Raw genomic sequence first — 54,777 nt, forward strand, 5'->3', positions numbered from 1 at the left:
CAGCAAGTATTCTGGGGAAGATTTGACATGCTGATCTTCACCAGTCAGGGCAGCGCGATCACTTGGGTCAGTGAGAAGTAGTGCGATCGCTCGGGTCGAGTATGGCGTTCTCCCAGGCGGTTATTCCCTGCGCGTGACTTTGTTTAACGTGGGACGGCTGGTGCACAGGCAGCCATCACACAGCCCTTGACGGAGTGGGGCATGGAATGCAAGACGACTAAGGACCCTTCAATAGAACAGTCTTTGTCCGCCTTCACAGCCGTTGTGACGTGTCGTCGTCTTCCACCAGCTCCACTGCTGTGGTCCTGGTTGGATTGCTCTGTGTCTGGAACCTCCCTCTTGGCCTTACCATCCTGGGTGACCCTACCAGGACCCTAACTCCAGAATTCAGGAACTAACAAGACTCTCCAGCTCAATCCTCAGATAATAAACTTTCTCTCTCCCTTGTCGGATTCCCTAATTTCCTCCTCTTGATGTCTATCATTGTTAACACAGCACCGGCAATTTACAATAGTGGCCACTTTATTAGGTACCCCCTGCTATTCATGGTCTTCTACTGCTGTGGCCCGTCCACTTCGAGGTTTGACATGTTGTATAGTCAGTGATGCTCCTCAGCAGTTACTGTCACCTTCTGTCAGCTTGAACCAGTCTGGCCATTCTCCTCTGACGTCTCTCATTAACAAGGCTTTTTCGCCCACAGAACTGCCACTCACTGGATGTTTTTTTCTGTTTTTTGCACCATTCTCTGTAAACTCTAGAGACTGTTGTGCATGAAAGCCCCAGATGACTGGCAGTTTCTGAGATACTCAAACCACCCCATCTGGCACCAATGGTCAAAGTCACTTGGATCATGTTTCCTTCTCATTCTGATTTTTGGTCTGAACAGCAACAGAACCTCTTGACCGTGTCTGCGTGCTTTTATGCATTGAGTTGCTGCCATGTGATCGGGCTCACCAGTGCTTTATAAAGCCTCAACATTACATCCTTGCTTTCACGCACAGAGCTGCCACTCACTGGATGATTTTTTTTCACACCATTGTCTGACTGCAGGATGAGGGACGTCATGTTGCAGTTGTGCAAGAAGTTGATGAGGCCACACTTGGAATTTTGTGCTCAGTTTTGGAGTTTTGATCTCAGTTTTGGAGTTTTGTGTTCAGTTTTGGGTTTTGATCTCAGTTTTGGAGTTTTGTGTTCAGTTTTGGGTTTTGATCTCAGTTTTGGAGTTTTGTGCTCAGTTTTGGAGTTTTGATCTCAGTTTTGGAGTTTTGTGCTCAGTTTTTGTAGGAACGATGTCATTCAGCTGATAAGAGTGCAGAAGAGATTTATGAGGATGTTTCTGGGACGATAGGGACTGAGTTATGGGGAGAGGTTGAATGGGCTGGGATTTCATTCACAAATACAGGAGACTGAAGGGTGATCTTATAGATGTGTATAAAATGATAAGGTTTACAGACAGGGTGAATGCACAACAGTCTTTCTTCCCATGGTAGAGGACTCAGGAACTAGAGCACACAGTTTTAAGGTGAGAGGGGAGAAATTTAATTGGAACCTGAGGGGAAACTTTTTCAGCCAGAGGGTGGTCCGTATATGGATCGAGCTGCCCGTGGAAGTGGTTAAGGCAGGTACATGAACAACATTTAAAAGACACTTGAACAGGTACATGGATGGGAAAGGTTTAACGGGATAAGGGCCAAACATGGGCAAATGAGACTGGATCTTGGCTGCCATGAAAAACAGCATCCACCAGTCGACCCAGCGTCGGGGCGTGTCCACCTCACGACTGTGGTAAGAGGCTGTGTCCAAGGAAAGCAACGTCCATTATCAGGGACCCCCAGCACCCGGGCCACACTCTCTTCTCGCTGCTGCCATCAGGAAGAAAATACAGGAGCTTCTGGACCCACACCGCCAGGTCCAGGAACAGTTACTGCCCCTGAAGCAGCAGGCTCTTCACCAAAGGAGATAACTTCGCTCACCTTTACTTGCCCTATCATTGAAGTGTCCCCACAGCCTAAAGATCTCACGTTCTCCATATTAATTCCTCATTTATTTGAAAAAAGATCTGGTGCTTTCCCAGCGCATATGATGAATAAACTCCTCTCAGGCTCCCAGACGGGTGCGGGTATCGAGTATAACCGACATTTCCATGGCGGATTCCGCCACCTTCATCGGGGCTGATGCCTGAGAGGGGTTTGTGCTTATTTATTTACCATTTTTTTTCTTTTATATTGGCACAGTTCGATATTTGCACATTGTTGGTTTGTCTGTCCTGTTGGGTGTGGGCTTTCATTGATTCTATTGTGTTTCTTCAAATTAGTGTGGATGCCTGCAAGGGATCATATCTCAGGTTTATATATGGCGATAATTAGATTAGATTAGATTCAAGTTTACTGTCATTGTGCCGAGTACAGATACAAAGCCAATGAAATGCAGTCAGCATCTAACTGGAAATGCAAGGAATAGTGTTATTTACAAAATAACTGTGAATAAAAAGTGCTACAGCACACAAATATAAAAGTACTGAGACAGTACAATATGGGTGCAATACTGCTTAGCACTGTGATGAGAGGTTCAGCAGGGTCACAGCCTCAGGGAAGAAGCTCTTCCTGTGCCTGCTGGTGCGGGAGCAGAGGCTCCTGTAGCGCCTACCGGACGGGAGGAGAATAAAAATTCCATGGTTAGGGTGAGATGCATCCTTGATAATGCTTTTCGCCCTGCCCGGGCAGCGTTCATGGTAGATGTTCTCAATGGTGGGTAATTGGGTGCTGATAATCCGCTGGGCAGTTTTCACCACAGGCTGGAGTGCTTTGTGGTCCGATACGGGACAATTGCCATACCACACTGAGATGCAGTTGGTGAGTATGCTCTCAATGGTACAGGGGTAAAAGTCCGTCAGTATCCTGGGACAGAGGTGAGCTCTCTTGATGCTCCGCAGGAAATAAAGGCGCTGTTGAGCCTTTTTGATCAGGATGGAGGAGTTCAGGGACCAGGTGAGATCCTTGGAAATGTGGACACCAAGGAACTTGAGGCTTGATACACGCTCCACTACAGCTCCGTTGATGTAGATGGGGACGTGAGTGTGACTCCTAGCATGCCTGGAGTCCACAATGATCTCCTTGGTCTTCTGGGTGTTAAGGGCCAGGTTGCTGTCAGCACACCACGCGGCCAGGAGCTGGACCTCGTCCCTGTAGGTCATCTCGTCATCTTCTCTGATCAGGCCAACCACCGTGGTGTCGTCTGCGAACTTGATTATGGAGTTCGAACCATGTACAGGAACGCAGTCGTGGGTGAAAAGGGAGTACAGAAGAGGGCTCAGCACACAGCCTTGAGGCATGCCGGTGTTCAGGGTGACAGTGGAGGGGGAGAGGTTGTCTCACTTAACTGATTGGGGTCTGTTAGTCAGAAATTCCAAGGTCCAATTGCAGAGGGATGAGCTGATGCCAAGCTGGTGAAGTTTGGTGATCAGCTTGGAGGGGATCACAGTATTGAATGCCGAATTAAAGTCAATGAACAGCATTCTGACGTAAGAGCTGGGGCTGTCCAGGTGGGTCAGGGGAGAGTGAAGTGCCGTGGAGATGGCATCCTCTGTTGACCTGTTGTAATACTTTGAAATCCTGTCAATCACATTTTCAGGGCAGCATGGGCGTGGCCACCTGCTGTCAGTCAATCTACTGGAGGCGTGTCCAACTCCTGTCAATCATTCTGTCGGGTTCGGAGGAACGCTGCGTCCACCTACCGTCAAACAACCAGACAGGGGCGTGTCCACCTCATGTCAATCACCCAGTCAGCTGCAGAGGGACGTCAATCAACCTGTTGACAGACTAATGGAAGCGTGTCCTGTCCATCATTCTGTGGTGTTTCCAACTATTGACATTCAACCTCATTGGGGAGTGTCCACTTCATGTTAATCACTCCATTGGATGCAGAGGGAGCTGTCAATCACCCAAATGCAGGGTGTGTCCACCTGCTGTCAATCACCCAAATGCAGGGTGTGTCCACCTGCTGTCAATCACCCAAATGGAGGGTGTGTCGACCTGCTGTCAATCACCCAAATGGAGGGTGTGTCGACCTGCTGTCAATCACCCAAATGGAGGGTGTGTCCACCTGCTGTCAATCACCCAAATAGAGGGTGTGTCCACCTGCTGTCAATCACCCAAATGCAGGGTTCGTCCACCTGCTGTCAATCACCCAAATGCAGGGTGTGTCCACCTGCTGTCAATCACCCAAATGGAGGGTGTGTTGACCTGCTGTCAATCACCCAAATGGAGGGTGTGTCCACCTGCTGTCAATCACCCAAATAGAGGGTGTGTCCACCTACTGTCAATCACCCAAATGCAGGGTGTTCCACCTACTGTCAATCACCCAAATGCAGGGTGGTCCACCTGCTGTCAATCACCCAAATGCAGGGTGTGTCCACCTGCTGTCAATCACCCAAATGGAGGGTGTGTCCACCTGCTGTCAATCACCCAAATGGAGGGTGTGTCCACCTACTGTCAATCACCCAAATGGAGGGTGTGTCCACCTAATGTCAATAAACTTGACACAGGTCTGTCCTCCTCTGACTGACCACTGCTATGATGTCATGACTACCTGCTGTCAATCAACCATAATGGGGCGTGTTCAACCCCTGTCAATCACCCTGCCCGGGCCAGTGTGGTCAGGTCTACTGTCAGTCACCGGGTTCTTCAGCTCGCTGTCAATCAACCGATCCTACTGTCAGTCACCGGGTTCTTCAGCTCGCTGTCAATCAACCGATCAGCCAATGAGGAAGGCAGATTCTTCTCTCCCGCCTCACTTCCCCGCCAGTCATCTGGGGAAAGAATAAAAAAATCCCCGTGACGTCACCGCGCCGGCGGCTGTTCCGCGTCTCTCCCTCCCCCGGCGGCGCGGCCATTCCGCGCAGGCGCCGCCCTCCCTCCCGCTGCCGCAGCGCCGAGCCGGGAGAAGATGGAGATCGTCAACCAGGTAACGGCGGGGCCTCGGGATGGGGACGTCGGGCCAGCTGCAATCCGCTCACTTTAACCCTCTCCTCCCTCCCACAGATCGTCGCCAGCGGCTCCTTCCGAGTCGCCAAAGAACCCCTGGGCTTCATCAAGATCTTGCAGTGGGTGAGTGAGTGCCTTTTGCGAAAGGGAGGGGGGTGTGGTGGAGGGCGTGTTTATTTGCAATAAATCGGAGCTGCCGGCGAAAGATTGCAGGGAATGCAACCTTCCCGGTGCATGTCAGGGGGATTTGCACCTTGCATCGGAGACGGCGCATCGCCCGAGATGAACCCCTCCCCTTCGGATCAATGGCGCCCGGCGCTGCATTGGATAATTGCATCAACCCTGGCAATTGCACCTTGCGGCGTTTTGGAGTGCGGGGGGGGGGGGGAGATGAAGAATTGCATCGCTTGTGCTCCGGAGGGGATTGAAACCGCAACCTGCATCGCGGTGGGAGGCGTCGGGGGAAACTGAACGATGATCGCACCTTGCAGTGTTTTTTTTCTGCGGGAATGCACCGTGCATTGCGATGGGTCTTCATTGCATTGACAGTGCAGTCTATGACGGGGGGGTTGGAGTCGTGCCCTGCATGGCAACAGTCGCGTCTCCCGTTAGACGGGATTTATTGCAGCCTGCGTAGGAATGGGGGAAAGATTGCACCTTGCATCAAATGGACATTTACTTTATCGAATAAATAAGAACCGCGCCTTGCTGGTTGTAGTCAATAAACTGCAAATACTGGTCTACCTGACGTGGGGCAAGGTGCAATGTATTCGCATAAACTGGGCGGTACCTCACTGTCGACACCTATCCGTGCCCCACTGGTGGATTGCATTGCCAACTGCGGGCAAACGTGATGCAAATGCACGGTCACACCGTGTGCAAAGTCACTCAATTTCATCCTGCCGTCAAGTGAGCGCGTCCCTCTCCCGCCCACACTGAATAAATTGCTCTGCACAGCAGCCTGAGCACCGAAGTCGCCTGAGCCCGGCGTCTGGCTGGCTGGCTTGCCGAACTGGCTGAACTGGCCGAACGAGTCTTGAGCCGGAGAGAACTTCAGGCAAGAATCCCTGGGAGGGCGGGAGAAGAGTTACGAAGTTAGTAACGCGCACCAAACCCAGGTCAGGCAAGCATCGCCGGAGACGAATTAACACTTGGTGGCGTTTGGTGCCCAGACCCTTCCTCGGGACTGGAAACGATAGAGCGAAGAGACCGGAACGAAATTCAAAGAGAATTTCTGATCAAAGTCACCACGTTCAAGCCTGAGATTTATTTTCTTGCCGTCATACTCAATAGATCCAATAACCATAATGGAGTCAATAAAAGACTGTACCAACCAGTGGGCAAAAGACAAACTGTACAAATACTAAAAGTAGTAGTAATAAATTTCTCCTCTCCCTTCCTCCCTCCATTCCCAACTCTGGCCTCTTACCTCTTCCCACCTGCCTCTCACCTCCCCTGGGTCTCCTCTGGTCCACTCTCCTCTCCTACCAGATTCCCTCCTCTCCAGCCCTTTCCCGCCCCCCCCCGCTTCACCTATCACCTTCCAGCTATCCTCCTTCCCCCTTCCACCTCCCCCCCGCACCCACCTTTTTATTCTGGCATCTTCCCCTTTCCCAGTCCTGAAGAAGGGTCTCTGCCTGAAATGTCGACTGGTTATCCATTTCCACAGGTTCTGCCTGGCCTGCTCAGTTCCTCCAGCATTTTGTGTGTGTCACTTTGAATTTCCAGCATCTGCAGAATTTATTGTGTTAATAAATAAATAAATAAACAAACAAACAATAAATATTGAGAACGTGAGATGAAGAGTCCTTGAAAATGGGTCCATTGGTTGTGGGAACATTTCAGTGATGGGGCGAGTGAAGTTGCCCCCTTTGGTTCAAGATCCTGATGGTTGAGGGTAATAACTGTTCCTGAACCTGATAGTTGAGGGTAATAACTGTTCCTGAACCTGATGGTTGAGGGTAATAACTGTTTCTGAACCTGGTGGTGTGAGTCCTGAGGCTCCTGTACCACCTTCCTGATGGTTGAGGGTAATAACTGTTCCTGAACCTGGAGGTGTGGGTCCTGAGGCTCCTGTAGCTTCTTCTTGATGGCAGCAGCGAGAAGGGAGCCTGGCTTGGGTGGTGGGAGTCCCTGATGACGGATGCTGCTTTTCTGTGACAGCTCTCCGTGCAGACGTGCTCAGTGGTGGGGAGAGCTTTACCCGTGATGGACTGGGCCCATGTCCGCTACTACTTCTCCCTTCCTGATGAAGGGTCTCGGCCGGAAACGTAGACTGTTTATCCCCCTCCCCCATAGGTGCTGCCTGAACTGCCGAGTTCCTCCAGCATTTTGCATGTGTTACTCCAGACTTCCAGCATCTGCAGAACCTCTTCTGTTTATAAAATTCATCTCTAATTGTCTTAAATTTGCAGCAAATTTCATTATGAACCTTTAAGGACAGGCAGGTTGGCAGAGGGGGTGGGGTGGCTCTGTTGGTGAGGAATGAAATTCAGTCACTGGCGAGGGGGGACATAGAATCAGGAGATGTAGAGTTAGTATGGACAGAACTGAGAAACTGTAAGGGCAAAAAGACCCTAATGGGAGTCATCCACAGGCCCCCAAACAGTAGCCTGCATATAGGGTGCAAGTTAAATTTGGCATGTCGCAAAGGTAACGCTACAGTTGTTATGGGGGATTTCAACATGCAGGTAGACTGGGAAAATCAGGTTGGTACTGGACCCCAAGAAAGGGAGTTTGTGGAGAGCCTCAGAGATGGATTCTTAGAGCAGCTGATATTAGAGCCTACCAGGGAGAAGGCAATTCTGGATTTAGTGTTGTGTAATGAGCCAGATTTGATAAGGGAACTCGAGGTAAAGGAGCCATTAGGAGGTAGTGACCATAATATGATAAGTTTTAATCTACAGTTTGAGAGGGAGAAGGGAAAATCGGAAGTGTCAGTATTACAGTTGAACAAAGGGGACTATGGAGCCATGAGGGAGGAGCTGGCCAAAGTTGACTGGAAAGATACCCTAGCAGGGATGACAGTGGAATAACAATGGCAGGTATTTCTGGGAATAATACAGAAGGTGCAGGATCAGTTCATTCCAAAGAGGAAGAAAGATTCTAAGGGGAGTAAGGGGCGACCGTGGATGACAAGGGAAGTCAAGGACAGTATAAAAATAAACGAGAGGAAGTATAACATAGCAAGGATGAGCGGGAAGCCAGAGGATTGGGAGACTTTTAAGGAGCAACAGAGGATAACTAAAAAGGCAATACAGGGAGAAAAGATGATGTACGAAGGTAAGCTAGTCAAGGATATAAAGGAGGATAGTAAAAGCTTCTTTAGGTATGTGAAGAGGAAAAAATTAGTTAAGACCGAAGTTGGGCCCTTGAAGACAGAAATGGGTGAGATTATTATGGGGAACAAGGAAATGGCAGATGAGCTGAACAGGTACTTTGGATCTGTCTTCACGAGGGAAGACACAAACAATCTCCCAGATATAATAGTGGCCGGAGGACCTGGGGTAACGGATGAACTGAAGGAAATTCGCATTAGGCACAAAATGGTGTTGGATAGACTGATGGGACTGAAGCCTGATAAATCTCCAGGGCCTGATGGTCTGCATCCCAGGGAACTTATGGAGGTGGCTCTAGAAATCGTGGACGCATTGGTAATCATTTTCTAATGTTCTATAGATTCAGGATCAGTTTTGCAGATTGGAGGGTAGCTAATGTTATCCCACTTTTTAAGAAAGGAGGGAGAGAGAAAACAGGGAATTATAGACCAGTTAGCCTGACATCAGTGGTGGGGAAGATGCTGGAGTCAATTATAAAGGATGAAATAGCGGCACATTTGGATAGCAGTAACAGGATTGGTCCGAGTCAGCATGGATTTACGAAGGGGAAATCATGCTTGACTAATCTTCTGGAATTTTTTGAGGATGTAACAATGAAAATGGACATGGGACAGCCAGTGGATGTAGTGTACCTGGACTTTCAGAAAGCCTTTGATAAGGTCCCACTTAAGAGGTTAGTGGGCAAAATTAGAGCACATGGTATTGGGGGTAGGGTACTGACATGGATAGAAAATTGGTTGGCAGACAGGAAACAAAGAGTAGGGATTAATGGGTCCTTTGCAGAGTGGCAGGAGGTGACTAGTGGGGTACCGCAAGGCTCGGTGCTGGGACCGCAGCTATTTACAATATACATTAATGATTTAGATGAAGTGATTAAAAGTAACGTTAGCAAATTTGCAGATGACACAAAGCTGGGTGACAGTGTGAAATGTGAGGAGGATGTTATGAGAATACAGGTTGACTTGGACAGGTTGGGTGAGTGGGCAGATGCAGTTTAATGTGGATAAATGTGAGATTATCCACTTTGGTGGCAAGAATGGGAAGGCAGATTATTATCTAAATAGAGTCAGGTTAGGAAAAGGGGAAGTACAACGAGATCTAGGTGTTCTTGTTCATCAGTCACTGAAAGCAAGCATGCAGATACAGCAGGCAGTGAAGAAAGCTAATGGCATGTTGGCCTTCATAACAAGGGGAGTTGAGTATAAGAGCAAAGAGGTCCTTCTGCAGTTGTACAGGGCCCTGGTGAGACCACACCTGGAGTATTGTGTGCAGTTTTGGTCTCCAAATTTGTGGAAGGACATTCTTGCTATGGAGGGAGTGCAGCGTAGGTTCACAAGGTTAATTCCAGGGATGGCGAGAATGTCATATGTTGAAAAATTGGAGCGACTGGGCTTGTATACACTGGAATTTAGAAGGATGAGAGGGGATCTTATTGAAACATATAAGATTATGAAGGGATTGGACACGCTAGAGGCAGGAAGCATGTTCCCGATGTTGGGGGAGTCCAGAACCAGAGGCCACAGTTTAAGAATAAGGGGTAGACCATTTAGAACGGAGTTGAGGAAAAACTTTTTCACCCAGAGAGTTGTGAATCTGTGGAATGCTCTGCCTCAGAAGGCAGTGGAGGCCAGTTCTCTGGATTCTTCCAAGAAAGAGTTAGATAGAGCTCTTAAAGATAGCGGAGTGAAGGGATATGGGGAGAAGGCAGGGACAGGGTACAGATTGTGGATGATCAGCCATGATCACAGTGAATGGCGGTGCTGGCTCGAAGGGCCGAATGGCCTACTCCTGCACCTATTGACTATTGTCTATTATGCGTATTTGCGTTAATTGGCATACTGAAAAACCAATGCAACTTCGCATTAAAATAAACTCTGCCAGATGCACCACATTGAACAGACTTATGCTCAGTGTCCGCTTTGCTAGATCCCTCCTGTACCTAATAAAGTGGCCACTGAGTGACGTTCATTGTCTTCTGCTGTTGTAGCCCATCCACTTCAAGGTTGGACGTGTTGTGCATTCAGAGATGCTCCTCTGCACACCACTGTTGTAACGTGTGATTATTTGAGTTACTGGCACCTTCCTGTCAGCTTGAACCAGTCTGGCCATTCTCCTCTGACCCCTCTCATTAACAAGGTGTGTTCACCCACAGAACTGCCACTCACTGGATGCTTTTTGTTCGCCGCACTGTTCTCTGTAAACTCTAGAGACTGTTGTGTGTGAAAATCCCAGGAGATCAGCAGTTTCTGAGATACTCAAACCACCCCATCTGGCACCAACCCATCATTCCACAGTCAAAGTCACTTAGATCACATTTCTTCCCCCATTCAGATGTTTGGTCTGAACAACAACCGAACCTCTTGGCCGCGTCTGCGTGCTTTTGTGTATTCAGTTGCTGCTGCAGGAATGGCTAATTTAGATATTTGCATTAGCGAGTGGGTGTACAGACGTACTTGATAAAGTGGCCGCTGAGTGCAATTAAGATCAGAGCAGATTAAATGGCACTGTTAATAAAAATTGAATGTAATCATCTGGATACTTAAAAATGAAAGTCAATTAAATAACTACTTTAAAACGCTAATCTCGTTGTGAGAATGTGCACAAAGTGGCAATACTGTGTGAGATTACAGCGCTGTAGTGGTCAACACGATGGTATTACAGTTACTGGCGTCGGAGATGAGAGTTCAATCCCAGCCTTCTCCAGAAGGAGTCTGTGCATTCTCCCGGTGGAACGTGTGGGTTTCCTCCGGGTGCTACGGTTTCCTCCCACAGTCCAAAGATGTACCGGGTAGGTTATCTGGTCGTTGCAAATTGTCCTGTGATTGGGGTGGTGGGTGGTGTGGCTCGAAGGGTCTATTCCGACCTGTATTCCTAAAGAAAATCCAAGTTGCCGATTGGAACAGACTTCAGGTGAATTTAGAACTGCTTTCAAAGGAATGCTGTGTGGTAAAACTCAGAAACATAGCCCCACACTCCCACACCCCCTGGAGTAAGAACATTCACAGTAACGTTACAGCCTCAGTGCCTCTCCTTCCTCAGGAGCTTAAAGAAATGCAGCATGTTCCCTGTCGATCCTCGCCAATTTTTTATCAGTGCAAAAATAGAAAGCATGCTCTCGGAATGCATCAGGGCATTTTGATAAGAACTGGCCATTCAGCCCAACAAAGCTTGCCAAATTCCTATTCACATAGTGTGCTGAAATAACTACCCGAGTTTAGATTTGGAAGTCTCTAAGGTATTACTCTCAACTACACAACGAGGTACTTTGTTCCACGTGTCCACAACTCGCGGTGTAAAGAAACGCTTCCTGAAGTTAGTCTCCGAACTGCAACTGCCGTGTCTGTGACCGTGAGGAACGGCAGAGAGTCGTGGGCACAGCTCAGCACATCACGGAGACCGGCCTCCCCTCTGTGGACTCTGTCTCCTCTTCCCTCTGCCACCACCGTCACCGTGTGGCTTGTCGGACGACCTGGGCAATTGTCTCCACGGCCATGATTGGTCTTGGCAAATTCTTCCCCAGAAGTGGTTTGCCATTGCCTTCTTCTGGGCAGTGTCTTTACAGGACGGGTGACCCCGGCCATTATCGACACTCTTCAGAGATTGTCTGTCTGGCGTCAGTGGTCACGTAACCAGGACTTGTGATCTGCACCGGCTGCTCATACGACCACCCACCCTGATCTTCACCTGATCCTGATCGGGGGCTAAGCAGGTGCTACACCCTGCCCAAGGGTGACCCGCAGGCCAGCGGAGGGAAGGAGCACCTTACACCTCCTCTGGTAGGAACGTGTCTCCCACAGGTATCTAGTAAATTCACAGGTTCGTTGTTAACTGAGCCAATAAAAGTATCTGTCAGTAAATGTCAATTCTCCCTGTGACTAATCTTACACCTCATTTGGTAGAGACGTATCTCTACCTCACCACCCACCACTGCTACAGCATAATCAGAGAAACTACCCACCCGGAACATTCTCTCTGCTCCCCGCTCCCATCGGGCAGAAGATACAAAAGCCTGAAAGCCTGTCCCACCAGGCTCAGGGACAGCTTCTACCCCTCTGTTGTCAGACTCTTGAACTGATCTCTTGTATGATAAGATGGGCTGTTGGCCTCACCATCTCCCTCGTTATGACCTTGCACCTTGTAATCTACTCTCTCTCTGACTGTGAGACTTTATTCTGCATTCTGTTATTGTCTTACCTTGTTCTCCCTCACCGCACCGTGCAATGATCTGATCGTTATGAGCAGAATCAGGTTTGATATCATCAGCACATGTCATGAAATTTGTTAACTTTGCAGCAACAGGGCAATGCAATACATAATAATAGATTTATAAACAACATCTGTGTGTAAAAGAGTCCAAAAATAGAGGGAAAAAGTCATGAGGTAGTGTTCAGTGTCCATTCAGAAATCAGACAGCAGAGGGGGAGAAACTGTTCCTGAATAGTTGATGTGTGTGTCGTCAGGCTCCTGTACCTGACGAAAGCAATGAGGAGAGGCATGTACTGGGCTCCTCGATGATGTCCTGGTTTGCTATGGAGATGAGCGCCCATGACGGAGGGGACTGAGTTTCCAACTCTGCAGCTTAGCTTGATCCTGTGCAGTAACACCCCCCCCCCCCCCCCCCGCCGGCTCTCCGTACCAGTTAGAATGCTCTCCACGGTACATCTCGGTGACACGCACACACCCACCCACACAAACTCACACACAAACACACAGCAGGTCAGGCAGCGTCTAAGGAGGGGAGGAAACAGTTGACATTTTGAGCTGAGACCCTTCATCTGGACTGGAACTGAAGGGGCGAGTGCAGAAGCCAGCGGGTGAGGAAGCTCCCCCCTTCGCCTGCCCCTTTTTTCCATTTCTCTCTCGCCCATTCCTCTCACCCGCCCATCTCCTCCCTCTGGTGCCCCTCCACCTCCTCCCCTTTTGTGTATGGTCCACTCACCTATCCCTCATTCCCTCTTCCACCTCTGCTTCTCACCTCATCTTCCACCCATCGTTCCGCTAATCTTACCAGGTCTGTGACCCCCTTCCTCCCCGAAACTCCCTGTCTCCACGACCCCCTCCCGGCCTCTGTGACCCTCTCCCTCCCCGACACCCCTCCTGGCCTCTGTGAAACCCTCAGGAGAAGGCCTCTGTGAACCCCTCCCTCCCCCTACACCCCTCCCGGCCTCTGTGAACCCCTCCTTCCCTTACACCCTTCCCCGCTTCTGTGAACCCCTCTTTCCCCTACACCCCTCCCGGCCTCTGTGAACCCCTCCCTCCCCTACATCCCTCCCGGCCTCTGTGAACCCCTCTTTCCCCTACACCCCTCCCAGCCTCTGTGAACCCCTCTCTCCCCTACACCCCTCCCCGCCTCTGTGAACCCCTCCTTCCCCTACACCCCTCCCCGCCTCTGTGAACCCCTCCTTCCCCTACACCCCTCCCCGCCTCTGTGAACCCCTCCTTCCCCTACACCCCTCCCCGCCTCTGTGAACCCCTCCCTCCCCTACATCCCTCCCGGCCTCTGTGAACCCCTCCTTCCCCTACACCCCTCCCCGCCTCTGTGAACCCTTCCTTCCCCTACACCCCTCCCGGCCTCTGTGATAGACCCTCTCCTTCCCCTACACCCCTCACCACCTCTGTGAACCCCTCCCCATCTCTCTGACCCACTCCCTCCCCTACACCTCTCCCGGCCTCTGTGAACCCCTCCTTCCCCTACACCCCTCCCCGCCTCTGTGAACCCTCCCTCCCCTACACCCCTCCCGGCCTCTTGTGAACCCCTCCCTCCCCTACACCCCTCCTGGCCTCTGTGAACCCCTCCCTCCCCTACACCCCTCCCAGCCTCTGTGAACCCCTCCCTCCCGGCCTCTGTGACCCTCTCCTTCCCCTACACCCCTCCCCGCCTCTGTGATAGACCCCCTCCCTCCCCTACACCCCTCCCAGCCTCTGTGATAGACCCTCTCCTTCCCCTACACCCCTCACCACCTCTGTGAACCCCCCCCCCATCTCTCTGACCCACTCCCTCCCCTACACCTCCATCTCAGTGACTCTCTCCCCTACACCTCTCCCTGTCTCTGTGACCCCCCCCCCCCCGGCTCTGTGACCCTCTCCTTCCACTACACCCCTCCCTGTCTCAGTGACCGCCCCCCCACACCCCTCTCTGTACCTGTAACTCCCTTTGGCCTCTGCACTCCTGGATTAGATCCCAGCCTGTAACCCACCCCCAAGGATCTGTTATTCTATATATAAACACCCCCCCCCCCCAACCCCTGGGTTAGATCCCAGCCTGTAACCCACTCCTGGGGATCTGTTGTGCAGAGTGGGAGGGGGCACTGATTTCTCCCCCCTCATCTCCTTCCCAATAAGAGACCCGTGGGACCCCTGCCCTTAGATTCCCCTGAGGGGGAGGAACACCCTCCCCACATCCACACACTGAGTTTCCTCCCCAATTCATTCCAACCGTAAGATGTAGGAGCAGAATTAGGCCATTCGACCCATCTAGTCTGCTTCCTCCTTCCCCATTCAAACATTTTATTCCTGACCCTCCCATTCTCTTTACTTTATTGTCGCCAAACAATTGATACCGGAGCAGCCAATTATCGCAGCAATATTTGATTCTGCGCTTTGCGCTCCTACCTTCTTCCTAAAACTTTCAGCGTCTGTACTCTTCTGACTGAGCTTGGAGTTAGAATGGGTCTATCATTGTCACAGGTACTGAGATACAGTGAAGATCTTGTCTTGCACACTGTCAATACAGATCAGCTCAGGCAGAGCATTGAGGAAGAACAAGGTACAACAATGACAGGATGCAGAATAGAGTGTCACGGTCACAGAGAGAGTGCGGTGCAGCTAGACAATAAGGTGCAAGGTCGTAACGAGGTCAAGAGCCCATCATATCGTACAAGAGGTCCATTACTGCAGGGTCGAAGCTGTCCCTGAGACTGGTGGTGGGTGCGTTCAGGCTGCTGTATCTTCTGCCCGATGGGAAAGAGGAGAAGAGAGAATGTCTGGTGTCGGGGGGGGGGGGGGTCTTTGATTATGCTGAGGCATTTGGAAGGGGAGACAGAGTCCATGGAGGGGAGGCTGGTTTCCGTGATGTGCTGAGCTGTGTCCACAACTCTCTGCGGTCTCTTGTGGCCTTGGGCAGGGCAGCGGCCGTACCGAGCTGTTTTACGTGCAGAGAGAACATTTTCTGTGGTGCATCGGTGCGTTTCGACGGGAACATGCCGAACTTCTTTATCCTCCTGAGGAAGCAGAGGCGTTGGTGAGCCCTGTTGGCCATTGCGTCCATACGATGGGACCGAGGACAGGGCTCGTGGTGATGTTCACTCCTCGGAACCTGAAGCTCTGAACCCTCAGCAGTGTTGATGTATACAGGAGCGTGTGCAACCCCCTCACCCTCCCTGATGTCAAACGTGGGCATTGACCTCTGTCTTCCCCCGTGTAATGTCACCGTTGCAGAATATCCCATGCACACTGATTGGTTTCGGTCGCCTTGACCCATCAATGGAAGTTGAATTGTGAACTTTTGTTTTCAATTTCCTGAAAACTTTTTTTTAACTTTAATTAATATTCATAGAGATGAGAGGTGTTGCATTTTGGAAGGTCAACCTTGGGCAGGATTAACCAGAACATCAGGACCCTGGGGAATGTTGTAGAACAGAGAGACCCGGGGGTACAGGGACATGGTTCCCTGAAAGTGGGGTCACAGGTAGACAGGACGGTGAAGAAGGCATTTGGCACACTGACCTTCATCGAGCGAGGTACTGAGTACAGGAGTTGGGATGTCACGTTGCACTTTTGGGATAGTACAGCAACAGCCCTTTGGCCCATCTCTTCCATGCTGACTTATTCTTCTGTCTAGTCTCATTGACCTGGACCATATCCCTCCATCCCATCCACGTACCTATCCAAATGTCTCTTTTAACTGTAGCAGTTGAACCAGCCTCCACCATTTCTGCTGGCTGCTCGTTCCGTACTCTCACCACCCTCTGAGTGAAGAAGTTTCCTCTAATGTCTCCCTTAAACTTTTCACCTTTCACCCTTAACTCCTGACCTCCAGTCCTAGTCTCACCCAACCTCAGTAGAAAAAGCCTGCTTGCATTTACCCCTCATAATCTTGTATACCTCTATCAAATCTCTCCTCATTCTCCTGCACTCCAGGGAATAAAGTCCGAACTCGAACTTTCCTGATTACGTGGGTCCTCGAATCCCGGCAGCATCCTTTTAAAAATTTCTCTGCGCTCTTTCGATCTTATTTGCATCTTTCCTGTAGGTAGGTGACCGGAATTGCACACAATACTCCAAATTAGGCCTCACCAACATCTTAACATAGAAACATAGAAAATAGGTGCAGGAGTAGGCCATTCGGCCCTTCGAGCCTGCACCGCCATTTATTATGATCATGGCTGATCATCCAACTCAGAACACCGCCCCAGCCTTCCTTCCATACCCCCTGACCCCCGTAGCCACAAGGGCCATATCTAACTCCCTCTTAAATATAGCCAATGAACTGGCCTCAACTGTTTCCTGTGGCAGAGAATTCCACAGATTCACCACTCTCTGTGTGAAGAAGTTTTTCCTAATCTCGGTCCTAAAAGGCTTCCCCTTTATCCTCAAACTGTGACCCCTCGTTCTGGATCTTGTACAACTTTGGTATACCAACTCCTATACTGAGTACTGGGATTTATCAAGTCAAGTCACTTTTTATTCTCATTTCGACCATAACTGCAGGTACAGTACACAGTAAAAACGAGACAATGTTTTTCAGGACCATGGTGCTACATGAACAATACAAAAACTACACTGAACTACGTAAAAAACAACACAAAACTACACTAGACTACAGACCTACCCAGGACTGCATAAAGTGCACAAAACAGTGCAGGCATTACAATAAATAATAAACAAGACAATAGGCACAGCAGACGGCAGTAGGTTGGTGTCAGTCCAGGCTCTGGGTATTGAGGAGTCTGATGGTTTGGGGGAAGAAACTGTTACATAGTCTGGTCGTGAGAGCCCGAATGCTTCGGTGCCTTTTGCCAGACGGCAGGAGGGAGAAGAGTTTGTATGAGGGGTGCGTGGGGTCCTTCATAATGCTGTTTGCTTTACGGATGCAGCGCGTGGTGTGAATGTCTGTAGTGGCGGGAAGAGAGACCCCGGTGATCTTCTCAGCTGACCTCACTATCCGCTGCAGGAAAACCAGTGCTCCAGTAGCTCTCTTTAGGACCCTGCAATGCCTTTAAGGACATTGCACTTTGACTGTTGTGTGCAGTTTTGGCCTAACTTGTAGGAGAGATGTTATTAAAGTTGAAAGGGTGTGGAAATATTTTACCAGTTGCCTGGACTTGGGGGCCCGAGACTAGGACATTGTTCGCTGACAGGTACAGGCCTGACAGAGATATGAGCATGAGGGGGCAGAGACAGGTGACAGCACGTCGACTTTATTCCAGGGAGCGGCTGGTATTAGTTTAAGATCGGAGGCCAGAGATTTAAAATCGGGCAGGTTCTTCGGGTCGAGGGTGCTGCGTATTTGGGACGAGCTGCCGGGTAGTGGCTGGGGAGAGCACATCAGCAGCATTTAGAAGCACGCCGATAGGAGAAAGTTCGAGGGATACAGGCCAGGCGTGAACAGATGGGACGAGCGGACTGGACGACACGGATAGCATCGATGAGTTGGGCCGAATGGCCTGCGATTTGTGACTCTGCCACTGCTCTCCTTGGACTGCCAGCCCCGGAATAATCCCTGGCGCATCCCCATCAGATCGCGAGGAAGGGAACGCGTTGGGAAGGGGCTCGTGTGCGGGTGAGGGCGATTCCAAAACCCCCACTCTCTCTCCTCCCCTCCCTCTCCCCCACTCACCCACCCACCCACCCGTACCCTGTCTCTCCTTGCCCACCCCTATCGACTTGCAGTCTATTGGACAGAATCTGTACTGGCTGGAGTTCAGAAGAATGGGGAGGGATGTCATTGAAATCGATCAAATATTGAAAGGTCTGGATGTGGAGAGGATGTTTCCTATAAAATTCAAAGTAACTTTATTATCATGTTACATATATGTCACCATATACAACCCTGAGATTCATTTTCTTGTCAGAATACTTAATAATATCTAAAATGGAATCAATGAAAGACGGCACCAACTAGGGCGTTCAACCACAAACTGAGCAAATACGCAAAGGAAGAAATAATAATAATGCATAAATAAGCAATAAGTCTCAAGAACATGAAATGAATAGTCCTTGAAAGTGAGTGCATAGGTTGTGGGAACGTTTCAGTGATGGGGCAAGTGAAGTGAAGTGACCGGAAGACGCTGCAGAAGATCGTGAACACGGTGCAGCACATCACACAAACCATTCTTCCATCCGTGGACTCACTTTACACCGCACGCTGTCGGAGCAGCGCTGCCGGGATAATCAAGGACACGACCCACCCAGCTAACACACTTTTCGTCCCTCTTCCCTCCGGGAGAAGGCTCAGGAGCTTGAAGACTCGTACGGCCAGATTTGGGAACAGCTTCTTTCCAGCTGTGATAAGACTGCTGAACGGATCCTGACCCGGATCTGGGCCATACCCTCCAAATGTCCGGATCTGCCGCTCAGTTTTTTTTTGCACTACTTTACTATTTCTATTTATGATTTATAATTAAATTTTTTACTATTTACTATCTATTTGTACTCCAGGGAGCGGGAAGCGCAGAATCAAATATCGCTGCGATGATTGTACGCTCTAGTATCAATTGTTTGGTGACAATAAAGTAAAGTAATCTCCTTTGGTTCAAGAGCCTGATGGTTGAGGGTAATAACTCTTCCTGATCCTGGTGGTGCGAGTCCTGAGGCTCCTGTACCTTCTTCCTGATGGCAGCAGCGAGAAGAGAGCATGGCCTGGGTGGTGGGGGTCTCTGATGGTGGGTGCTGCTTTCCTGCCACAGCGCTCCCTGTAGAGGTGCTCAGTGGTGGGGAAGGCTGGGTCGTATCCTTTACTTTTTGTCGGATTTTCCGTTCAAGGGCAGTGGTGTTTCCATGCCAGGCTGTGATGCAGCCACGCATTTATGGAAGTTTGGCAAAGCTTGAGATAACATGTCGCATCTCCGCAAACACTTGAGGAAGGGGAGGCACTGCCTTGCTTTCTTCGTATAGCGTGGGAGTCCAGGAGCAGAGGGCACAGCCTCACAATACAGGGACGTCCCTTCAGAACAGGGGTGAGGAGAGGAATCCCTTTAGCCAGAGGGCGGTGAATGTGCATTGGGCAGCTGTGGAGGCCAAGTCGTTGAGTATATTTAATGCGGAGGTTGAGTAGGTTCTCGATGAGTCAGGGTGTCAAAGGTTATGGGGAAAAGGCCCCTTCCTCCCCTTCCCCCTTCTCCCCCCCTTCCTCACCCCCGGGTCCCCTCCCCACCTTCCTCCCCTTCCCCCCTTCCCCCTTCTCCCCCCTTCCCCACCCCCAGGTCCTCTCCCCACCTTCCCCCTTCCTTCCCCTTCCCCCTTGCCTCCCCTTCCCCCTTCCCTCCCCTTCCCCCTTCCCTCCCCTTTCCCCTTCTCCACCCCCAGGCCCTATCCCCCCTCCCCCTTCCCCACCCCCAGGCCCCATCCCCCCTTTCCCCTTCCCTCCCCTTTCCCTTCCCCCTTCCCTCCCCTTCCCCCTTCCCTCCCCTTCCCCTTCCCTTCCTCTTCCCCCTTCCCCTTCCCCCTTCCCCCTTCCCTCCCCTCCCCCCTTCCCCACCCCCAGGCCCCATCCCCCCCTCCCCTTCCTCGCCCCAAGGTAGGACTTTCCCCACCCCCCAGCCCTGAGGCTGCCTCTTGTCCCTTTTATATTTTCTCTGCCCTGTTTCACCCTTGAAGGCCGATCTGCCAGAAGCTCTGTTTACCACCCTGTCCACCTGCAGAGCCACTTCCAGTGATTTTGCACCTGTATTCCCAGATCCCTTTGTTCCACCACCACTCCTCGATGCCTGCGTCAGACCTACCCTGGTCGGTCCCCCCAGAGTGCAACACCTCACACTTCTCTGCGTTAAATGCCATCTCCTAGGTTTCCAGCTGGTCCAGATCCCGCTGTAAGATTTGACAGATTAAAAAAAAGGATTTTGGAGATGTGGAAGTTGACGTAGGGCTGCGGTCCCCAACCACCGGGCCGCAAAGCATGTGCTACCAGGCCGCGAGGAAACGATAAGAGTCAGCTGCACCTTTCCTCATTCCCTGTCACGCACTGTTCAACTTGAACATAGGGTTGCCAACTGTCCCGTATTTGCCAGGACATCTCGTATATTGGGCTAAATTGGTTTGTCCCGTACGGGACCGCCCTTCTCCCGTATTTCCCCGCGAAGGTAGAGTGTTCCTATGAAACCTTTCGTGCCAAAATGGCGTAAAGTGAAGAAGCTATTACTATTAATTTATATGGGAAAAATTTTTGCGCATTCCCAGACCCAAAAAATAACCTAACAAATCATACCAAATAACACATAAAACCGAAAATAAATAACACTAACATATAGTAAAAGCAGGAATGATATCATTAGTACACAGCCCATAAAAGTAGAAATAATGTATGTACAGTGTAGTCGGGAAGATGAAGGCAAAACAATCGGGGGGGAAAATCGGCACGTACACGCACGCGCACGTCACACGTGCACACACAGGTGCCCGCGCAAGGCTTCATGGTCATGGTAGTCTTTCCTGGGGTAAAGTGTCCCGGGATTTGACTGCTACTTTTGTCCCTTATTTGGGAGTGAGAAAGTTGGCAACCCAAACCGTAAAAGACATGTTGAGGTGAGTTTAACCCTACTTGAACACCCCCCCCCCCCCCACCACCCTGGTCGGCCGGTCCACAAGAATATTGTCAATGTTAGACCGGTCCGCGGTGCAAAAAGGTTGGGAACCCCTGACGTAGGGTAGTGGGGTGGGGATACGCCTCTCCCAAAGGAGGTGTAATTTAAATTCGTAGTTAATTATCATTCAACTGTACATCATTACAGCCGAACAAAGCAACGTTCCTCCTGGGCCAAGATGCACGGTCAAAATAGCGAGCGAGAAAACATAAAAAAAATAGATACGCGCGTAGCCAGAGTCCGCGAGCGACAGGCGCTATAAATTGATGGTCCAGCTCTTTGCGGTGTGCAGACACGCAATCCGGCCTGTCACTCCCCCGATGGAACACTAGAGGACGACAGCGACGGTGGAGGCAAAGCAATCCCCACCCTCCGCTGGCCTGCAGGCGAGGAGTAGCACCAGCTTCATCCTCTGATCGCAGCCTGGGGGAGAAGCTGTCAGCTTCTGTCTGACAGTAAGACGTCAAAGGATCAGAATCTGGTTTAATATACTGGCAAATGTCGTGAAATTTGTTAACTTTACAGCAGCAGTACAATGAAATACATAATAAATATATATAGGAAAAAATTGAGTTATGTTAAGATAGATATGTTTATTAATTAGTTAAGTTAAAATAAGAGTGCAAAATAACAAATAAAAAAGTCCTCAGGTAGCGTTCATGGGTTCAATGTCCATTCAGAAATCGGATGGCAGAGGGGAAGAAGCTGTTCCTGAATCGCTGAGTGTGTGTCTTCAGGCTCCTGTACCTCCTCCCTGATGGTAGCATTCAGAAAAGGGCCTGTCCTGGGTGATGGGGAGACTGATGGATGCCGTCTTTTTTGAGGGATTGCTCCTTGAAGATGTCCTGGATGCTGGAGAGACTGGTGGCCGTGAAGGACTGGGGAGACTAGTGACTGTGACGGACAGGGAGACTAGTGACCGTGACGGACTGGGGAGACTAGTGGCTGTGACGGACTGGGGACACTAGTGACCGTGAGGAACGGGGGAGACTAGTGACCATGAGGGACTGGGGGAGACTAGTGACCGTGAGGGACTGGGGAGGCTAGTGGCCGTGAAGGACTGGGGACACTAGTGGCCGTGAAGGACGGGGGAGACTAGTGACCGTGAGGGACTGGAGGAGACTAGTGACCGTGAGGGACTGGGGAGACTAGTGGCCGTGAGGGACTGGGGAGACTAGTGACCGTGACGGACGGGGAGACTAGTGACCGTGAGGGACTGGGGAGACTAGTGTCCGCGAGGGACTGGGGAGGCTAGTGGCCGTGAGGGACTGGGGAGACTAGTGGCCGTGGGGGACTGGGGAGACTAGTGACCGTGAGGGACTGGGGAGGCTAGTGGCCATGAGGGACCGGGGAGACTAGTGGCCGTGAGGGACTGGGGAGACTAGTGACCGTGAAGGACGGGGAGGCTAGTGACCATGGGGGACTGGGGTGGGCTAGTGACCATGAAGGACGGGGACACTAGTGACTGTGAGGGACTGGGGAGACTAGTGACCATGAGGGACTGGGGAGACTAGTGGCCATGAGGGACTGGGGAGACTAGTGACCATGAGGGAGGGGGGAGACTGGTGGCTGTGAGGGACTGGGGAGACTAGTGACCGTGGAGGACTGGGGGGGCTAGTGACCATGAGGGACAGGGAGACTAGTGACCGTTGAGACTGGGGAGACTAGTGACCGTGAGGGACTGGGGAGACTAGTGACCGTGACGGACTGGGGAGACTAGTGACCGTGAGGGACTGGAGGAGACTAGTGACCGTGAGGGACTGGGGAGACTAGTGGCCGTGAGGGACTGGGGAGACTAGTGACCGTGACGGACGGGGAGACTAGTGACCGTGACGGACTGGGGAGACTAGTGTCCGCGAGGGACTGGGGAGGCTAGTGGCCATGAGGGACGGGGAGACTAGTGACCGTGAGGGACTGGGGAGACTATTGGCCATGAGGGACGGGGAGACTAGTGACCGTGAGGGACTGGGGAGACTAGTGGCCGTGAGGGACTGGGGGAGACTAGTGACCATGAGGGACTGGGAACACTAGTGACCATGAGGGACTGGGGAGACTAGTGACCATGAGGGACTGGGGAGACTGGTGGCTGTGAGGGACTGGGGAGACTAGTGACCGTGGAGGACTGGGGGAGGCTAGTGACCATGAAGGACGGAGACACTAGTGACCGTGAGGGACTGGGGAGACTAGTGACCATGAGGGACTGGGGAGACTAGTGGCCGTGAGGGACTGGGGAGACTAGTGACCATGAGGGACTGGGAACACTAGTGACCATGAGGGATGGGGAGACTAGTGACCGTTGGGACTGGGGAGACTAGTGACCATGGGGGACTGGGGTGGGCTAGTGACCATGAAGGACGGGGACATTAGTGACCATGAGGGACTGGGGAGACTAGTGGCCATGAGGGACGGGGAGACTAGTGACCATGAGGGACTGGGGAGACTAGTGACCATGAGGGACGGGGAGACTAGTGACCGTGAGGGAGGGGAGAGACTAGTGACCATGAGGGAGGGTGGAGACTAGTGGCCGTGAGGGACTGGGGAGACTAGTGGCCGTGAGGGAGGGGGGAGACTAGTGGCTGTGAGGGACTGGGGAGACTAGTGACTGTGAGGGAGGGGGGAGACTAGTGGCCGTGAGGGACTGGGGAGACTAGTGACTGTGAGAGACTGGGGAGACTAGTGACCGTGAGGGACGGAGAGACTAGTGACCGTGAGGGACTGGGGAGACTAGTGACTGTGAGAGACTGGGGAGACTAGTGACCGTGAGGGACGGAGAGACTAGTGACCGTGAGGGACTGGGGAGACTAGTGACCGTGAGGGAGGGGGGAGACTAGTGGCGTGAGGGACTGGGGAGACTAGTGACCATGATGGACTAGGGAGGCCAGTGGCCGTGAGGGAGCTGACTGAGTTTGCAACTTTCTGCAGCGTATTCTGACCCAGTGCAGTGGCCCCTCCAGACCCGACAGAGATGCAGCCAGTTCGAATGCTCTCCGCGGTACATCTGTACAAGTTGGCGAGTGTCTTCTGGTGACAAAACCCTGAGTGAATGTAGCTGCTGTCATGCCTTCTTTGTAGCTGCATCGGTATGCTGGGGCCAGGACAGACCCTCAGCCATGTTGGCACCCGGGAACTTGGAGACTGTGGGATGGGTGGGTGGGGTCCCTGGTGAAGGTGAGGGCTCTGAGGATGGGTAGAGGAGGAGGAGGGATGCCCCAGGGATCTCTCAGCAGACCTCACAATCCTTGCAGGGACTTGCAGCTCCCATACAAGCGGGCGATGCAGGTGGTCGGGACACCCCGGATGTGCTCCAGAGCATATGATCAGAATAAGGGGGCGAAATGGGAAAAGAAAGAGTGGGGCCGAACGGGGGGAGAGTCACTGGACGTTGGAGAAATGGATATTTGAGCCGTCAGGTTGGAGGCCACCCAGACGGCACTTGGGGAAGTTGCTCCGCGGCCCCAGGGGAAAGTGCGCCCGGAATATCCCAGGCAGCTCTGGACTCCTTATCCGCAGGAGGGTAATCTCCCCACCATGGGAGTTCAGTCTCTGTCCACCGGATCGGTCCTGGGGGGTGGGGTTGTCCCGTGAGGAGACCCTATTCTACTTCGGAGTCTCAGAGAAGGAGAGGAGATCCCGTTGGATCCTGGGCAGGATGGATATCGGGGAGAGTGTTTTCCTAAAATGGACTGGATGGAGCCCCATCTCAGATTAGGGGGTCAGCCGTTCTGCGCGGAGAAGATGGTGGGGGGAGAGAAATCCCTTCTCCATGACGGGCAGGGAATCTCCGGAACTCTCTTCCCCTCCCCACCCAGAGGCTGCTGACGTGGAGGGAGGGGAGAGGGACTGAGGGAGATCGTTGGCCATCCGATGGGGGAGCAGGGGGAAGAGGGGGTGAATGGCCAGACAAGAGGGGCGGGGGAGAGGGACTGAGGGAGATCGTTGGCTATGCAATGGAGGAGCAGGGGGATGAGGGGGTTAATGGCCAGATGAGGGAGAGGGAGGCAGCTGGTGGGAACAATTTTGGGAAAAAGAGGTTAAATCTCTCCCCCCTCCCACCCGCACACCTCCCTCCTTCCCGACCTCCCCTCTGTCCCTCTCCCTCCCCACCCCCTCCTTCTCTCTCAGATCTTCGCCATCTTTGCGTTTGCGACCTGCAGCACGTACTCTGGAGAGTTCCGGATCAGCGTGGAGTGTGCAAATCGTAGCGAGAGCAACCTCAACATCAGGGTGCAGTTTGAGTACCCCTTCAGGTACACAGAGCCCCCTCTCCCCCAAGTACAGAGAGCCGCTTCCCCAGGACCCCTCTCCCACATCGGGCTCCCCACCCCCTTTGGACTCGGAACATTACCTCCCTCGCAACACCCCACCCCTCGGGACACCGTTCCTTCTCGTTAGGACCCTCCTCCCAAATCTCTATCTCTCTTCCCCCTCTTTTATGATTATGAGGACACGCTGTCCCCTTTCATTGTCATTTAGTAATGCATGCATTAAGAAATGATCCAATGTTTTTCCAGAATGATATCACGAAAACACATAACAAACCGACTTAAAAACTGACAAAAACCACATAATTATAACATACAGTTACAACAGTGCAAAGCAATACTGTAATAAGAACAGACCATGGGCACGGTAAAAGTCTCAGAGTCTCTCGAAAGTCCCATCACCTCACGCAGACGGTGAACCTCCAGCGCCGCCAACTTGCCGATGCAGCATCCTGGAAGCATCCAACCACAGTCGGACTCCGAGTCCGTCCGAAAACTCCGAGCCTCCGACCAGCTCTCCGACGCCGAGCACCGAGCACCATCTCTGCCCAGCGTTTCGACCCCGGCCCCGGCAATAGGCAAAGCCGAGGACTCGGGGCCTTCCCCTCCGGAGACTCTCGATCGCACAGTAGCAGCGGCAGCGAAGCGGGCATTTCAGAAGTTACTCCAGATGTTCCTCTGCACTTTCACGGCTGTCCCCATCAAATCCGGATTGTGCACGGCCCCCTAGTTAAACATAATCGATATCATTCGGAACGGCCGCGCCGCCATCTTCTCCTCCCTCGCTCCCCCTCTGTCGCCCCCACCCCTCCTGGGTCTGGAAGCTGCTGATGTCTGTCCTTTCCGCAGGCTGCACCAGGTGTACTTCAGTGCTCCGAGCTGCCAGGGGAACCGGCCCGAGCAGTACTTCCTCACGGGCGACTTCTCGTCCGCCGCCGAGTTCTTCGTCACCGTCGCCGTCTTTGCCTTCCTGTACTCGGCCGGAGCCCTCCTCACCTACATCTTCCTTCAGAACAAATACCGGCAGGGAAACCGCGGGCCCCTCATCGTGAGTGCGGACCGCGGGGGAGGGACAGGGACATCAGCGGGGGGGGGACCGGTCAGAGTCTTGTGAAAGGAGACAAAAGGGGGGATGGGGGAGGGAGGGAGGAGGGGATGGGGAACGTGGGAGGGGTGGAGAGGGCATGTGGAAAAAAGGGAGGAGGGGATGGGGAACGTGGGAGGGGTGGAGAGGGGATGTGGAAAGAAGGGAGGAGGGGATGGGGAGGGTGGAGAGGGGATGGGGAAAGAAGGGAGAAGATGGGCACTGGAAGGGGCAGAGAAGGAAGGAGAGGATTTAGAGTGATGGGAAGGGAGGGAGGAAGGGGATGGGATGTGGAGTTGGCAGAGGGAGGAGGAGAAGAGACAGGCGGAGGGAGTGGGTGATGGAGGGAGGAAGGGGTCAGGAAATGGACGGGGAAAGGGTGGGCACGGCAGGGGAGCAGATAGTGCACTGAATAGGCCAAGGAGGTTGAGGTGGGGGGATAAGGAGGCAGGGGAGGAAATTCCTTCTCCCTCTTCCTCCGTCTCCTGGGCCACCCCCTCTGCTCCCTCACATTGCGACCACCCACACCCCAGTTGCTGAGCTTCTTTACGAGACAGTTCTCTCCCCACCCCAAGTCTTCGGTCAGTGCTCAGGGAATTCATCTTGCTTTCTCCCTTCTCCCCACCGTCCTTCCGTCTCCCATCTGCGCCCCAGGACTTTGCCGCGACCTCGGTGTTCACCTTCATGTGGCTGGTGAGCTCGAGCGCCTGGGCCAAGGCGCTGTCTGACGTGAAGACGGCCACAGACCCTGAGGACGTCCTGGAGCTGGTGCAGGCTTGCGAGAACAAGGAGAACAGCTGCCGGGCTCTCCACGACCCCGTCATGTCCGGCCTCAACACCTCCGTGGTAAGGTCCACCTCCTGCGATGTCACGGGGCGCCCCGCGCCAACCCCACCCACCCAACTCCACACTGACCCAGCCGGATCACCCAGTGCAAGCACAGCCGGTCCACTCCCGACCCGACCTACATCTCAGTCAGATCCAACCAAATCCAGTGGAGACAAGACCCCCTCTAACCTAACCCAACCAGAACACCTCAGCCCAAACAGGAGACCCCCACCCCATCCCAATCCAACCCAACAGGGACAATCCCCCCCCCTCAACTTCACCCAACTGGGACACCTCCACCTCCACTTCTACCCACCTCTACCCCAGCCCAAATGGGGCACCCCACACCAACACAACCCAACTCAACTAGGACATCCCACTCCTGACCCAGCCAGGACTCCTCCCAACCTAACCGAACTGGGACACTTACACCCCCACTCAGCCTAAACAGAATACCCAGCCCAACCACAACACCTCCCAACCTAACCGAACTGGGTCACTTAAACCCCCACTCAGCCTAAACAGAATACCCAGCCCAACCGGGACACCCCACCATAACCCAACCCCAATGGGATGCCACACCCCAACACAAGCAGACGCCCCAATCTGGCTTAACCCTAGTAGAACTACTCAACACCCACTCTGGCCAAAAAGGACAGCCAATCCAATCCAACCAGACTGAGTCAAGCCCCCTCCAACTGACTCAACTGGAAACCTCAACCTCCATTCAGCCCAACCAGGACACCCCGACCCCAACCCAACCCGTCTCAGTCAGGATGTCCCGCCCCTGACTCACCGAGAACACATCGCTCTAGCCTGACCGGGACACCCCATCCCAATCCAACCCAACAGGGACAAGTCCCCCCCCCCAAAATATAACCCAACTGGAACACCTCAAGCTTCACTCATCCCAAACAGGACACCCCAGCCCACCTGGGAAACTCCGCCCCAACCCAACTCAACCAGGACCCAACCCAAATGGAACACCCCACCTTCACCCAACATGACCCAAATAGGACACGGAAAACCCAACCCAGCCGATTCACGGCAGCCAACCTTAACAGGACAACCCACCATCACCCAACCTGACCCAGCTGGGTCACCCGACCCCAACCTAACCAAACCGGAACACCTCAAACCTAATCCAGCCCAACTCAATCCATTCCCACTGAGACACCCCATCCCTGAAACCAGCCCAATGCCACCGCACCTCACCCCAACCCAACCCAACTCAACCTAATCCAACTGGGATATCCCCAACCCAACCCAACCCAACTCAACCTAATCCAACTGGGACATCCCTAACCCAACCCAACTCAACCTAATCCAACTGGGATATCCCCAACCCAACCCAACTCAACCTAATCCAACTGGGATATCCCCAACCCAAACCAACCCAACTCAACCTCATCCAACTGGGACATCCCCAACCCAATCAGAACATCTCGAACCTTATCCAACCCCTGCTAACAGGACATTCCAAACCAATGTATCACACTCCCACTGGGTCACCCCACCCCAACCCAACTCAACTCAATCTAATTCAACTGGGACATCCCCACCCAACCCAACCCAACTCAACCTAATCCAACTGGGACATCCCCACCCAACCCAACTCAACCTAATCCAACTGGGACATCCCCACCCAACCCAACTCAACCTAATCCAACTGGGACATCCCCAACCCAATCAGAACATCTCGAACCTTATCCAACCCCTGCTAACAGGACATTCCAAACCAATGTATCACTCTCCCACTGGGTCACCCCACCCCAACCCAACCCAACCCAATCTAATCCAACTGGGACATCCCCACCCAACCCAACTGAACTCAACCTAATCCAACTGGGACATCCCCACCCCAACCCAACCCAACCTAATCCAACTGGGACATCCCCACCCCAACCCATCCCAACTCAACTCAACCTAATCCAACTGGGACATCCCCACCCCACCCCAACCCAACCCAACCTAATCCAACCGGGACATCCCCACCCCAACCCAACCCAACTCAACTCAACCTAATCCAACTGAGACATCCCCACCCCAACCCAACCCAACCTAATCCAACTGGGACATCCCAACCCAACCCAACTCAACCTAATCCAACTGGGACATCCCTACCCCAACCCAACCCAACTCAACTCAACCTAATCCAACTGGGACATCCCCACCCCAACCCAATCCAACTCAACTCAAACTAATCCAACTGGGACATCCCCACCCCAACCCAATCCAACTCAACTCAAACTAATCCAACTGGGACATCCCCACCCCAACCCAACCCAACTCAACTCAACCTAATCCAACTGGGACATCCCCACCCAACCCAACCAACTCAACCTAATCCAACTGGGACATCCCCACCCCAACCTAACCCAACTCAACTCAACCTAATCCAACTGGGACATCCCCAACCCAACCCAACTCAACCTAATCCAACTGGGATATCCCCAACCCAACCCAACCCAACTCAACCTAATCCAACTGGGACATCCCCAACCCAATCAGAACATCTCGAACCTTATCCAACCCCTGCTAACAGGACATTCCAAACCAATGTATCACACTCCCACTGGGTCACCCCACCCCAACCCAACTCAACTCAATCTAATTCAACTGGGACATCCCCACCCAACCTAACCCAACTCAACCTAATCCAACTGGGACATCCCCACCCCAACCCAACTCAACCTAATCCAACTGGGACATCCCCACCCAACCCAACTCAACCTAATCCAACTGGGACATCCCCACCCAACCCAACTCAACCTAATCCAACTGGGACATCCCCACCCAACCCAACTCAACCTAATCCAACTGGGACATCCCCACCCCAACCCAACCCAACTCAACTCAAACTAATCCAGCTGGGACATCCCCACCCCAACCCAACCCAACCTAATCCAACTGGGACATCCCCACCCCAACCCAACCCAACTCAACTCAACCTAATCCAACTGGGACATCCCAACCCAACCCAACTCAACCTAATCCAACTGGGACATCCCCACCCCAACCCAACCCAACTCAACTCAAACTAATCCAGCTGGGACATCCCCACCCCAACCCAACCCAACCTAATCCAACTGGGACATCCCCACCCCAACCCAACCCAACTCAACTCAACCTAATCCAACTGGGACATCCCAACCCAACCCAACTCAACCTAATCCAACTGGGACATCCCCACCCCAACCCAATCCAACTCAACTCAAACTAATCCAACCTGGGACATCCCCACCCCAACCCAACCCAACTCAACTCAACCTAATCCAACTGGGACATCCCCACCCAACCCAACCCAACTCAACCTAATCCAACTGGGACATCCCCACCCCAACCCAACCCAACTCAACTCAACCTAATCCAACTGGGACATACCCACCCCAACCCAACCCAACTCAACCTAATCCAGCTGGGACATCCCCACCCCAACCCAACCCAACTCAACTCAACCTAATCCAACTGGGACATCCCCACCCCAACCCAACCCAACTCAACCTAATCCAACTGGGACATCCCCACCCCAACCCAACCCAACTCAACCTAATCCAGCTGGGACATCCCCACCCCAACCCAACCCAACTCAACTCAACCTAATCCAACTGGGACATCCCCACCCCAACCCAACCCAACTCAACTCAACCTAATCCAACTGGGACATCCCCACCCCAACCCAACCCAACTCAACCTAATCCAACTGGGACATCCCCACCCCAACCCAACCCAACTCAACCTAATCCAACTGGGACATCCCAACCCAACCCAACTCAACCTAATCCAACTGGGACATCTCCAACCCAATTGGAACACTTCGAACCTTATCCAACCCCTGCTAACAGGACATTCCAAACCAATGTATCACTCTCCCAATGGGTCACCCCACCCCAACCCAATCCAACTCAATCTAATCCAACTGGGACATCCCCAGCCCAACACCTCGAACCTTATCCAACCCCTGCTAACAGAACATCCCAAACCAATGTAACCCGTTCCCACTGGCGCACCCCACCCCAACCTAACCCAACTGGGGCACCCCCACCCCGACCCAACAGGAATACCTCACCCTCCACTCAGCACAAACAGAACACCCCAGCCGAAAAGGGGCATCCACATCCCAACGCTATCGAACACCACCGGGCCAATTTATCCCAGCCCCAGCCAACTCAACTGGGACACCCCACCCCAGTTTAACCCAACTGGTCATTTAAAAAACTCTCAGCTAGGCACATGGAAAAATGGAGGACCTCATGGGAGGGAATGGTTAGATCGATCTTGGGAGTAGGTTAAAAGTTTGGCACAGCATGGTGGGCCAGATGGCCTGTGTTGTACTGTTCTGTGTTGTTCTATAAATAGTATTGTGCAGGAACAGGCCCTCTTGCTCAAGATGTTGTTCCAGTCTATTTAAATTAAATTAATCATTAAACACTGAACTAAACTAAACCCCTTCTGCATACACAATGTCCATATCCCTCCATTCCCTGCTTGTTTACGTGTCTGTCTCTTAAACACCTCTCTCGTTTTTTCCTCCACATTCCAGGCACTCAACACTCTGTGTTTAAAACTTGCCCTGCACATCTCCTTTTAAACGTTTGCACTCTCACTCAAAGCTACGCCCTCTGGTATTTGGCATTTCAACTGTTGGGAAAGACTGTCTGCTCTTTCACTGCTTCTCATGACCTTCTAAACCTCTATCAGGTCTCCCCTCAGCTTCTGCCGATCCAGAGAAAACAGCGCACGTTTGTCCAACCCCCTCCTAATAGCTCCCGCTCTTTAATCCAGGCAGCCTCCTGACGAACCTCTTCTGCACCGTCTCCAAAGCCCCCATATCCTGTAATAGAGAAATCAGAATAGAATGCCAAAGTCCAGATGCAGCCAAACCAGAGACTTGCACACGTCCTGGCCTTGCGCTCTGTACCTTGAGTGAAGAAGGCAAACAGGCCGAGCGCCAGCTTTACGCATTGACCTGTATGGCCGTTTTCAGGGAGGTGTGGACTCGGAACCAAGATCCCTCACTACGTCAACTCTGTTTAGGGTCTGCTGTTAACAGTGAGCTCATAAACACACGAGATTCTGCAGATGAGACACACACACACACACACACACACACACACACATATACAGCCCCCTCCCCAGAGGAACTCAGCTGCTCGTGCAGTGTCTGTGTAAGGGGCTTTGGGCCAGGGTCCTTCAGCAGTATGGTGCCTGTTTACATCTGCTCCCTCAGAGGGCAGATCCTCACACTCGGTTGGATTAGACTCTTGGACTCGAGCTCCCTGGCTAAAGAGAGAAAGCATGCTGTATGCCTTAATTATCATCCAATTAACCCACTCTTTCTGTCTTTCTCCCTCCCCAACCTCTTACCCCTCTTCCTCTCATCATCCTCCCTTCCCCTTGTGCTCTCTCCACTTCTTCCTCACCCCCTTCCAACTCCCACTTGACCCTTCTAACCCTCATTCGACCCCTTCCAACCCCCCACTCGACCCCTCCAACCCCCTCACTTGACCCCTTCCAACCCCCCCACTCGACCCCTTCCAACCCCCCCACTCAACCCCTCCAACCCCCCACTCGAACCCTTCAACCCCCCCACTCAAACCCTCCAACTCCCACTCGCCCCTTCCAACCCATCTCAACCCCTCCAACCCCCTCACTCGACCCCTTCCAAACCCCCCACTCGACCCCTCCAAACCCCCACTCAACCCCGCCAAACCCCCACTTGAACCCTTCAACTCCCCCACTCAAACCCTCCAACTCCCACTCGCCCCTTCCAACCCATCTCGACCCCCTCAACTCCCCCACTCAAACCCTCCAACTCCCACTCGCCCCTTCCAACCCATCTCGACCCCCTCAACCCCCCACTCAAACCCTTCAACCCCCCCACTCGAACCCTTCAAACCCCCCCACTCAAACCCTTCAACCCCCCCACTCAAAACCCTCCAACCCCCACTCGCCCTTCCCAACCCATCTCGACCCCCTCCACCCCGCCTCGCGACACCCTCCACCCCGCCTCGTGACCCCTCCCCACCCCCGCCTCGCGACCCCTCCTCCCTGCCATTTGACCCCCTCCCACCCCCGCCTCTCGACCCCTCGTCCCCGCCTCTTTACCCCTCCTCCAACCACCACTCTCCTGTCTTCCCCCCCACCTCCCTCACTCTTTCTTCTGCTAGATTTTTGGTTTCCTGAACCTGATTCTGTGGGGTGGGAATATCTGGTTCATCTTCAAGGAGACGGGCTGGTCGGCGCCCTTCGTCAAGCAGGCCCCTCCAGCCGACCAGAAGCCCCCCCGCGGACAGCCGCGATGTCTACGGGCAGCCCCAGCCCTACAGCCAGGAGGCGCCCCGCTACGAGCAGGAGGGGTACCAGCCCAACTACGGACAGCAGGGCTACCCGGCGCAGCCGGCAAGCGACTACGGGCAGCCAGCCCCCACCTCCTTCTCCAACCAGATGTGAAGACCCCCCCCCCCCCATTCCAGCCCTGGGTTGTGGCTCCCCCCTAGAAACTTAAAAGCACTCCCTCTGTCCTCGCACTCCCTTCATCCCTACCCGCGCATCCTCTGCTCCCCCCCAGGAGGGATGCAGGCGGGTATGAGGACTATGGGCACCCCCTTCTCCAATCAGATGTGAGGCCCCCGCCCTGGGATGTCGCTCCCCCTAGAGAGTTAAGTGCATTCGCTCTGTCTTCACACACCGTCCGGATCCCTCCTCCCTTCCTGCACTCACTCGGTCCGCCCCTCCAAGCCCCGCTCTTCTTCCACCGCCCACCCCCCGCACCCCAGAGTCACAGAGCCACCCTGAGGTGCAGTGGACTATTCAACTGCCAGAGGCGTCTGCTTTTGCTGATGGACGGAGGGGTGAGGGTGCCACCTCTCCTACACCAACCCACCCAAAGAGCAAGGAGTCACCCGGGAATATCTCCACTCCTTGGCTCCTGACCTCTCTGGTCCCCTTCATCTCTCTCCTACTGCCTTTAATCTCTGCCCCCTCCTAATTTCCCTCTTGTACCCCCCCCACCACCGATTCTCGTTCTAATTTTGACTCGTACTCCCTCCCAGTTATTCCTGTTCTGGATTCGGCTTGCTGATTGGCCCCTCATTTTGACCCTATGTTACACCACCCCCCAACGAAGTTTGTCCCCGATACTTCCCAGACTTGCACAACCCATGAATGTCCACCCCATCTCACCCGTTCTGGAGACCTTCAGTCTTGCTGGAACTCTTCCCAACAAGTTTAAACCCACCACTGTGTGATCCCCGATTTTTACCCCACTAACTTCCTCCACTGTGCTTCCCCACAAGTTCCTCCCGCCAGTCCGGCCCCAGTGCCTCCCCCCACCCCACTTGTCCACTCCAGATTTTACCCTCAGCCTGTCTGCCCCACATATCCGTCCCTCCCTTTCCACCTCCAAATTCCCTCCCTGCCCCAAATCACTCCCACCTCTCCTTCACAATTCAACACCCCCACCTCTTCACCCTGTCTTCCCCTCCCCAATCTCCAACCTTGTCCAAATTAATTTGAGACCCTGCATCTGCCCCCTCGAGTTTTATCCACAAAACTTGATCTGCTTTGTGCCCCCTCCCCCACGAACTTGACCCCAGTTTTGTGACGACACCCCATTTTCTTCCATCCCATCATGCATGTGAACTCTGTCCCACCCTCCCTCTCAGCTCCAGTTGTCCTTCACGTGTCCTGAGGTCAAAATAATTCAAAATAGAAGGGATTAAAAACTTGGCCACTGGGAGTGTGCGATGGGACAGTGAGGATGGAGTTTCACTCTGTGTCTGACCCCAGGAGTGTGTGATGGGACGGTGTGGAGGGAGTTTCACTCTGTGTCTGACCCCGGAAGTATGTGATGGGACGGTGTAGAGCGAGCTTCACTCTGTGTCTGACTCCAGGAGTGTGTGATGGGACGGTGTGGAGGGAGCTTCACTCTGTGTCTGACCTGGGGAGTGTGTGATGGGACGGTGTGGAGGGAGCTGCAGTCTGTGTGTAACCTTGGGAGTGTGTGATGGGACGGTGTAGAGGGAGCTTCACTCTGTGTCTGACCTGGGGAGTGTGTGATGGGACGGTGTGGAGGGAGATTCAGTCTGTGTCTGACCCCAGGACTGTGTGATGGGTAAACACAAAATAATCTGCAGATGCTGGGATCAAAGCAACACTCACAGCACGTTGGAGGAACTTAGGTCAGGCAATATCCCTGGAAACGAGGAGTCAACATTTCCACGGATGCTGCCCGACCTGTGTGATGGGACGGTGTGGAGGGAGCTTCACTCTGTGTCTGACCCCAGGAGTGTGTGATGGGATGGTGTGGAGGGAGTTTCGCTCCGTCTGATCCCGGGAGTGTGTGATGGGATGGTGTGGAGGGAGTTTCACTCTGTGTCTGACCCTGGGAGTGTGTGATGGGATGGTGTGGAGGGAGCTTCACTCTGTGTCTGTCCTCGGGAGTGTGTGATGGGACGGTGTGGAGGGAGCTTCACTCTGTGTCTCACCCTGGGAGTGTGTGATGGGACGGTGTAGAGGGATCTTCACTCTGAGTCTGACCCCAGGACAGTGATGATATCCCTCCTTACCTTCCTGCCTCCGATTGGACACAGTAAAGCACCTATTCTTATCCTGTTTGTGTTAAATGTGTGAGCCTGCCAGTTTGGTGGTTGTGTTTACAAATCATTCCCTGCTATAACAAGGGATGTGGGAAACCCAGCTGAAGTGTACAGTGGGATTTGATTTCATTTGTGTTCATGCCCCTCTCTCCCTCCTTCCAAATTTTGGACTGTCAAGCCTTGACCTTGGGACTTTTGTCTTATTCCGTGCTGCTCACCCAACCTGCTAATCCACCTCATCTATCCTTTCCCTGCGGAACCCTCTCCTCTGTCAGAGCAAGCCCCAGGAATAAGGCCATCGGCACCTTTATCCCAGACCCTCGCTGGCCCTGCCTGCACCCCCACGGGCTCCCTCGCTGGCCCTGTCTCACCCCCTCGTGCTCCCACGCTGGGTCCTCTCCCCCCGGGCTCCCTCGCTGGCCCCGTCTCACCCCCTCGTGCTCCCTCGCTGGGTCCTCTCCCCCCCCCCTGGGCTCCCTCGCTGGCCCCGTCTCACCCCCTCGTGCTCCCTCGCTGGGTCCTCTCCCCCCCCCGGGCTCCCTCGCTGGCCCCGTCTCACCCCCTCGTTCTCCCTCGCTGGGTCCTCTCAGGGGCCCCGTCTGCTTGCCCTTCTCACTAGCACCATCTCCCTGAAGACAGGCAGAGGATACATCCCCCAAACCAGAGTCCCACCCCCACCCACACCCGCACTGCCACTCGACTGCTGCTAGCCCCTCTGCTTTAAAAATAAAACACTTTACCCTGAGCCAGTTCCCTTTAACGAACTCTCAGCATCGGAAGTCGAGCATAAACAATTGGGGAAAAACTTAGTCTCTCTGTGTATACATAGGTATAAATATCTAAAAACAGCAGAGTCCCGGGGGTTATCGTGTGTTTTCTGAAATGTGTTTGTGTATTTAGACAGTTGTATTTGTGTGATTGTCCGAATAGTATTTATTCCATAGTTTAAGATAATATATATTGTAAAATCGACATTGAATTGAAATAAAAATGGGGTTATATTCAGATTGATGCATGAAGTTCCAGTCTTGTGGTTACTATGGCACAGAGGGTAGAGCCCCTGTTGCTCTGCTCTGAAAACCCAGGTTCGATTCCAACCTCTGACGCAGGGGGTGTGTGATGGGACGGTGTGGAGTGAGATTCACTCTGTGATGGGACAGTGTGGAGGGAGCTTCACTCTGTGTCTGACCCCGGGAGTGTGTGATGGGATGGTGCGGAGGGAGTTTCACTCTGTGTCTGACCCCGGGAGTGTGTGATGGGACAGTGTGGAGGGAGCTTCACTCTGTGTCTGACTCCGGGACAGTGTGATGGGACGGTGTGGAGGGAGATTCGCTCTGTGTCTGACCCCGGGAGTGTGTGACAACAATCTGCCGTAGTGACAGATGGAAGGGAAACAGGAAACAGGTGAAGATCCCCCTGAGGTTGCCGGACAGGGCACAGGAAGTTCAAGCGTGGGCTGTAGGCCTGTGCAACGCTGAGGCCACACACCAACACACTTCAGAACCACCTCAGGCTCAGATAACAAATACGAAATGTGGCTGAACACGGGGAGATCTGTACACTGACCGGTGTCTCTCAGTCCCTCTCTCTCAGGGGGAGATCTGTACACTGACCGGTGTCTCTCAGGGGGAGATCTGTATACTGACCCGTGTCTCTCAGTCCCTCTCTCAGGGGGAGATCTGTACACTGACCGGTGTCTCTCAGAGGGAGATCTGTACACTGACCGGTGTCTCTCAGTCCCTCTCTCTCAGAGGGAGATCTGTACACTGACCGGTGTCTCTCAGTCCCTCTCTCTCAGGGGGCGATCAGTACACTGACCGGTGTCTCCCAGTCCCTCTCTCTCAGGGGGAGATCTGTACACTGACCGGTGTCTCTCAGCCCCTCTATCTCAGGGGGAGATCTGTACACTGACCGGTGTCTCCCAGTCCCTCTCTCTCAGGGGGAGATCTGTACACTGACCAGTATCTCTCAGTCCCTCTCTCTCAGAGGGAGATCTGTACACTGACCGGTGTCTCTCAGGGGGAGATCTGTACACTGACCGGTGTCTCTCAATCCCTCTCTCTCGGGGGGAGATCTGTACACTGACCGGTGTCTCTCAGTCCCTCTCTGGGGGAGATCTGTACACAGGTGCTGGGATAAGGAAACAAAGGGGACAAGACCAGTGAACGTTAAGTTAATATCTCGGAGGGTTTCGACCTTATTACTCACAGATTCCAAGAAGCACCAGATTAACTTTACGGAAGATTAGTTGTCAGAAAACAATATGGAGTTAGCAGCCAGTTTGCTTTTGCAGGTAAGGTTTATTACAAAAACAAGTTAAATTGGCTTTTCTCCTGCCCGGGTTCACAGCTGGTGACCTCGGGAGGAGCTAATACTTCCTCCAGATGGTTATTCCCACTTCCGTCGGTTCTCCAACTTGGCAAGGAACAGTCTGCTTGCACTTCACCGGAATTCTGATTGCACCGGGAGTACCGTGCACTGCACTGGTCTCTATATCCCACTGGGAATACTGTGCACAGTGCCAGTCTCTGTATCCTGCTGGGATCAGTGTGTGCACAGTTCCCGTCTCCATGTAATACTCCATTCAAGTCTCCATATCCCACCAGGGATGTCACGTACAGTCCCGGTCCCTGTATCCTACTGGGAATAGCGTCATAGTTCCACTCTCCATATCAATCTCAGTTCCAGTCTCTGTGTCAGCCCGGGATTATCTGCACATTCCCAGTCTCCATATCCCATTGGGAATACCTTGCACAGTTCCAGTCTCCCTATCAAGCCGGGAATGTCAGCACAGTTCCAGTCTGTGTCCCATTGGGAATATTAAACTTTGTTCCCATCTCATCCACCAGCAATATCAGGCTTAGTTCTGCGAATTTCCGGCATGGTTTTGGTCTCCATATCCCGCATGGAATACCGTGCATTGTTTCAGTGTCCATATCCCGCATGGAATACCGTGTATGATTCTGGTCTCCATATCCCGCATGGAATACCATGCATTGTTCCAGTGTCCATATCCCGCATGGAATACCGTGCATGATTCTGGTCTCCATATCCCGCATGGAATACCGTGCATGATTCTGGTCTCCGTATCCTACATGGAATACCATACGTGGTTCCGGTCTCCATGAACCAGTTGAGGAGGGAGGAATAGCCAGCCATGGGTCTCTCAAACACTCCCCTCAGCACCTCATGCGAGCTGGAATCCCAGCAGGCAAATTCCATGGATCCATAAGACAAGGGAGCGGAATTAGGCAGTTTGGCCCATCGAGCACCACAGACCAGGCTGATGCCTCTCGGGGGTGGGGTGGGGAGAAGAGGCTGTCCCTGAGATTCACCACTACCCTCCCCAACTCCACCGTTCACCACCACTTTTGGAGAGGAGTGTAGGATGGGATGTGAGGGGCGGGGGGGGGTGCAGGTGCAGGTGCAGGGGATATCTCATTTGGAGTGGGAGGAAGGGGTGTGCCTGAGGTCAGGTCCAGTAGGATGAGCAGAAGGGCCAGTCTTCTCTCTCTTTCTCTCTCATGGGTCGTAGGCAGGAGGCTTTGCTGGAGTTTGCAGGGACAGGGGAGGTGAATTAGTTCAACTATAGTGCGGAGCTCCCTCCTTGCCGCCCCTCCGGTAGCACAATGCTCCCTCCTCCTCACCCAACCCACAGTGGTGCTCCCTCCTCACTGCCCCTCCCCATAGCACGGAGCTGTCTCCTCATCCGTTGCCCACCATGACGCTCCCTCCTCATCCTCCCCTCCCCCGGCACGGGGCTCCCTCTTCATCCATCCTTGCTGCCCCTCACCGCCCCTCCCCCGGCACTGAGCTCCCCCCTCGCCGCCCCTCCCCCGGCACCGAGCTGCCCCCCCACAACATGGAGCTCCCTCCTCATCCTCCCCTCCCCTGCCGCCGAGCTCCCCCCTCGCCACCCCTCCCCCGGCACTGAGCTCCCTCCTCATCTTCCCCTCCCCTGGCGCCGAGCTCCCCCCCCCTCGCTGCCCCTCCCCTGGTGCTGAGCTTCCCCCTCGCCGCCCCTCCCCCGGCGCGGTGTTTGAGATTAGGGACGATTCTCACCGGGTTCTGGCCTCTGCGGACAAAACACTGGCCTGAGGAGGTAGAGATTGTGGGTGAAGATGAACATCGTAACGAGGCTGAGGATCTGCAAAAGGAGGGAGGGAGACGGATGCAGGAGGTGGGGGGATGCAAGAGACAGAGTGAGAGAGGGAAGGGAAGAGAAGAGGGGTGCAGAGTGTGTGGAAAGAAGGGGATCGGAGGGAGAGAGGAGGTGGAGAGCGTGCAGGCAGGGGGGAAGGAGGAGTGGGAAAGGGGGATAGAGAAAGAGGTGTGAAAATGGGAATGGACAGAAAAAGGAGGGGGAGAAAGAGCGAGAGAGGGAGGGGGAAATCAAGCAATAAGGAAGTGGTGACCAGGGTGGGGAGGAGAGTGGGAAGATTACACCGCAAACAAGAGAAAATCTGTGAGTCTATTGGGGTCATCTACTGCATCCGGTCCCAGTCTGACGTCCTATATATCGGTGTCGTAGACTGGGAAACTGCTTCACCGAGCACCTACACCCTGTCCACCAGAGAAAGCCGGATCTTCCAGTGGCCACCCATGCTAATTCCACTTCCCACTCTGGTATGTCTATCCACGGCCTCCTCTACTTTGGCGATGAGGCCACACTCAGGTTGGAGGAACAACACCTTCTATTCTGTCTGGGTAGCCTCCAACCTGATGGCATGAACATCGATCTCTCAAACTTACGGTAATGCCCCCACCATACCCCATTTCCAGTTCCCTCTCTCACCTTATCTCCTTGCCTGCCCATCGCCTCCCTCTCGTTCTCCTCCCACCTTTTCTTTCTCCCATGGCCTTCTGCTCTCTCCTATCAGACGGCCCCTTCTCCAGCCCTGATTCTCTTTCACCGATCAACCTCCCAGCTCTCTACTTCACCCATCCCCTCCTGGTCTCACCTATCACCTCATGTCTCCCCCTCCATTCCTCCACCTTTTAAATCTGCTCCTCATTTTTGTTTTCTCCCGTCCTGCCGAAGGGTCTCGGCCGGAAACATCGATTGTACTCTTTTCCACAGATGCTGCCTGGCCAGCTGAGTTCTTCCAGCACATTTGGAGGACTGCGTCAGTGTTTTCATTTCCATCATCTCTGGTCATGGGCCGGGAGGTGGACGAACCAGGTGACCTAGCAACTGCCCCATCCCAACACTCCCCCATCTCTCTTTCTCCACCCCCCCCCATCGTCTCCCTCTCCACACCCTCCCCCAATCCAGGACATTCCTCTGCTCACTCACCACCCCCCACCTCCACCTCACCGACAACACGTTCACTTGGGGACGCCCCACCCAGCAACTCCATGGGAACTCACCACTCCGACCGTGTTTCCAGACATTCCGTACGAGATGGAAATGACCAGATAGATGATGGTGGCTGCTGTACACCGGAATACGTCCTGTTGGGACAGGAGGGGGGGTCCCGTTAACAGGGGTGACTGAAACTGTGCACCATCTACGGCGGTCTTGGGTGGTGTGGTGGAACAGGGGGACCTTGAGGTTCACGTCCATAGGTTCCTCAAATATGCTGGGCGGGTTGACGGGGTAGTTGAGAAAGCGTTGGCCTTCGTTAGTCAAGAGATTGAGTTCTGGAGCCACAAGGTTGGCTGGGTGAGTGACAACAACCTTGCACTCACAGTCAGACCAAAGAACCAATTGTGGACTTAAGGAATTGAGGGAACACAAACCAGTCCTCACTGTGGGAATCAGAAGTGAACGGGTGACCAATTTAAAGTTTCTGGGTGTCAACATCTCTGAGGATCTGTCCTGGGCCCAACATTTTGATGCCTTTACAGTGAAGGCAGGACAGCGGCTGTATTTCATCAGAGGAGATCTGGTATGTCAGCAAGGCCACTGGTTCATTTCTACAGATGTACCGTGGAGCGCGTTCTCACTGGTTGTGTCACCGTCTGGTACGGGGGGAGGGCACTGCGCAGGTCCAGGGAAAAGCTGCTGAAAGTTGTGAACTCAAGTCAGCTCCATCATGGGCACGAGCCTCCGAGCATCCAGGACAGCTTAAAGGAGTGATGGCTCAAAATGGCAGCGTCCATCGTTAAGGACTCTCAACACCCAGGACTTGCCCTCTTCTCATTGCTAGCATCAGGAAGGAGATACAGAAGCCTGAAGGCACACACTCAGCGATACAGCTTCTTCCCCTCTGCCATCCGATTCCTGAATGGACATTGAACCCATGAACACTACCTCACTCACAAAATGCTGGAGGAAACATCTATAGAAAAGACAATACATTTGAGGGTTCCTCCATGATCAACACTGCCCTCAACCACACCTCTTCCATTTCACATTCGTCTGCTCTTACCCCATTCTCCCACCACACTACCAGGATAGGGTTCCTCTTGTTTTCACCTACCACCCCACCAGCCTCTGCATCCTGCACATAATTCTCCACATAATTCCACTACCTCCAACTGCATCCCACCACCAAACATCTTTCCATCCACCCCACCACTTTCCGCTTTCCGTAGGGATCGCTCCCTACTTGACTCCCTTCCCATTCATCCGTCCCCACTGATCTCCCTCCTGGCACTTGCAAGTGGAACAAGTGCTTCACTTGCCCCCACACCTTCTCCCTCACTACCATTCAGGGCCTTAAACAGTCCTTCCAGGTGAGGCAAAACTTCACCTGTGAGTCCGTTGGGGTCATTTACTGGGCTCGGTGTTCCTGATGTGACCTCCTGTATATTGGTGAGACCCGACGTAGATTGGGAGGCCGCTTTGCTGTCCACCAGAACAAGCAGGATCTCCCAGTCCCACCCATTTTAATTCCACTTCCCTTTCCCATTTCGATATGTCCATCCATGGTCTCCTCCACTATCGGGATAAGGCCACACTTGGGTTGGAGGAACAACATCTCATATTCAGTTTGGGCAGCCTCCAACCTGATGGCATGAACATGGATTTCTCAAACTTCTGGCAATGCCTCCACCACCCACCCCTTCACCATTTCCCATCCCCTTGTCCCTATCTTGTGTTATCTCCTTGCCCGCCCACCACCTCCCTCTGGTGCACCTCCACCCTCCCCCCTTCTTTCTTCCATGGCCTTCTGTCTCTTTCACCAATCAACTTCCCAGCTCTCTGCTTCATTCCTTCCCCTCCAAGTTTCACCTACCGCCTGGCGTTTCTCTCTCCCCTCCCCCCGCCTTTCAAGTCTACCCCTCAGCTTTTTTCCCTCCAGTCCTGCCGAAGGGTTTCAGCCCAAAACATCAACTGTACTCTTTTCCGTAGATGCTGCCTGGCCTGCCAAGTTCCTCCAGCATTTTGTGTGTGTGTTGCTCGGATTCCCAGCGTCTGCACACTTCCTCTTGTTTGTGATCACTATCTCACTACTTTTTTCACATCAAAGTTGCTGGTGAACGCAGCAGGCCAGGCAGCATCTCTAGGAAGAGGTACAGTCGACGTTTCGGGAAGGGTCTCGGCCCGAAACGTCGACTGTACCTCTTCCTAGAGATGCTGCCTGGCCTGCTGCGTTCACCAGCAACTTTGATGTGTGTTGCTTGAAATTCCAGCATCTGCAAATTTCCTCGTGTTCATTACTTTTTTCTCTCCTTTTGCAGTACTTATTTTAACAAAAAATATGTATATACTTACTATAATTAAGTTTAAATTATCATGTATTGTAATGTACTGCTGCCATAAAACAACAAATTTCGCGACATTTGCTGGTGATACTAAACCTGATTCTGAGTCTGCGTTGCAGCTCTATAAAACTCTGGCCAGACCACACTTCAGAATCAAGGTTATTATCACTGAGATATGTTGTGAAATTTGTTGTCCTGCGGCAGCAGTAGAGTGCGATAGATAAAAACTTTGCTGTAATGTTGCGAAGGGAAAACATCGAGGTAGTATTCGTGGACCATTCAGAAACCTGATGGCGGAAGGGAAGAAGTTGTCCTTAAATCATTGAGTGTGTGCCTTCAGGGTCCTGTACCTCCTCCCTGATGGGAGTGATAGGAAGAGGGTACAGGATGGAGAAGATCTTTCATGATGGACGTCACCAAGGGAGGGAGGAGAAGATGGTGGCGCGACGCAGTGCGTGCTCTCCAGTGAAATGATATCGTATTTGTAAGTAGGATGCTGTGCACAATTCTAATTTGATGCAGATAGCCATGAGAAACACGGAGGAACATCTGGAGTAACTTCTGAAATGCCCGGTTCGCTGCCGCTGCTGCTGTGCAGTCGAGAATCTCCAGACAGAAGGCCCCAAAATCCCCGGCTTTGCCTGCTACTGGTGACCAGGGCTGGGGTCGAAGCATTCGGCAGCGATGGTGCTTGGTGTTGGAGGGCTGGTCGGAGGCTCGAAGTTTTCCAACGACTCAGAGTCGAACTGTGGTCGGGTATGGTAGGGAGAGTTTTCTTCCTTCTCCCGTCTGCGTGAGATGTGGGACATTTGAGAGACTTTGAACTTTCTTTACTGTGCTCATGGCCTGTTCTTCACCAAGTTACAGTATTCCTTGCACTGTTGTAACTATATGTTATAATTATGTGGTTTTTGTTAGTTTTTCAGTCTTGGTCTGTCCTGTGTTTCTGTGATATCACACTGGAGGAATATTGTATCATTTCTTAATGCATGCATTACTAAATGACAATAAAAGGCTGCGTGTCCTCATAATCTAATCTAATCTTGAGGCAGCACCTCTTGAGGTCCTCGATGGTGGAGAGGGTCGTGGCTTTGAGGGAGCTGGCTGAGTGGATAATCCTCTGGAGCTTCTTTCGGTTCCTGTGCATTGGAGCCTCCAAACCCAGACAGTGATGCAACCCAGTCAGAATGCCCTCCGCCGTACCTCGGAAAAAAAATGTGTCAGTCTTACGGGACACTTGCTTTTATTAGTCGAGGTGTCGAGTTCAAAAGTCAAGAGGTGATGTTGCAACTTTGCCGAACTCTGGTTCGGCCGCATCTGGAGTAATGCAGATGGTTCTGGTCACCCCTCTCTAGGAAGGGCTTCAGGCTCTGGAGGGGGTGCAGAAGAGGTTCAGAGGTTCACCAGGATGCCGCCTGGTTTAGAGGGCATGTGCTATCACGAGAGGCTGGATAAACTTGGGGTGTTTTCTCCGGAGCGGCAGAGGCTGAGAGGAGATCTGATAGATAAGATCATGAGAGGCACAGACAAGAGTGGACGGAGGGTATCTGTTTCCCAGGGTTGAAATGCCTAATACCAGAGGGCATGAATTGAAGGTGAGGGGGCAGGTTCAAAGGGGATGTGAGGGATAAGATTTTTTTTACTCGGAAAATGGTGGATGCCTGGGATCCGTTGCCCGGTGATGGTGGTAGAGGCAAATACATTAGAGGCTTTTAAGAGACACTTGAATGAGCATATGGATCTGGGAAGATGGAGGATTATGGACATGGTGTAGATTGCAGGGATTAGCTTTTGTTTTTTTAAATTTACTCCTTAGATGGTTTGGCACGACATTGTGAGCCGAATGGTGTGTTCCTGTGCTGTACTGTTCTGTATGACCTGCTAAATCTCCTTAAACTTCGGAGGATGTGAAGGCACTGACACACTGTGCTCGGCTCCAGGACAGATCACACCCACCCAGCTCAGAAAGAGGCCGTTCAGCCCAGCTGGACCGTGCTGACCCCAGTTCCCCTCCAAGTGTGAGCAGTCAAGGGAGATTTGGTACGTCAGTGAAGACTTCTTTAGGGCACCCCTGCCCCCCATCATTGAGAGGCGGTACCTCAAAAAGACAGCATCGATCACGAAGGAACCTCACCATCGGGGACTTGCATATCGACGCAGTTACAAAGAGGGCACCGCAACAGTTATACTTCATTCGGAGTTTCCGATTTGGTACATCACCTAAAACAGTCTCAATCTACAGATGTACTGCGGAGAGCATTCTAACCGGCTGCATCACCAGCTGGTGCAGGGTGTGGGGGAGGTCGAAATGAGCTGCAGAAAGTTGTAAGATTAGTCAGCTCCATCGTGGGCAGTATCTTCCGTGGTATCCAGGACACCTTCAGGGACCAATGCCTCAAAAAGGCGTAGGCCATCATCAAGGATTCTTATAACAATTACAGCATGGAAACAGGCCGTCTCGGCCCTTCTAGTCCGTGCTGAACTCTTGCTCTCACCTAGTCCCACCGACCTGCACTCAGCCCATAACCCTCCATTCCTTTCCTGTCCATATAGCTGTCCAATTTAACTTTAAACGACAACATTGAACCTGCCTCAACCACTTCTGCTGGAAGCTCGTTCCACACAGCTACCACTCTCTGAGTAAAGAAGTTCCCCCTCATGTTACCCTTTTAACTCTCAACTCATGTCCTCTTGTTTGAATCTCCCCCATTCTCAATGGAAAAAGCCTATCCACGTCAACTCTATCTATCCCCCTCATAATTTTAAATATCAAGGCCCCCCTCAACCTTCTACGCTCCAAAGAATAAAGACCCAACTTGTTCAACCTTTCTCTGTAACTTAGGAGATGAAACCCAGGCAACATTCTAGTAAATCTCCTCTGTACTCCCTCAGTTTTATTGACATCTTTCCTATACTTCTGTGACCAGAACTGTACACAGTACCTAGGACATGCCCTCTTCTCATTGCTACCATCAGGGAGGAGGTACAGGAACCTGAAGGCTCACACTCAGTGATTCGTTAACAGCTTCTTCCCTCTGCTATCTGATTTCCGAACGCTCCGTGGACTCAATCTCACCATTCCACTTCTGCACAATTTACTTAGTATGTCTTACAGTAATTTGTTCTGCCTGCACTGTACCGATGCCACGAAACAACAAATACCACAACATGTGTCAGCAACAAGAAACCTGATTCTGATCCTGATTTTGGACTTGTACATTGGGGGCATTTCAAAGTGCAAAGTAAACTTTATTATCAAAGTACATATATGTCACCGTATACAACCCTGCTCCTGACAAGCTGCATCTCTGGTATAGGAGCAGTCGAGCATCGGACCGGAAGTCCCTACAAAGGACTGTGAGAACGGCCAAGAGGATCACAGGGGTCTCCCTACCATGCATCAGGGAACATTTAATCAGGAGTGCTGCATACGTAAGGCCCTTAGTGTTATTAAGGATCCCACCCATGCATCCAGCATCCTCTTTGACTTCCTACCATCGTCGGGCAGGAGACTCTGATGTATAAAGACAAGATGGTCAGGACAGGACGGGAAACAATTTCTTCCCTCAGGCCATTAGGCTTCTGAACTCCCTGCCACATCACATTCAAAGTGTGAACGGATAATCTGTGCTGTTCTACAACTTTTATGCAGTCTACTTTGTTTATTTATGCGTAATTCCTCTGTAGATTTCATTTTCCTAAATGACTGTGTGTTATGTGTACTACTGTGCTTCACTCCCTGGTCTGGAGAAACGTCATCTCGTTTGTCGGTGTACATGTATATAGTTAAATGACAATAAAACTGACCTGACGATTCATTTTCCTGCAGGCATACTCAGTAAATCTACAGAACAGTAACTATAACAGGATCAATGAAAGATCAACCAGGGTGCAGAAGACAAAAAACTGCGCAAATGCAAATATAAATAAATAGCAATAAATAACGAGAACATAAGATAAAGTGTCCTTAAAGTGAGGTCATTGGTTGTGGGAACATCTCAATAGATGAGTGTAGTCAACCTCTTTTATTCAAGATCCTGATGATTGAGGGGTAGTAACTGTTCCTGAAGCTGGTGGTGCGAGTCTTGAGGCTCCCGTACCTTCTACCTGATGGCAGCAGCGAGAAGAGAGCAAGGCCTGGGTGGTGAGAATTTCCAGTGATGGAGGCTGCTTTCCTACAACAACATTTCATGTAGATGCTCTCACTGGTTGGGAGCATTTTACACATGATGTTCTGGGCACAATCCACTTCCTACTGTAGGGCCTTCCGTTCAAAGGCATCGGTGTTTCCATACCAGACTGTGATGCAGCCAGTCAATATACCCTCCATCACACATCCACAGAAGTTTGACAAAGTTTCAGATCTCATACCGACTCTCCACAGACTCCTGAGGAAGTAGAGGCATGGCCGCGGGTTTTTTTTGCAATGGCTCCTATATGCAGGGTCCAGGACAGCCCATCCAAGAGGCTCTTAAATAGGCACATGGATGGAAAGGGTTAGATCGATCTTGGAGCAAGATCATGAGAAACAGAAGCAGAATTAGTCCAATTGGCCCATTGAGTCTGCTCCGCCAGTTCATCACAGCTGATTTATTATCCCTCCCAACCCCATTTTCCTGCCTTCTCCTCGTAACCTTTGGCGCCAATGACCTGGCCTCCACAGCCGATTGTGGCAATGAATTCCACAGATTCACTGCCCACCCTCACCCCCGGCTAAAGAAATGCCTCCTCACCTCTGTTCCAAAGGGACAGCACAAGATGGGGTGGGCAGAGAGGCCTGTACAGTGCAATGGTGTGGTATAGACTCGATGGCCACTTTATCGGGTACAGGAGTGGAACCCGGCCTGGTTTTCTGCTGCTGTAGTCCATCCATGGTTCAACAGTTGTGCGTTCAGAGACCCTCTCTTCTGCACACCACTGTTGTAACGCGTGGTTGCTTGAGTAACTGTCAGCTTAAACCAGACTGGCTGTTCTCCTCTGACCTCTCTCATTAACGAGGCGTTTTCGCCCACAGAACAGCCACTCATTCGATTTTTTTTTAGTACCATTCTCTGTAAACTCCTGAGACTGCTGTGTGTGAAAATCCCAGGGGATGAGCATTTCCTGAGATACTCAAACCACCCCATCTGGCACCAGCAATCATTCCACAGTCAAAGTCACTTCGATCACTTCCTGAAATACTCAAACCACCCCATCTGGCACCAGCAATCATTCCACAGTCAAAGTCACTTGGATTACATTTCTTCCCCCATTCTGATGTTTGGTCTGAAGAACAACTGAACCTCTTGACCATGTCGGTGTGCTTTTGTACATTGAGTTGCTGCCACATGATTGGCTGATGAGATATTGGCAATAATGAAGTGGATGAATAACCATGAACTTGGAGTTGGTCTCACTTACCGTCGAAGACCAGTTGAGGGAGATGATGGTCTGGTCATAGTGGTTGAGGTAAACCCAGTAGAAGGTTCCGGCAAGCACCAGCTCGATGACGGCAAAGACCACGTAGGCGCCGTGCGGCGAGGCCAGGAAGAAGATTGCTAAGCCCAGGCTGAAGACCTGCCAGTGAGTGGAGAGAGGTACAGATTGCATCGGAACCCAGAGGTGAAAGGTCACACAGGAACAGGCCCTTTGGCCCATCTGCTCCATGCCAACGAGGAGTCTCATCCAAGTTTGGCACGTACCCCACCAAACCTTTCCTATTTATGTACCTGTCCAAGTCTCTTTTAAATGTTGTTCACGTTCCTGCCTCAACTACTTCCTCTGGCAGCTCGTCCCATATACGGACCACCCTCTGGGTGAAAAAAATTCCCCTCAGGTCCCCTTTCACCTTTAACCTGTGCCCTCTAGTTATAGACTCTCCTCCTCCGGAAAGAGACTGTGACCTCTGTGGTTTCCTGGTCACACCTCAGTCTCCTTTGCTCCTGGGAAAACAGACCCCAGGAGAGAGGAGATCCCTCTCCCCCTCTCCCTCCACTTCCTGCTCCCCTCCCTTCCTCTCTCACACTCCCCCATATCCCTTTCTCTCCCCCTCTGTCTCCCACTCTCTCTCTTTACCCTCGTCTCCCCACTCATTCTCTCGCTCTCTGCCTTTCTTCCTTCCCTCCCTCTCTCTCTGCCTCACCCTCTCTTTTACCCCCCACCCCCCACTCCCCACTCCCCTGAGAAGGCGCCTCTGCCGGTCCTACCATCTCCAGCAGGAGGTCTGCGCCCTGGGCGCTGGCGGAGAATGCTCCCAGCCGCGCCCAGCTCAGGGAGGGAGCCGGCGTGCCGCTGTCGAGGGGGGTAGGCATGCTGACCGGAGCCGAGAGGGAGCGGACCCTCTCTCACCGCTCCACGCCGACCACGGCCCCGCTTCCGGGCCAGAATGGGAAGCAGAGCTGTGCTCGTTGAAGTCGTACATGGCCCCACCTCGCTGTGGGAGGTGGAGGAGGAGTGAGAGGCCCCGAGGGAGCTCTGCGCCGCGGGAGAGCGGTGGGAGGAGGGAGGGTCCCTGAGGGATCTCTGCACTGCAAGAGGGGGGTGGGAGGAGGGGCCCTGAGGGATCTCTGCGATGCAGGAGTCGGGTGGGAGGAGGGAGGGACACCGAGGGATCTCTGCGCTGCGGGAGGGGAGGGAGGGGCCCTGAGGGATCTCTGCGCTGCAGGAGGGGAGGAGGGAGGGGCATCAAAGGATATCTGCGCTGCGGGGGTGGTTGTGGGGGAAGGGCCCTGAGGGATCTCCGCGCTACGGGAGGGGCAGGGAGGCGGGAGAGGTGGCGTGGGGGGGAGGAAAGGCGACGGATCACCGCACTGTGGGAAGGGAGGTAAGGAGGAAGGGGTATTGGGGAGGGGGATCTATGCTGAGGGAAGGGAGGAGCACAAGGGATCTCCATGCTGCAGGAAGGATGATGAGGGATCTCTACGCTATTAGGGAGCGGGGGGCCGCAAGGAGGGAGAGAGTGGTGACAAGGGAGCTACCGCACTCCGGGAGGAGCAGTGACAGAGCCCCACGCTGTGGGAAGAGCGCGGCAAGGGATTTCGGTGCGGTGTTGGGGGCGCTGAGCCGGCTCATGAATAGCTGCCGAGGAAGATCCCGCGCCATATGTCCGTCGGGGAATGTCTGTGATGGGAAACAGCTCTCGCTCCTCCGGGGCCCTGAGTCCTATAAAAACCCCTCTTTCCCCCTCCACTTTTCTTCCTCCTTACCCCCTGTACCCCTCTTATCCCTTACTCCACTCCCCCTCACTCACCTCTCCCGTTCCCCTCCCCTTCATTTCCCCCATCTCCCCGTCCAGCCTCTCTCCCATCCCTCTCCCATTACCCCTCTCTTTCCCCATCTCCCTCTCCAGCCTCCCTCCCATCCCTCTCCCTCCCTTTCGCCATCTCCCCCTCCCCACTCAATCATCTCACCATTCAATCCCCTCCCTCATCCCCACCTCCCGACAGTCAAGATGTCCTCGAGGGTGGGGAAGAGTTGGACCGGTGAAGGAGCTGACTGTGTTTACAAGTCTCTGCAGCCCCTTGTGATCCTGCGCAGTGCCCCCGCCCCCATCCCAGATGAGTCAGAATGCTCTCCTGTAGAAGTTTGTGAGAGTCTTTGGTGAGATACCAAGCCTCCCCAAACTCCTAGTGAAATAGTGCCTTTTGCGTCAATAAGTTGGGCCCAGGATCGATCCTGAGATGTTGTCACCCAGGAAGTTGAAGCTGCTCACCCAGGAAGTCTGTCGCTGGTCCCTGCAGGACTTGTGTATGTGTATGTGTTCTCTTTGCTTTGCCCTTCCTGAATTCCACACTCGGTTCCTCGGTCATGCTGATATTGAGTGTGAGGGAAGGAGGAGGGGAGTTTGAAGGGATCTGAGGGTTGTGGGAGGGGGGAGGAGGGAACCTGCCTGACGCAGGGAGTGGTGTGCGCTTGGAATGCCATGCCAGAGAGAGTGGGGACCGGGACGGGGGGTTGGGTACAGGTCAAGGGGATTAATATGGATGAGTGGCTGTATCATGGTCTGGTATGGTAACATCACTGCCTTTGAATGGAAGACCCTGACAAAGGCAGCACTCGACCCAGTCGTTCACAAGGCAAGCCCTCCCAGCCATTGAGCACATCTACATGAAACGCTGTCATCGGAGAACTGCATCCATCGCCAGAAATCACCGTCTCTTCTCGCTGCCGCCACCAGGTAGGAAGTACAGGAGCCTCAGGACTCACACCAGGTTCAAGAACATTTGCTCCCCCTCAACTATCAGCCTCTTGAATAGAAGGGGTTAACTACACTCACTCGCCCATCCATTGAGATGTTCCCACAACCAATGATCTCACTTTGAGGACTCTTTATCTCACACTCTCGTTATTTATTACTATTTATTTATATTTACATTTGCAGTTTGTTGTCTTCTGCACTCTGGCGGATCTCTCAATGATTGTGCAATAGTTACTATTTTATAGGTTTGCTGTGTATCCCCGCAGGAGAATTAATCACACAAGTGGTATGTGGTGACACGCATGTACTCTGATAATAAAATTTACTTTGAACTTTGGATCAATGCCCACTGGGTTAGTATGGTTGCCCTGGGCACAAAGGCGTCCTCCATGCATTGAGTTTGCATTGCCGTGGGGAAAACATCATACAGCCTTGCACTGGGAGTCAACAAAAGGACGGGGCAGAAGATCGGGTCAGCATGGATTAGGTGGGCTGAAGGGCCATTTTTAGGTGCGGCAATCCATGATTCTAACTTCAAAGGAGCTGTTGATTGACTTTAGGAAGGTGGGCCAGAGTACACATCCTGTCTGTAACATCATGCTGTTGCAATCATACCCAAAGGCTCTATTTCATTAAGAGTTTGAATGGACTTGCTACACCACCAGAAAAAACTCTTGCAAATCTTCAAAGATGCACAGCAGAAAGCGTCCTGACTAATTGCATCACCATCTGATATGGAGGTGCCAATATTTGCGGTCGTCTATTTATTCATTTCTGCCTGACTCGCTGAGTTCCTCCACATTTTATGTGTGTGTTGCTTTCGACTTCCAACATCAGCAGAAAATTTCCCTCCCCTTCCCCTCTTCTTCACTCTGCCCCCTTCTGGGTCCCTTCCTCCGAGGGTCCACTCTCATCTCCCATCCAATTCCTTCCCCTCCAGCCCCTTATCTTTCCCACCCACCTGGCTTCACCTACCAATGGTTCCATTTAATATCAGAAAAAGTTTACAGTATACCACCTGAAATTCTTACTCTTTGCAGACATCCGTGAAAACATAAGAGAACCCCAAAGAATGAATGACAGTAAAATGTTAAAACCCAAAAGTTCCCTTCCTTTCCCCCACCACACAAACAGCAACAAAGCACCAGACCCACCGCCCACCAAGCAAGCAAAACGCAAAGCTCCCACAGAGAGACCAAAATCTACCGTCCAATAAAAACTAATTGTTCACCCGGCACTTCGACGTTCCACAGGCACTTTCTCTCCCGAACGAGGGACAGAGGTATCACCTTTCCACAGCGGGAGAGGAGACCAGCCAAACTAGGCAGCTCGCTGATCGCGATGTTCCAGCCCGCCGCGTTTGCTCCCGAGTTCTCCGACTCGAGAATCCGCAGCAAACTCTCCCCCACCTTCCTTCCCCTCAGCACCACCTCTTTATTCTGGCGTCTTCCCCCTTCCTTTCCGTCCTGATGGAGGGTCTCGGCCCGAAACATCGACGGTTTATTCATTTCCATCGGTGCTGCCTGACCTGCTGAATTCCTCCTGCTCTTTTGTTTACTGAGGTACCGCGAGGGATAGACCCTTCGAGCGGCGCCGCCCAGCAGTCCCCCAACTTAATCCCAGTCTCATCACGGGACAAGTTACAATGACCAATTAACCTACCAGCCGGCACGTCTTCACAGGAGGAAACCAGAGCACCCGGAGGAAACCCAAGCAATCCCGGAGAGAACATACAACCTGTTTACAGGCAGCGTTGGAAAATTGTGTGTTGCTCTGGATTTCCAGCATCTGCACGCTCTCCTGTGTTTATTAGTCCAGCATAATCAAAGCCCCCACCCACCCCGGACATTCTTCCCCCCTCCCATCGGATAGAAGATACAAAAGCCTGAAAGCCCGTCCCACCAGGCTCAGGGACAGCTTCTGCCCCGCTGTCATCACTCTTTACACTGAGAGATGAAAACCCAGTCTCCCAATATACTTCGTGGTGGGCCTTGTACTTTTCCGCCTACACTAAACTTTCTTGGCAACTGTAACACTTTACTCTGCACGATGAGTCTCGGCCTGAAACATCGACTGTTTATTCCCCTCCACAGATGCTGCCTGACCTGCTGAGTTCCTCCAGCATTTTGTGGGTGTCGCTTTACTCAGAATTAAGTTTAATTTCATCGGAATATTTGTTATCTTTGCGGCAGCAGAACAATGCACTATATATAATCATGTAATATAAATAGTGCAAAAGTAGAAATAAAAAAGTAGTGAGGTATTGCTCACGGGTTCAATGTCCATTTAGAAATCAGATGGCAGAGGGGAAGAAGCTGTTCCTGAATCGTTGAGTGTGTGCCCTCAGGCTCCTGTACCTTCTTCCTGATGGTAACAATGAAAAGGGGGCATGTCCTGCGTGATGGGGGTCCTTAATGATGGACGCCGCCTTTTTGAGGCATCGCTCCTTGAAGATGTCCTGGATGCTACAGAGGCGAGCGCCCATGATGGAGCTGACTGAGTTTACAACTCTGCAGCTTGCTGTGCAGTAGAACCACCACACCCCCCGCCCCCCCATACCAGACAGTGAAACAACTAGTCAGAAAGCTCTCCACGGTACACCTGCAGAAATTTTCCAGTGTTTTAGGTGACACACCAAATCTCTACAAACTCCTAATGAAATATAGCCGCCGCCCTAGCCTTCTTTATAGCTACATCGATATGTTAGGTCTAGGTTAGATCCCCAGTGATGTTGAGATCCAGGAACCTACAATTGTTCACTCTCTGCCCTTCTGATCCGTCTAGGAGGAATGATGTGTGTTTGTCTCTTCCCCGTCTTACTCTTTCTGAAGTCCTGCGTACTGTTTTGCTTTCTGCAACCTCCACGCTTGTCATGACCTACTGGATAACGTGCAGACAGAAGTTTTTTTTAACAGTCTCTCAGTACATTTGACAATAATAAACCGATTTCGTCAATATTACATTTAATAAATTGCCAGGGGTTGACACGTGGCTTCATATAGCGAGGGGCCAATTGCAGCCACCCTGCCCCGACTGCCCAATCACAATGTATTG

General features: G+C 52.5%; 2 protein-coding genes across 2 annotated transcripts; one reads left to right on the forward strand and one right to left on the reverse strand.

The window, feature by feature from the left end:
• Window positions 1-4,907: 4,907 nt before the first annotated feature.
• Window positions 4,908-36,884, forward strand: LOC140190053 (synaptophysin-like). The gene is given in 7 exon segments (XM_072246490.1): window positions 4,908-4,962; window positions 5,040-5,105; window positions 25,243-25,367; window positions 26,232-26,430; window positions 27,121-27,312; window positions 33,465-33,578; window positions 33,580-36,884. Coding segments are annotated over 7 exon segments (882 nt in total). The 5' UTR covers window positions 4,908-4,944; the 3' UTR covers window positions 33,748-36,884.
• Window positions 36,885-38,159: 1,275 nt separating this feature from the next.
• Window positions 38,160-50,036, reverse strand: LOC140190054 (proteolipid protein 2-like). The gene is made up of 5 exons (XM_072246491.1): window positions 49,733-50,036; window positions 48,948-49,103; window positions 41,265-41,348; window positions 39,957-40,041; window positions 38,160-39,442 (listed from the first exon to the last, which is right to left on the reverse strand). Exons 1-5 carry the CDS (start codon window positions 49,835-49,837, stop codon window positions 39,417-39,419), a joined length of 456 nt encoding a protein of 151 aa, XP_072102592.1. The 5' UTR covers window positions 49,838-50,036; the 3' UTR covers window positions 38,160-39,416.
• Between the last annotated feature and the right edge of the window lie 4,741 nt (window positions 50,037-54,777).

The sequence above is a fragment of the Mobula birostris genome, chromosome 29 (assembly GCF_030028105.1).
Source record: "Mobula birostris isolate sMobBir1 chromosome 29, sMobBir1.hap1, whole genome shotgun sequence".
In the NCBI taxonomy this organism is placed as follows: Eukaryota; Metazoa; Chordata; class Chondrichthyes; order Myliobatiformes; family Myliobatidae; genus Mobula; species Mobula birostris.

What these genes read in the sequence shown, in the direction of transcription:
- LOC140190054 (XM_072246491.1), bottom strand. Translation starts at nt 49,837, where the DNA reads ATGCCTACCCCCCTCGACAGCGGCACGCCGGCTCCCTCCCTGAGCTGG. An exon ending in CAGACCTCCTGCTGGAGATG is followed by an intron (nt 49,104 to 49,732) that starts GTAGGACCGGCA and finishes ACTCACTGGCAG; the next exon opens with GTCTTCAGCCTGGGCTTAGC. An exon ending in CTGGAAACACGGTCGGAGTG is followed by an intron (nt 40,042 to 41,264) that starts GTGAGTTCCCAT and finishes CTCCTTTTGCAG; the next exon opens with ATCCTCAGCCTCGTTACGAT.